Here is a 50903-nt window from a genome sequence, read left to right on the forward strand (position 1 = left end):
ACACCCGTACTAACTATGGCCGCCAAATGCTGATGTACACACTACCACATGCTCTTAACTCTTCTGATAACACCTCCAAGTCACCTCCAAGACATTAACACTTACAATTATGAACCCGCAATGTTAGCCCTATCACTTAACATGTTTTTATGATTATGTAAAGCCGTCGCCATATATATATTGCTTTTCTTTATATCGCTATCACTTTTTGTCCCCTGCTGTATTGCTTTGTGAACGGGGTGCTAGCCTTTGTCAAGCCGTTACAGGCTTTTTGCTAGCACCCCGTTGCATCACGAGTTCTGTAACATCATTGTTGATGCTAAAATAAATTTGAAATTTGAAATTTGGTGTGCGAAAACGTAGCTATTTATGTAAATTCCTTGCCTAATCGCAAACACTCTCATCTCGCTAGTTTCAAAGGTTGATCTGGAGCTCAGCAGCCTTCTATTATCATATCATTATGCAACCTTGTTAAAACCCAATTTCTGATTCCAAATAAAGATCGAACATCCACTGCAAGCAAGAAAGACGAAACCGTTATGCTCTGATGGCTTCCGAAAAAGGAAACTGCGTCACCGTTTTTTTCGCCCTGGAAATGAGCCTTTATTAGCCTTAGAATTAGAAATCACAAGAGGAGATAGTAACTTATTAATGCGCTCTGGTTCCGATACAGCGCCAGCGATTTTCATAGACAAGTAGCGCTTTTCATGACTAACTCAAGTTTTACGAAAAATCCTTGAATATTTTTGGGAGTTTCGATTTTTCCACTTACACTGTGTGCACTCGGTAATATATACTTCATTCCTATCACCTAGCGTCGATATGGGAAGGCTGAGAGCCAAATGCCAGGAAAGGCGAATGTGCAAAAAAAAAATGAAAAAATTCCGCTGACGGCAAATGTCGTTGATTGAATAATGGACTCATTTCTTCGCGAAATGAAATTTCAGTGTATCGACGACGTGGGCCTTCGGGCACAGCGCTGACTAATGAATTCTTAATTTGGAGACTGCAAGAAAGACACACAGCACACAAAAAAAGTTAATCGTGAAACTTGTTGAGCACACGACTTGTATTAGAAAACCGGAAGCTGTGAAATGAACAAATAAAAGAAATGAGACAAAACTGGACACAAACGACGTGACCTTTAATGGAAATCGAAAATGTCAGGCACGACGCTGGCAACTTTTGTGATTTCAGGTGATCCTGAATAATGCGGAACTGAGGGCTGGACACCAAACGATAAAGCACTCTGAAATGGTTTAAGCGGAGAACATCAAAAGAACTTTGCGAATGCATGGGTTCAAAACTGGGCACACAGTGTTTCATGGTAGAACATGCCCGGAAACAAAAATACAATGCGAGCAGAGGGATTTCCGACGTCGTTAAAAAAAAAAAATAGGACGGAATTAGGGAAAGAGTGGAAAGAACGGAGAGAGAGAAAGCACGGAAATTATAGCGATGAAATAGTGAACGGAGGAAATTGATAAGTGAGCCCAAGTACTTGAGCCCGCGACGTTTTTAGTTTTTTTTTTTTTTGCTCTTTCCTTGATATTGCTGCTTCTGTACCGAGCTATAACTTAAATGAACTGATATGTAATACTCAAAGGCAGTGAAGGTCAGCAAATACCGTCAGCATTGCACTAAGAAGCAAATCCAAGTAACCTGCAATGAATGTATTTTCTAAACCGCGATAGGGAATATACTAAGCTGTGTTGGTTGTTCTAGTAAGCGCTGATTCGAGAACTATACAGGGCCTAGTACAGTGAGGCATCGGCGCAAGTAACTCGCTCCCTGGAACTTCATTACATCTATGATGACACCACTTCAGTCGAAACCCTCGGCGGTTGCAGAAAGAATTAAAGCACAGGTGGCAAGTCAGAACCGTTCTAACTGAATGTGATTCGCATCAATAGATATATACTTACGATGACCTTCGTATTAATATTCTACATAGTCCTTGTTTCAAAAGGGACTGTAGTAAGTTTCTGACAAGAGGGCTACCTTGAAATAAAGAGCTGAAAATAACTCGTGCTCGTATTTTTCGACCGCTTTTACAAAACACTCCGGCACCTAGCCTGATGATAGCTGTTTTTTTTTTCTGCTTGATAAGGAATAAGGGGCATGTTCGTTATATTCTTTAAACACTTTTCACAATAGTCACTGAGCTTAAACATGCAGCTACTCCAAGGATTCTACGTCAAAAGAAGATATTGGTTAATAAATGTATGCCATTCCTGAGTGTTTAAAATTAATACTTTCATGGCAATCTGCTGGCTAACGCCGTACTTGATATCTCGTTTCGTGCACACCTGACATAGTGGCCTAGTCATAAATATACCATAGCTTTGATGCTGAGGCACTGGGTTCGCTTCCTGCTAATTGTATCCTTTACACCGTGTGGTCGAAACCACTGCAGAGAAATAACTTAAAAAATGTGTTTCATGTTCTAGGGAGTCGTACTCTGGTCAATATGATTAACTTTGTAATGGTCGAAGGTTCAGGACTCATTTCAACCGTCTACCACTCTTTATGATCGGCTCAAACGTAGACGTATCTGCTGTCGCCAAGTATCGAACCCGGGACCTTGCCAGCACACTAACAGAACGCCCGAACGGCTCAACTACAGCGTCGGATGTCGATTGAAGACCCATCGAACGACGCATTTAGACCACAGTGCTGAACCACTTGCCCTCCGCGCATAAGCAACACTCTCGTGCGTAGAATCATTCTCTGAGAGCAACCATTCAAGTATCCGTGTAGGAGCACTTTCCGATGTCGCGTCCATGTTCTTCACCGGAGATGATGTGACTCAGTAACCGCATGTAGGTTTGCGGCGGCGTCAACTCGAACTGCTTCTCGTAGCAGAAGCCCCTGAGGCAGGACTGCCGGTCCAGTTCGAAGTGCTTCACTATTTCCATGATGGCCGTCACGGTTCCTCCAATATGCACCACGATGCCGATGACCAAGGCGATCGCCATGGCCATCTTCAGGTTCCTGCTGAGTGGCCTGCGATGTAAGACAAAGTGCGGCGATATAAAGTCACAAGACTGTTTCGTCCGTAAATTTCATGGCTGATCGTCTAACTTGCCAGACGTAAGACCACCCCCATAGTAGATATCCTCAAAACATCTAGGAGTCACAATAACACCAACTTTAACCTGGAACAAATATATTGATAACGTATGTTGTACCGCACGTTAGGCTTTATGGGGATTCGAAGAAAATTGGCGACAGCCCCAACACAGGTGAAGCTCATTGCATACAAATCCTTGGTTAGACCGATTTTGGAGTATGCTTCATGCGTCATTTAAATATTCCTATTTCCCTAAGACTGTGTCCGACTGGAATAGGCTGCCTCAGAATGTTATTGATTCTCCTGATGAAATGGAATTCATTGCCTCTGTGAAAAGTATGAATGCGACTTTTTTCTTTGACTTCGTTTTGTATTTTTGGTATCATTCATGTGTGCTTCCCACTCCTGCTTGGACTCCAGAAGGAGTCTGCGGTATTCGTAAATAAAATGAAATAAATAAATAAATAAATAAATAAATAAAATAAAATTGGAAAAACAGCGCAATGGAAGCCGACACAAGAGAAGGACAAACGCCAGCGCTGGTGTTTGTCCTTCTCTTGTGTCGTCTTCCGTTGCGCTGTTTTTTTTTCCAATTCGTGAAACATGTGTCAATCAGCCTGTATTTGCCCTCTTCAAGATATCCTGAAGCGGAAGTCATCAAGACATATTTAATCAACTCCTGAATATTTTCGTTGCATTTCTCCTAGCTTCCTTCACTGTCAGGGGTCCAGAAGCCTTCAGGTCTGTGACTAAAAACTGTGAAACAAAAAAAAAATTGTTCGCCCGTTTTTGTTTTTGCACTTACGCACAAGGTGGAAGGGGTATAGTTGGGGTCACAACGAGCCAAACACTGGACGACAGCGTCCAGATAAAGTACCATATACGCTGCTCGAAAGCGGTGAAAACTTTCTCGGCAGAAACAAACACTTACGTGAACTATCTCGAAGCGTTTATTGTGTTTTTTCGTTGGGGAGAGGGGGAGGGGGGGGGGTTGGGGATCTGATGATGATGGTGATGAATTTTTATATGTCAGGGGCATTTGTGGGCAACGAGAGCCATGGAACGAGGTTTTTTCCTTATACTCAAGGTGGGGTCAAAGAGCACCAGACCAGGAGAAAGCTTGTCCCTATTGTATCACCGTGGTGGGTACCCGGCGGCACTGGGGATCGAACGCCGCACCTCCTGCATGCGAGGTGGATGCTCAATCGACTAGGCCACCGCTGCGGTTATATAAACGAGATCTAAGCGAGTTGGAACCACGTGAACGAAAATTATTACGAAGAGCAGAAGACGCACTTCTCTCCCGTTGTCTCCTTAATTGTTGTACTTTATCTTTTCAACGTCGGTCCAGTTTTAACTGGTTTCATCGAATGAAAAAAAAAAAGAACAAAAAAGCAGGCCTAAGCTCAATCAGGTTCAGTCATAGTTAATGTGATCTGAAATGTTCAGCCGCTTCGTTCGTCCCGTTGAGTCGAATCGGGGACTGAAGCTGAGTTGAGTTGAAACGGTGACATATCAGTCGACCTGATTTATACCACACAGGCAGCGATGCCACTCATATAGTTTTAAACAAATGCAATAATTTGTCGATACGTGCTCTCTCGCACTTTGGAATCCGTGCTGATTTTGGTGAGAACGCAAGGCTGGTGAAATGAAAATGCCTCGTACCACACTACTATGCAAGGTGTGCTGGAGTATGATCTTCTGTTTAATTCGCTCCCCCTGAAACGCGAAAGTGAATTTCTCGGCCCAAACGACATCACTCTCAGAGAGCATAAAATGCAGCAAAAAGGCGTCATCAGTCTGAAACAAATCACTGCATTCACTTTTATATGGCATTTTCAAGCCGGAATTGGACCGGTTACCTGTTTCTTGAAGAATTACAGACCGATCAGCTTACTGTCTGTTGCCTACAGGGCATTTACTAAGGTAATCGCTAATAGGGTTAGGACAACCTTAGACTTCAACCAAAGGACCAGGCAGGTTTTCGTAAAGGATACTCCACAATGGACCATATTCACGCAATCAATCAGGTGATAGAGAAATGCGCAGAATATAACCAGCCCCTATATATAGCGTTCATTGATTACGAGAAAGCATTCGAATCAGTAGAAACCTCAGCAGTCATGCAGGCATTGCGGAATCAGGGTGTAGAGGAGGGTTATGTGAAAATATTGGAAGATATTTATAACGATTGCACAGCTACTATAGTTCTACATAAAGTCAGCAATAAAATTCCAATAAGGAAAGGTGTCAGGCAGGGAGACACGATCTCGCCTATGCTATTCACTGCCTGTTTACAGGAGGTATTCCGGGGCCTGAAATGGGAACAGCTGGGAATAAGAGTTAATGGAGAATACCTAAGTAATTCGCGATTCGCTGATGACATTGCCTTGCTAAGTCACTCAGGACATGAACTGCAAAGCATGATCAATCAGTTAGACAGGCAGAGCAGAACGGTGGGGCTAAGAATTAACATGCAGAAAACCAAAGTAATGTTCAACAACCTAGCAAGGGAGCAGCAGTTCGCAATTGGTAGCGAGGTGCTGGAAGTAGTAAGAGAATATGTCTACTTAGGGCAGGTAATGACCGCAGATCCGGATCATTAGAGGGAAATAACTAGAAGAATAAGAATGGGGTGGAGCGCATATGGCAGGTTATCTCAGATCATGAATGGCAGTTTACCAATATCCCTCAAGAGAAAAGTATACAACAGGTGTATCTTACCGGTACTCACCAATGGGGCAGAAACGTGGAGGCTAACAAAGAGGGTTCAGCTTAAGTTAGGGACAACGCAGCGAGCTATGGAAAGGAAAATGATAGGTGTAAGGTTAAGAGATCAGAAGAGGGCGGAGTGGGTGAGGGAACAAACGCGCGTTAATGATATCCTAGTTGAAATCAAGAGAAAGAAGTGGGCTTGGGCAGGGCATGTAATGCGAAGGCATGATAACCGCTGGTCCTTAAGGGTAACGGAGTGGATTCCAAGAGAAGGCAAACGTAGTAGGGGGCGGCAGAAAAGTAGGTGGGCGGATGAGATTAAGAAGTTTGCGGGAATATGGTGGCCGCGGCTGGCGAAAGACAGGGTTAATTGGAGAGACATGGGAGAGGCCTTTGCCCTGCAGTGGGCGTAGTCAGGCTGATGATGATGATGATGATGATCTGTTTCTAAAACCTACCTGACACACCACGCGACTGTAATCATTCGTGACTACACAAGCTCATTAAAGAGAAAGCCATTAATGGCTGATACTGTCGTCCGTTAACAAACCACGTCACACGCGTGTAACTCGGAAACTAAAGAAAGAGAAGAAAACCAATGGTTGCTTTAGATACGCGTAGAGGAGGAAAAAATGAACCTAGAAGCCAAGTTTGACGTCTGTAGAATAATTAGTTAATTAATTATAGGCAATGATGTCGAAATTGCATCGAAATATCGCGGACGTCGATATAGCTACGAGAACAATGTGACGTCACATCCACAGGAAGTCGTCACAGCATAGTAGAAATTTTCACAAAATGGTCTGAAAAACTTCGGATTTGTGTCAAATTAAATGGAAAAATGTGTAATTAAGAGTAATTAGCAGTTAAGACCCCCGAAAGATGTATAATTTGGGTATCGATATAGCCACGGGGACGATGTGACGTTACATACACCGGAAGTCGTCACGGCATAGTGTCCTCGGCTTTCGCCTCTCAACATTTTAGTTGCCTAAGTGTCCTCGCAATTTTCACACTTTAGATTCGTCGCACTGTCCGCCATCTTGGACATGTTTATTATTTATTGTACACCTCAAATGCCCCTGAATAGGGGTATTACATGAGGGGAAACAGTAAAAAAAAATGAATCTGAAATGAATGACATGGGGTTTAAAACAGAACATTTTCAATGGCTTGTTTAAAATGGACGGGGCTGGTGTGGAGTGCGGCATCGGCAGGCAGGCCATTCCAGTCTACTGCATGCTGCAAGGCTGCATGCTGCGCCGGTCGCGATATGCAAGGAGGCCGCTCTCCTGTGGTATCGAAAATTCACGAAAGTAGCAATAATTGTGTCTCTAGGTTCTATGAAAGGCAGCCGAGATAACGTCGTAGCCAAAAGAAGTGTTCTCGTAATTGCGAGCACGACAGACCTTGAGCCCCGCTCTTCGTGCTCTCCACAAAGGAAGCGCCAATAACACACCGGAAGCGGTGCGATTTCATAGAATAGGGCCGTTTACTCAGCAGGGATGGGTCTGGTAGGCTTCACTAAGAGGCTAGCCTTTATGTGCAATTTTCGGATACACACGTCGTTCCTATAGAGGCCATATCTTGCGGTCGATAAAGTGTTTCTCAGAAGTCTCGTATTCAGCCTACGTATCTCCCTAAAAGCATGCAGTGACGGGAATCGCCTGCCATTATCACTATCAGAACTGGCCGACGCTCTTTATAAAATTCCTTTATCACAAAGTGGATACTCATTCCTATATATCTACGCCGTGAACTTTCCTCCCACACGGAGTATTGTTTCTGTATTTGATTCTCTTATCGTTATGTGCCTGGGTCGTCCTGCCTTCGTTATTGTATCTGCAGAGCTGACACTTATTCTAGTTGCATTGAAGTGCGCTTACTTTGTATCTGTTTTTGTTTCTTGATATCAGCAAGCCCGCCCGCTCGATAACGCATTCTCTTATTCAGAGGATAGTGTGAATAAATAAAAAATAACATAAAATGTCCAGTTTCTTTCGGCGGGAAGCGTTTACTGGTCAGCACTCTAATATGCGTATTCCGAAAATTAGGCTCTACTATCATTTTCTAGGATTAGTATTTGGCTGGCAGGGTCCTTCTTTTTGCTGGCTCAATCTTTTTTTAATTGAGCCCATTCTCACAATAGAAAATTGGCTTACAGGATGCAGAAGCGCACTGTTAGAAGGTCCTCATTTCACCGGTCACACAATTTAGGCAGAACGAGAAGGAATGCCTAATTTTATTTAGTATGAATTCAATGATGTTATGCGTGGAACAATGAGCGCAAGTACATCTGTATACGTAAGAATTCCAGCATCGACCGACAGTTCTACTGCAGTAGCTGGGTCACATTCAAAAAAGAAAAAAAAAGGAAAACACGGCAAAGATGAATAGGCGATTCCTTTTGTGAAATAGCGATCGGTGACATCACATTATTCACAGGGATTCTGGCTTCCAGAAACGAGGTAACTAAAGCTTCGCCATATTTTTTGTTCCCCTTGTTTCACGACAAATAAAAACGCCCAAATTTTAGCACAAAACCAACACTTCACGAGGTCTATCCGGCTCGCCGAGTTTTTGTGAAGCTTGACATTGGGGAGTTACCTTGGCCGAAGTATAAATAAATAAATACTGCCGCGACTGGGATTCGAGCCCGTGGCGGCGCGAACTGATCAGCTGCGCTGGCCACTGCTCGAAAGCCCTATGCTGGCTGCCGTGCCTAAATGCATGTGTGTGCCTCCCTGAATTTTGATGTTTTGATGGGGATGCAGTGTTGAGTTAGGGCTATGGCGGGCTCCTATTAAGCAGCCCGGTAGTTTGAGACGCGAACCAGTTTGATTGGAGTTTTCCCCCTTTTTACGGAAGTTCTTCCATGCAATAAGGAATATGCTATCGCCGCAACCGATCGCACCTAATGTTAAAGCGCAACACACTTTCGCGCTGTGCCTTGCACATCGTCGTCTTCATCAACTAATACTACTATCGAGAAAATTTCCGAAGACACTGGAAATACTAAAGTGTGCTTGGCGAAAGCCTTGTGGTCAACCCACTGCCGCTTTCCCGAACCGCTGGCGCGGAATCAGTGGGCCTCTTCAGAGCCATGCGTCTCACTCATTTGACTGCAGCGAGACGTCTGGCGAAGGAGCGGCGGTGCAGCTGCAACCACCGACGTGTGCGCGCTCGTACTACCGCTACTGTGTGACGTCACGGTTGCTATGCACAGCTGCGCCCCCCACCGGCGCGCCGGCTGCTAAGGAGGGGAGGAGGCTGCGCCGCTGCGCGGAGGAGAGGCCACAGTTGGCACGATCCCAGCGCACGGACGGACACCGGCAGCATGAGCCATTAAAGGCTTTCAAATTAATAATATCGTAAAAAATTGGTAAATTGTTAAATTGGTTTTTGAGGAAAGGAAATGGGACAGTATCTGTCTCACATACCTCGGCGGACACCGCGCCGTAAGGGAAGGGAGGAAGGTAGGAGTGAAAGAAGAAATAGAGAAAGACGTGCCGTAGTGGAGGTCTCCGGAATAATTTCGACCACCTGCCCGACCGCGGCGGCCGCATTTAGATGGAGGCGAAACGCAAGAGGCGCCCGTGTGCTGTGTGATGTCAGTGCACGTTAGAGATCCCTCCTTCCTCCCTTCCCTTCCCTTACGGCGCGCAATATCGCTGCCAGACGTGTCGACGACCCAGCAAAGCAAAACCATGAGCCAACCTCGTTAAACTCATGCTTTCGCATGTATACTCGGTTCAACTTCGTTGAAACACTACACTCTTTAGCCCTTCACGAGGCAGCTAAGTAACATTCAGAACATTTTCATCGGCAAGAAGTTCTTCGATTCCAACATACTAAGAAATTCATGACTTTTGTCGAGAAAAGAGTCCGTTATAAAGTTCTCGGAGAACAAAAAAGAAAGAACGGCCACCAGCGACTAAGATAGGAGCACAAAAAGAGAGGTACCACTTGCGATACCTCTCGGGCCACTGCGGGGAGCCCCTGCAGAGGCCGGCGTAGAAGACGGGAGGCAGCACGAAGGCCACGGGACATAGGAGGAGGGAACCGACGAGCGCCATCAGTAGCCCCGCGTGAGGCACGGCCAGGGCTAGCAGGCAGGCACACGCCATCAGCGGTGACGCAATCTTAGCCCGCTTCCACACGGTCCCTGGAAGAAGCACCACATATGTGGCGCGTTAGACTCGGCTTGTATCGTGATAGCCCAGTCTAAAAACAACTGAAAAGTTTCTGTCGTCACAATAGATTTTCTGTAATTCTTTTGACCAAAAACTTAACAGTAACAATTTTTGTAGTAACAACAGAATTTTGTGTAGTTACTGCGGGAAAGTACTATAGAACTGCGGACAGCAGAAAAATACTAAAAACAGCAGAAAAGTCTGGTTGTGCTTCACTTTGAGAAACATTTATCATGTCGACGTTTCGACCTTAAGCTAGCCTTCGCCAGTCCTAAGAAAGGCCACCTTCTGGTCGAAATCTCGAAATAATAAATGCTTCTCAAAGAAGCGTAGTTGAAGCTTTTACTTACGTTATCAGCAGTCCAGTAAGTTTTAAACACACAACAGCAAGCTCACACACACACACACACATGCACGAACGCACGCACACACACACGAACATATCCACGCACACGCACGCGCACAAACACGCACGCACACACGCACACAAACACACGCACACGCGCACGCGCACACACGCACACACTCAAAGGCGAATACAAAGGCCCCTCCTACTCAGATTTATTGAGTTCTGTCATTCGTTAACAGCGGCCAGTCTACGATAGCAAATTTCCTAATCTCATCTCTTCAATGGCTTTGAGCCTCCACCATTATATTTTATTTCTACTGGAATGCCTTCGGTTGCTCTAAACGTCCGTTGGTTGTTACCTTGAATCAGTTCGTTTTTTTTTTCTCATCTTTTTACTCCTGTAGGGGCTACCGAATGTTCAGACTTTGAACATGTTGCTTTAAACCGGACCCGAAGCATTTTTAAGACGCTTGACAAACGTGGACACTTTTCCAAAAGCCCGTCTACTCAGAGGTTGGGGCTACTCAGTACTTACTCTTTCCGTAGTCTTCGAAGCTCTCCCGCTCTTCGAGAATCTGCGAGATGAGGTTCGTCGTGGGCAGGTAGCATATGGAGACGAAAAAGTCGGCTGCCAGACGCGTCTTCGGCGAGCTGAAGGAGAGCACGACGTTCCCGTTCAGGCGAGATCCAAATGCGGCGTAGCCCATTGCTCCCACAAGCAGGCAGGCAACCGTGAATCCTTGGCAAGCAACAAAGAAAAGTGGTAATCGAGGCAGCTCCGTAAGGTACGAAAATCATCTTAAGACTCGCCATGCTGAGGTTAGAGGGTGAGAGCGCTTTAATAACTGAACAAACAGCACCCTCGAAAATGATCACTGGGTGTTTTACTGACATCCAGCGCGATAGTATTTGGCTTAGCAACATTGGTGGAGACCAAAAACATATACAAAAGAGGAAAAAGAACGGGCTAACTGCCTACGCCTACATTCTCTGAAAACGGAAAAGAAACTAAATGGATAGAGGGAAGGCATAAGTGAGACTCCACCCCGGACGGCTTCAACATCATGGCAAGCGCACGAAAACAGGGCGTACAGAAGACACTTGAAGACTGCTAAAAGTATGGGGACGGTTAAGTCAGGTTAAGCATGAAATGCGACAGCATTATTTGTAGAATTTGTCGCAGCTTCTGTTGCTACTTTTGTGTGTGTGTGTCGTCCCTTTCTTTTCAATTGTCCGCCATATTCGGTCACTGTACTGTGACGGTGGCAACGTTCGCATATATCACGTTTATTTCTGATGTTTTATTGCGATCGATCCTCTATCGAGGTTGCTCACAACTGGGTGGGCAAGTTGTGATGACGTCACACGGTCACGTGACCTCTTTCGGCCAATCGTAAATAATTGTCGCCTGTCACAGTGGGCAGGTACACTCCGGTGGTCAGTCGCCACCTTCCACGGTGGGTAGGTTATGATGACGCCATAAGGTCACGTGAGCTCTCCCGACCAATCAGCGAATTTCGTTTCTGACTTCGGCGGAATTTTGGTCTGACGGCAACTTTTATGATGTGTTAAAAAGTGAAAAAAAAAGTAACCTGAACAAGCAATTATCTTATGTACTCGCAATGCGACAGCATTAGAGCTTATTGGCGCCTGCACCGCAAGTGACGTCACCTTCCAGCCAATAGAAATTATCAATACCGATGACGTCACTTCGTTCCGACCAACGGACGAAGTCTAATGACGGACATATGTGTCCCGATGAGGCTTTTATTGCTATAACATTATTAAACTAGCGAAGGCTATTGCAGAAGTTACACAAGTTAGCCCAAAACGTCCGCCCTCGTACAGTGGCCAGCAGCTATAGGGCTCACCCGTGACGCTGTAGGAGGCCGCACGTTTGAAGCTTGCCGGCGTCAGCATGTCCCGCCGTATGTGCGTGAAGCCGGCAACACTGGCGTAGTTGAACGCAACGACACCCAGCCCGACGAAGAAGGTCTCGGCCGACGGCTCATCCAATATTCTCCCTGGACGCACCGAACGAAATACGCCACTCAGGTTCAAACCCAGCGGCATTTGAATCGGCTCCGGCACCAACTCGAACCTGTCGGCGATGCCAGCAAGCAGGAGTGACAGGAGCACCAGCGGCAGAGGTAATGCCACGGCGCTGCACCTGTAACGAAGAGATCAGAGCATTTTCATGTTCCATACTTCGTTCTGGGGCATTCCACTAGTTAGCGAGCAAGAACAACATCAGCATGCACATCAGCAGGGACAAGATGACAACTCTGCTCTTGCAACGAAGGGACCAAAACATTTAGCCTGTCTCATGTGAGCATCCCCTGTGAGCATGCCATTGAAAAGGGTTGCAGCTTCAGTGAAGCGGCTAAAGCTGTTTGCATGACTTATAGACAGCGTCATTTCTGGGCATGTCATCATTTGATTAGCAGGAGTGACAGGAGCACCAGGAGAGGTGGTATGGCCACACCTGTTCACCTGCAACCAAGGGAACAGAGCTTTTATAAGTGCCCCATGCTACGCTTGTGGGCATGCCATTAGTTTGTGCTCTTTTCTACAGGTGCCGCCTGTGGTTTCGGGAAGGATTTCGACTCGCATTATAATAAGGCTAATAAAGTAATTCAAGATGTGCGGGACCAGCGTTTCAAGAAGGCGGGGTGAAAAGCAAGGCCCGGTTCGTAGAACGGTGAAGAAAATTAAATGTTGGCGAGGCTTTGTCGGCAGAACTGTCTAGGAAGTAAGGCCATTATAACATCGATAATGCGTAGGGTAGAACTAATGCAATTGGCAAGAGATGGAGAGAATATATCAAAACGGAAAGTGAAACACTCAAAAAAGTTTCGCTGGAGAGATGAAGCGATTTGACACCTAGGATACCAGTAAGGGAAACACTTTAGTTTTCGAGGCTAGGAATGCGTTTACGAGGACGAAATGCAACCGGCAACAAGTTGATGACATATATGATATTTGCTGTTGCTGCGTGCAAGATACCGAAACAACAGAGAATATTTTTATACGTGTCCCGTCCTCCAGCAACTAACGTAGGGCAAAGAACAGGTGTGAACAGGACCTGTGCCACAGGTGTTGCCGGACGCATAAAGAGGTTTTTTGTACAGAGCATAGGAATACCGCAAGCTGGGCTCTATGCCACACGACTCTTCTCTCTTCGTCATCGTCTTCCGCTGATGGCAAAGTCGGTGGCGCAAAGGTGCCGCCGCCACAACAGAACCAAAGCCTGAGTAAGGTTTAAGGCTTAAAAAGCCCTAAGATACATTCAGCCTTGCTTTCAGAAACAACGCCCCAAGCGTCACTCGGAGGAATCAATCAGGAGACGAGGCTGAAATGGAAGAATGAAAGGGAAGACAACTGACAGCTCTTCTCGGAGGCGCTTCCCTTGGAAACGAGGACAAGCAGCGCGGCCGCCTGCACTCTACCCATCCATCGATGTGTGACGCTCCTGACATCTACCCATCCATCCATGTGTGTCTACGTCACTTCACAACCGCTACGGGCTGCTTTCCAGGATGACACAGATCTGATATGAGCATACAGTTTTGATGTAAGTACTACTACTACAGCATGATTACTGTGTCCAATAGATGCTGTCAAGCGGCGACCTCCTTCCGTTCAGTCGTGGGACTCACCAGTATCTCTCGATGCTGCTGCAGGGCCCATTAATGGCTGCACCGAGCGTACCGAAGACGACAACGTAGGCGCAGTACATCAAGCCGCGCATCCATGGGATGGGTAAAACCGCCATCATGAAATCCGTGACGGCCTCTGATGCAATCACGATCACCACTGCTTGGAGCCCCACCACGGATAGGAGGCGTACTGCTCCTACAATTTTCCTGCGTTGGAAAGAGGAATACCGGTGACTCCCCAGACAAAAATTTTTAGCCAGTCTGTCCATAGACTGTCCATTGACTTCTGTCTATAAAGTCTATAGGCTCTCTATAGACTAATCCTAGAGGACAGTATATAAGCAATTTAAATAATATAGACAGTCTATAGACAATCTATAGATTTATGGCCAAATACTTTTAGTAGGCTTTTGACTATAGAGAATCTATAGACGATGCATAGACAAAAATATCTATAGAAAGGCAATAGACTCTATAAGAAGTCTATAGACCATTTTTGTAAGGATCCCAGGCTCTTCATCTCGAAAGAAGTAACAGTACCGGGGCTACATTCACTGCGAACGGTTACCTGGAGTTATCTCTCCCAGTAATTCCCAAGAATGTTTTACCCTGCTTTGAAAAGGTCCGTGTGAGGAACCGGATTACTAATTTGAATTACTGACTGAGGCAAGGCTGCCGGTGTTTCTTGTTGCTTTAATGGAACACATTAGACTTACTGTTTGATAGAATTATTGATATAGGATTTAAAAAATTATTTCATTGATTGATTGATTGATTGATTGATTGATTGATTGATTGATTGATTGATTGTGGCTGATTGTCCTTTGCTATTGTTGTAATCGCATAACTGCAGCCGTCAGCTATTACAGCATCAGCGACCTCGAACTTGCGCTGCAACAGTTCAGACAGTTGCTGAAATATCCGCTCAGGATGAAATACCCACCCTACACCCGGACCAAGCGCGTTGGACGCGATGTCCAAGTAATGCGTGTACCAATGGAACCTGCGGTATTCTTTTCGGCGCTCTTCCATCATTTTGCAGCAGGCGTTGAGCATTCCGGCGTTGAATACGGCCAGAGCTGCAAACAGCGGAACGATGAGGATGGAGCTCCACCCTGCAAGAAGATAAGCATCCAAATAGATGAACGGTAAAGGTTCCATTGCATTAAAGGGACCATGAAAAGAATTAAAAGCCGCTTGCAAATGTTAGAAGTGATGCTCAGAAGCATTGACACCAAGTATGAGTCTTCGGAACTGAGCCGGCAATTTATTATGAATTTTTAAAAATCGTGTTTTTTAAAATTCGCGGTCGCTTGGTGTCTTCGTAGGGAGCAATTCTGAAACCAAAATCGGGAAAACAGACGTCACTAGTCCCATGACGTCGGCAGGCCACCACACGCTGTCATTCGCTAGAGCCGCGGCAGCTTCGACGTCACGGGCACACTTCCGGTAGCGGTGAAAATCGTCTGCTCGAGCTGCCGCGCGACCCCCTCGGGCAAGCGCGAGCGAGGGCATTGCCTTCGCGCATATGGTTTTAATTTACCTCTGCCGCCTCTTTCTGTCGCGAGTTCGGGAGCCACTCGCAGTGCCTTTTTCGACCGCCCAAGATGAATACGCCTTGCTGTGTCGTCGGCTGCAAACCCAGTGACTGGCGAACTCAGGTGTTGAACTCAGGCATGTTATTCCTTGAGACGTGCGTGAGCGAGCAGCCTGGATGGAGCGCATCGGACTGCCAGCGTCGCACGCCCGCCGAAGACTCCGCGTTTGCGGTCGACACTTCGCACCTGACGCTTACTACTATAACCCAGCGCTCGTTCGACAGTCAGGCATGAATGTCAAGCACCTGAAGCTTCGACCGAAGCCGCTGCCGACACTGTTTCTTCCCGCCGGGAACGTGAGTTTCCAGCTTACAGCGATCGGTATGAACGTTTACACGATATGATCTGCGATGGAAGACAATGTTATCTACGAGAATTTAAAAAAAAGGTGCCGCATTTAGGGCACAGGACGAATTCAAAGCGTTAGCTGTCGCGAAGGGCCTTGGCCTGACGGCTACGTACTGCTGCGGTTCACATTCGGCTGCTGCTTCGACATGCAGACTCGGTCCCGACCTTCTTTCACTCTCCCGTCCGTTTTACAACCGTAATACCGTATGTTCCTTGTGTTCTAAGTCGGGCGGCGCGATTTTGCGATCCCGCAGCCGGGTGTCCAACATCATTCGACAGCTAGGCTCAGTATATGCACGGTGTTTCACGCCAAGACTTGGCAGCATCGGTGTGACGGCCGAACCAGCGCACAAAAAAAAAAAAAAAAAACATTGTGTGAGCCGGGAACAGGTTCGGGTCCATTCTGCCAACTAGCAAAGAAAGTTTAAGAAACCCGACGCGCGCCGCAATCCAAGAAAGCGCCAAGACCGGAGAGACGCTGCCGACGCACGCTGCTCCTCGGGAGTGCGACAACCGGAAGTTGTAAACCGAACGTCAGCGAATGACGTTTTCATGGGCGGAGCCCAGTCCCGGAGCTGTTTTCTTTATTTTTATTTTTTTATGGTGCCCCGCGCGTACGAGTTGAGGGGGGAGAGGAGGAGGGTGATTTTTAATCGCCTATAACTTCGTTGTTATTGATGCTAGCTCAAAAATTCTTGCGCTGGAGTGACGAGTGATAGATTGCCTATCTTTACATAATCTCAATTAATTTGTTTCATAGTCCCTTTAACATAGACCCTCATGCAGAGATTTGGAATGAAAACCAGCACTGCCAACTTCTGTCCTTCATGAGCTTGCAGGTATAAGTGAACTTCGGTTTTGCTTGGTAAGAGTGATTTGTTCATTTTTATTTTCCCCTTTTTCCCCCTTGTAATATATACAGCTTTCTATCTGAGGGACACCTATTTGAATTTTATTTCAGTATCAATTTTACTGGTTATGTGTAACGGTACATTATTTCTGTTCTTCTTTTTAATAGCTTTTACAGTGCTTCTGTGTGTCTGCATTATAGTACATACTCTGTGTATACTAGAATTTCTTTGGAGGAGAAATTCTAGAGGCCCGTGTACTGTGCGATGTCAGTGCACGTTAAAGAACCCCAGGTGGTCGAAATTTACGGAGCCCTCCACTACGGCGTCTCTCATAGCCTTAGTCGCTTTGGGACGTTAAACCCCATAAACCAAACCAAACCATGAATTCATTTCATCTCCAGACAGCTGCCACATGTTTCATTTTATATATTTATTTAGGAGACCACAATACAGTCCCTTACTTGCGGACCTCCTTCCTAATGATATGATGCACACATCCATTTCATATATAAATGACCAATTATTCTGATTCCGAAAGATTTGGCCAAAATTCTCTTGTTACCCGCATAAAAATGCAGCTTTCGTTCTGAAAGTAAGCCGGAAAAATTGTCATCCATCGAAATACGCATCAAACAAAACCTGTACTTGCATAATATCCAAATTGAATGTTGAAAAGCTATGGTTTAAGACAATTTAGCCGTGCTCAGTGAGGGCACAGCTTTTCACCTATCTGTCCCGCTGATGAATTTTGCAACAATTTCCGAGGCTTACCGACTGCGGAAACAACATTCTTGTATATATATTATACTTTATATGTCGTGCTTTCTTTCACTGTGCATGAATGCACTTGCACTTAAGTATCAGCATAATCACACCCCCTGCTACAGAAAGGCCTCTTTCATATCTATCCAATTAATCCTCTCCAGTGTCCGCTGCGGCGACCTTATCTCTGCGAACTTCATAGTCTCGTCCGCCGGCTGACTCTCTGCCGCCCCCCGGAAAGCTTGCCTTCCCTTGGAATTTAGTCCGTTACCGTTAACGACGATCGGTTATCTTGCTTCCGCCTTACATACCCTGCCCAAGCCCATTTCAACTCCTTGATTTGAACTGAGATGTCGTTAACCCGAGTTTGTTTCCTCACCCACTCAGCCTTCTTCCGATCTCTTAACGTTACACCTATCATTTTCTTTTTCACAGCTCACTGCGTTGCCCTCAATTTAAGTCGAACCCGCTTCGTTAGCCTGCACTGTTCTGCCCCATATGTGAGTGCCGGTTGGACACAGGTGCTGTGTACTTTTCTCTTGAGGGGTATTGGTAAACTACCATTCATGATCTGAGAGAACCTGCCATATGCACTCCACCCCATTCTTCTAGTTATTTCAGTCACGTGGTCCGGTTCTGTGATCACTACCTCCCTTAAGTGTTTGAATTCCTTTACCACTTCCAGCGCCTGGCTACCAATTGCAAACTGCTGTTCCGTTCCGAGACTGTTGAACATTACTTTAGTGCTCTGAATATTGATTTTGTGCCTACGGTTCTGCTTCGCATGTCTAAGTCATTGATCAAGATTTGCAACGCACCCGTTGAGTTATTTTGCGCGTCAATGTCAATAGCAGCCCTCATGTTGGCTCAGTGGTTGTTGTGCTCGGCTGCTGACCCGAAAGACGCGGGTTCGGTTCCGGCCGTGGCGGTCACAATTCGATAAAGGGGGAATGTTAGAGGCCCGTGTACTGTGTGATGTCAGTACAAGTTAAATAACCCAAGGTAGCCGAAATTATACGGAGCCCTCTGTTACGGCCTCCTTCATAGCCTGAATCAGTTTGGGAAGTTAAACCCCCTAAAAGCCAAATTAACCAGTGTTATCAGCGAATTGCATATTACTGCGGTATTCATCGTTAGCTCTTGTCCACAGCTGTTCGTAGTCAAACTGAGTGAATACTCCCGTAAACAAGCGGTTAATAGCACTCCGTGCCTAACAACCTCCTTTATTTAGATTGTATTACTTTCCTTAGGTTTGGTTTTGTTTATGGGTGTTATCGTCCCAAAGTGTCTGAGGCCATGAGGACGCCGTAGTGAAGGGCATCACAAATTTTGACTATTTAAAGTACAGTGTGGTGGGCTATGGTGGCTGTGTAGCATATATGTATATATATATATATATATATATATATATTCAGCATTTTTACCTACGGCTTTCCTGCACCTTGGTTCCGGAATGCATGCATTACAGGTTGCGACTCAGTCAAATGCTTACTCGTAATTTATGAACGATATATGAGGGGATGGTGTTACAATTTGCCCTTTTCTGTATCATCACATTGATGTGAACATGCGCTATTGTCGAGTAAACTTTACGAAATCCAGCGTTGTCCTTTAATTTATTAATGTCTGAGACTGTCCTCAATCTATTACAGACCGCCGCGGTGGCTCAGTGGTTATGGGGCTCGGCTGCTAACCCGAAAGACGCGGGTTCGATCCCGGCCGCGGTGTTTGTATTTCTTTGGGGGAGAAATTCTAGAGGTCCGTGTACTGTGCGATGTCAGTGCACGTTAAAGAATCCCATGTGGTCGAAATTTCCGGCGCCCTTCTCTACGGCGTCTCTCATAGCCTTAGTCGCTTTGGGACGTTAAACCCCATAAACCAACCAAACCATCAATCTATTAGAGAATAAATGAGCAAAAAACCTTGTACGCAACGGACACTAAGCAAATCGGTGTGTAATTTTTAAGTCTTTGACGCCCCCTTATAGATTGAGACAATGTTCGCAATCTTCGAAGAACAGTAAGCTCGAGATCATGAGACACTGCGTATAATTAGTGTCCCGATTTTGTAGCCCAACCTTCCCATCATCCTTCAATAGACCTGCAGTTACCTGATCCGCACCATCTGCTTTTTCTCCTTTGCATTGCTTCTAAGGCTTTCTTTACTTCGTCTTTGGTTGCCGATTGAGTGTCGGGTTCCTTTGCGCCGCTCCCTCTGTCATTGTTGTCCTGGTTGCTACGACTACTGTATAGGTCAGGGTAGGAAACCTCGAAACCGGTAACTATCTTGTCAGTATTGGTAATGACATTGCTCTATTTGTCTCTTTGCTCATTACATCTAATTTCTGTGTATCCCTACTTTCCTCTTGTCAGCTTTCAGGCTACCTTTGTTCTTGAGACATCATCATACACAGCAATTCTGGACTGAAGCATTTTTGAGCTAGAAACCGTTTATGAACGAAATTTTTTCAAATAATGTAAGATTTCACTATCACAATAATTATACCCGCGGTTCACCAGGCGGCAGTCTCGTATTTGTTTTTCTTATTAATGTTTTTGCTATTGTCGATAGCGTTCCCCATTAGTTTTGTAAAGCAGTCAACTGTTCCGTGCGATCGATGGAAACACTGTAAAAGAAACATTTTGCTACAGATCAAAATAATGAACCATTACCTTCAGTATTTTCACAACAATGTCTTAAAATTTTCCAATTTTCAAAATTTTTGCCCCGGAAAGCTGGACAAGGATTCTGTCCATTTTGCACTTCCATAAGTCGCACTGAAGAAGGGTTCATTCCCGTGACCCTTCTTCCGTTCGGCTTCCCTAAAACGGTACTACAGGGGGAAAGAGAGAATCGTATTTCATTCGCAAGCTGGGCATGTTAGAGCATATTATGAGTGAAAAGTAGTTAATTCACGTCACCGTAAAGACTGGCGACACGAATTAACCCTGATTCTGTCCTTTTTTCATTAAAATGTTACAGGGAGCAAATGAATCATATTTCATTCACAAGTGTGGCCCGTTCGCCCGTGACACGGATGCCCCTCGAGGGAGACATTAATGCTGAAGGGAAGCGATTCGGAAATTTCATTCCTCATAAGACCTGGATAAGATGCAAGTGCAGAGTACGCGGGAGGTTGCCCTTAAGAACTTGTGCCGAGACCTCAAATTACTCAGACTCCAGCTGTTTCTTTTCCCAGCAACTTCCTTTCCCTAAGCTCCAGCCATTATCCACAATCTCTCAACGAGGCACCTGTAAACACTCCATCTTGCTCATTGGGGGCGCGCTTGAGCTATGCGGGCCGCAAACATTCTTTTTCCCGTACCTGTTTTACTTTAGTTCTGTTTTCTTCATTTTTCTACTTCTGTATTTAAACGTTTGAATTATAATATTTTACGTACATTTTATATAAAAGATAACGCGGGCCAAATACGAATAATGTCGCAGTTCTCGAAGCTTCCTGTTCGGCACCAAGCCTATTCTATATAGATATTGTGATGTGTTTCTGATCTACTTTGATATTGCGATTCGTCTAGCATTGAATTTTCACCCGCCCCGGTGGCTCAGTGGTTACGGCGCTCGGCTGCCGACCCGAAAGACGCGGGTTCGATCCCGGCGGCGGCGGCTGAATCTTGATGGAGGCAAAATTCTAGAGGCCCGTGTACTGTGCGATGTCAGTGCATGTCAAAGAACCCCAGGTGGTTGAAATTTCCGGAGCCCTTCACTACGGCGTCCCTCATAGCATGAGTCGCTTTGGGATGGTAAACCAGTATAAACCAAACTTTCTTTTCTACCTTTCTGTTTTCTGATTACGCACTGCAACTCAGTTCAGCAGTTATGTTCCCGGTTTCCGCCGCTTTTCTGTGTAGAGCCTGGTGCCGGGCGCGGCTTGAAACAGTGCTAGTGTGTTTATGGGAAGAACGACGCAAAGCTGTCTGGTGAACAACCTAACGGAAGACCCAAACAAATAATTGAAACAAAAAGCTATGGGGACACTGAAGTCACCTTAAGAGTGTAATTTCGCATATGTTGCAGCTTCTGCTGCAACCTCTATGCAACGTAGCCTCACATCATAGCCTCATGGCACGTCATAGCCACAGTTGCTTTTGCGCCATTAAAATCAATATAACTAAATTCTGTGCGCATTTTCTCAGTCTGTAATTTTCTGTCCATCACCGTCACATTCGGACTGCTCGCCCATTAGCCGGCATCTGCTATATTGCTAAGTTGCTAACAGTTGCATGTATTACATCTTTTTTTTTTCTCATTTATGGCTTCTATTCTCTATCTAGATTCTCGTTTAGCAACTATGTTGCTCACAACCAGGTTGACAGCTTGTGATGACTTTGTTGAGGATTTGCGGGGTCGCAGCGGAGCACCAGAGAGAGACGACCAGCGTGGCAGTTCCGGACTGCCCGTGCCGGGCGTGCGCCCCCAGCACGCGCTGTCCATCTTTATTTTCTTTTAGCGCGCGCTGGTACCGCCGATCTCAGCGCCTGCGCTTTATAGCGTCGCCGGGCGCTATAGGGCCCCCCGCCTAGACGGAACGGCGAAATGGACGCGCCGACGAAGCAGAGATGGAGTAGCCACTTAGGCAAGCAGGTCTGCAGGTGGGGCAGCAACATCTGAGGGAAGCTCCTGGGGAGGTGTCTCGAGGTACGCCGGCTTGAGTCGATCGAGGGAGACGACCTCTTCACGACCACCGAGCAGGATTGTCGCTGACTTTGTCGTCCTGCTGAGGACGCGGTACGGGCCGTCGTATGAGGGGGTAAGAGGCGCCTTTACAGCGTCTCGCCTGAGAAAAACGTGCGTCGAGGAAGCAAGGTCCGGGTGCACAAAGACTTGATGGGCAGTTGAGCGAGGCGGCACTGGGCGCAGGTGCTGGAGACAGTCCTGTAGGCGGTGAAGGTATTGCAGGGGTTGGGACGATGGAGCCGAAGGTACGAACAAGTCTCCGGGAAGCCGCAGGGAGGTACCGAAGACGAGTTCGGCCGCCGAACAGCCAAGGTCACGACGCAGGACGGCGCGTCGGCCTAGGAGCACCATAGGGAGGTGGTCTACCCAGTGCTCGCGATCCAGGCGCGCAGTAAGGGCAGCCTTGAGCTGGCGATGGAGCCGCTCGACCATGCCGTTGGCACAGGGATGGTATGATGTTGTGCGGCAGTGTTTAGTGCCGAGCAGCCGGGTGAGCGAAGTGAAGAGGGCGCATTCGAACTGGCGGCCGCGATCCGTGGTAACAATGCCGGGGCAGCCGAAGCGGGAAACCCACGTCGAAACGAAGGCTCTGGCAACTGTTTCCGCAGTAATGTCCGGAATGGGCACGGCTTCGGGCCAACGGGTGAAGCGGTCGACCATCGTCAGAATATACTTGTAGCCCTGAGAGTGGGGAAGCGGTCCAACCAGGTCGAGATGAATATGGTCAAAGCGTGATCCAGGCGGCAGGAAAGACTGAGGGGGAGTCTTGGTATGGCGTGTCACTTTGGTGGACTGGCAAGCAAGGCACGAGCGGGCCCACTGGCAAACGTCAGTGTTAATGTTCGGCCAGACGTACCGCTGGGTAACGAGGCGCTGCGTGGCCCGAATGCTAGGATGGCAGATGTCGTGAAGGGAATGGAAAATGGCCCGACGAAAGGCCTCCGGGATGAACGGTTGCGGTAGAGCCGATGATATGTCGCACCAGAGTGATCCGGGCACAAACGGATGAGGCACGAGCTGCAGACGGAGTGCTCGGGGGTGGTCACGCAGGGCGTGCAGCTCAGGGTCTTCAAGCTGTGCCCGCGCCAGGGACGGCCAGTCCACAGCAGGTGGAGACACGCCGATGGTGGAAATGCGTGAAAGTGCATCAGCTGCCTCGTTGTCGGTGCCTTTGATATGTCGAATATCGGTTGTGAACTCCGATATGTAGGCCAGCTGACGAAGTTCACGGGCGACGTACTTCGAAGAGTTCGTACGGAACACATACACCAGAGGCTTATGGTCCGTGAGAACGTAAAAAGGCTGGCCCTCCAAGAAGTGGCGATAGTGCTGGATGGTGGAGTAGATAGCAAGCAGCTCACGGCCAAATACGCTGTAGCGGGTCTCAGCAGGCTGGAGCTTCCGAGAGAAGAAACCCAGTGGGTGCCACTCGGAGTCAATCTTCTGCTGGAGAACCGCGCCAATGGCCACGCTGGAAGCATCCACCATGATGCGAGTGGGCGCGGAAGTCCTAGGGTGGATGAGGACGACTGAATCGGCGAGGGCTTGTTTAGCAGCCGTGAAAGCGGCCTGAGCGTCGGGAGACCAGGAAATCGCAGAGGATGAGGACTTCGTGGTGCGGAGAAGGTCAGTCAAGGGGTGAAGAAGCTCGGCGCAGTGTGGGATAAAGCGCCGTGAAAAATTCACTAGGCCCAGGAACTCACGGAGCTTGCGTAGGGTAGTTGGTGCTGGGAAGTCCTTAACGGCCTGGACGTGAGAAGGCAATGGACGAATTCCCAGCGCCGAGATGTGGTGGCCCAAGAACTCGAGCTCAGAAGAGCCGAAGACACATTTCTGGGCATTAACGACCAAGCCAAACTCTTGGAGGCGTTGAAAGAGTTCCCGGAGGTGACGCTCGTGGTCCTGTGGAGTACGACTCGCGACGAGGATGTCATCGATGTAGGCGAATACCGCCGGGAGACCACGCGTCACTTCAGCAATGAATCTTTGGAAAGTTTGAGCTGCGTTGCGTAGCCCAAAAGGCATGCGCACGTACTCAAACAGTCCGAAGGGTGTAGTGATGGCCGTCTTCGGAATATCGGCCGGCTCAACAGGGATTTGGTGGTACGCCTTGACAAGGTCCACTTTACTAAAGATCTTGCAGCCATCCAGATGTCCAGTGAAGTCTTGGATGTGTGGAAGGGGATAGCTGTCGTGGACCGTGTGAGCGTTGAGAGCCCGGTAGTCGCCGCACGGACGCCAGTCACCCGGATCTTTCTTGGGCACCAGATGGAGTGGTGAGGCCCAACTACTGGACGAAGGGCGAATAATACCCAACTGGAGCATGTGGTCGAATTCCCGTTTTGCAATAGCCAAACGCTCACCGAAGAGGCGGCGCGGGCGAGCTGCGACAGGTGGACCACGCGTGACAATGTGGTGGGTGATACCGTGCTTGGGTGGCTGATGTAGATCACAAGGCTTCGTGACCTCGGGAAAGTCTGCGAGGACTTGAGCGTATGGGCATGACGGAAGCAGAGTTCGGATGCCAGTGGAAGAGACAGCTGATATAACGCCAGTGATGGAAAGGCGCGTCTTGCTGTGGATGAGACGATGGTGACGCATGCTGACGTCCAGATCAAAATGCGTCAGGAAGTCGGAACCGAGGACGGGTTGATTTACATCGGCGACGATGAAGACCCATCGAAACGTGCGCCGCAGGCCAATGTCCAGAGTGAGGGATCGGAGACCATACGTTGCGATGGAGGTTGAGTTGGCCGCACGAAGAGTAGGTCCATGTGTCTTGGAAGCACGGTCTGCCTGGGAGGACGGCAGTACGCTGACTTCGGCACCAGTGTCGACGAGGAAGCGCAGTCCAGAAATGCGATCCATGACGACGAAAAGGCGGCCAGGTTGAAGAGCGAGGTCACACGCCGCCGTCAGTGATCTCGCTGCGCGTTTCCCGACCAGTTGCATGATGGAGTGCAGTGGCGAGCGTTGTGCTGGAAAGCTCGGTGATACCAGCAGAGACGCGGACGGCGAGGACAGGACGATTGCGGACCACTCGGCGAAGACGAACGGCGGCGAGGTGTTGAGGATAAATCGTGCGGGGCATGAGAGGACGTCCGAAGGGCATCGATAGAAGCGGCCAGCTGATCGATCCGGGCCTCTAACCGTGAAATGACGGAGGTCTCCGGTAGAGAAAAGAGGGCGGCGGCGCAAGGAGAAGTCGCGTCGTGGACTCGATCAGCGAGCTGGGCGAGGCGGTCAAGGGTCAAGTCGCCCGCAGCAGCCAAGACGAGGCGGGTGGACTGCGGCAAGCGTTGCAGGAAGAGCTACCGCAACAGTGCGCCGTTCGAGTCTGCATTGTTTTCGCCCAGGAGCTGCCGCATGCTGTTGAGCAGCTGAGAGGGGCGACGGGCTCCAAGCTCTTCGTAGGTGAGCAGCTGCTGGAGGCGCACACTCTGACGCCGTGGTGCGGTCCAGAATACCCTGCTTTAGTCGTTGGTACGGGGTATCGCCCAAGGGTGCAGCGATGATGTCCGCTACCTCTAGAGCCACCTCAGGAGGCAGATTGGAGAGTAAATGATGAAACCGAGATGCCTCCGAGGTGACGTGGTGCAGATGGAAGATGGCTTCCACTTGAGCGAACCAGATCTGCGGGCACTTGGAACAGAATGTTGGGAGGCGGAGCTGGAGAACTGCGACGTCCCGTGGGCGCAAGGTAGCGTCAGGCGGAAGGTCGCCTGAGGGCGGTAGGTTGCTGGGGTCGGTCATGTCCTAGGCCGGAGTCACCACTGTTGAGGATTTGCGGGGTCGCAGCGGAGCACCAGAGAGAGACGACCAGCGTGGCAGGCTTCTAGTTCCGGTCTGCCCGTGCCGGGCGTGCGCCCCCAGCACGCGCTGTCCATCTTTATTTTCCTTTAGCGCGCGCTGGTACTGCCGATCTCAGCGCCTGCGCTTTATAGCGTTGCCGGGCGCTATAACTTCATGTAACTTCTCTCGCCAATCATTAATATTATTGCCACCTACCACGATAGGAAGCTTTGTGATAACATCACTAGGTCGCGTGACCCCTCTCGACCAATCAATGAATTTCGTCTTTCACATCGGTGAGGTTTTGGTGTAACGACGACTGTAATGCTATCGCAGTAATACGTAGATGGCACAGTTGCAAAAGGCTGGAGATACGTCTAGCAAATGCGTTTCGGGTGCCACTCGAACCCCTTTCCCGGAAGCGACTCCGCCCTTACAGACATTTCATTATACAGTCTATAGACTGCCCAGACTTTTGTCAATTAAGACAATGAAGGGAGCCTGTGTAATGTGTAATGACTATCTAGAGTTGACAATTACTTTTCAGTTGTGACCAGACATGTTGCTAGGAGCATTTGAAGCTCGTTTCTGCCACTGCTCCGGTTTATCAAATCCTTACACACTTAAAACCACAAGGCGGGTGTAATGTACGAAACGGACTACACAACACCACTACCTATTTCGCCAAAGGTGAATGGCATGGCGACAATGCCGATGCCGAGCAGGTTGGCCGTGAGAGCTGCCGTGGTAGTCGGAAGCCCCAACATAGCGGACTTGGACGAGAAGCGCTTATCCTTCTTCTTCCAACGTTGAGCGTAGTAGCGCTTTGCGCGCCGCCACCGGCCATCCACAGCAACGCCGGCTGTCGCGGCGGCGTCGTCTCCTCCCCCAGCGGCGGCGCCGCTTTCGTCGAGGGGCACCACTTGGAATGTGTGGCTATCTGCGCAGAAAGAGATAAAAACTTCCAATCTATATGCCTGTACGACTCTCTCTTAGTGTCTTTGTCAACCGGTCCATTTGTCGGTTTGTCCACAGTTTTTGAAGATACTAACGAAACCAGCAGAGTAGCTACAAAATTAAAGAGGACAACCACGTAAGAACTAAGTTCCAACCATATTACAGCGAGAGCTGTTAACTGCACGCTTCCCCGTTCTACGGTGTCGGCGTTGACGGTGTAACAAGCCGCGCTGATTGGTCAGCATACAGTGATGTCACGCATGGCGTCACTAGAATGCGCCGTGGAAACATTCTACGCTGAGTAGTCCAACCTACCAACGTTAAGCGCACTCTACCGGAGAAGGCAAGGAATAATGAATAAACAATATTACACTTTACACGGAGAAGAGCTCTCGCTGAATCTCTCCTTACGCATTGGTAACAGTGAGTTTTCTGTGAGTTTTTTGCTTTTTCTTTTTTTTTTGAAAGCATCCATAAGCATGTGCCGGGCATTATTTCATATTACAGTATAATATCATGCAATGACATCGTTTTTAAAAACTCAAGTGCTTTATCGGCAAGGCTTGCGAGTAGGTGAGTTGAAACATGCACTTCCTAATTTATTTATCTTCTCAGCCGCAGTCATTTGCCTTGCTAGCCTATACCTCAACCTCACTTTCTCGTATTAGCTCCGTCTTGGGGCTTGGCTTCCTGTTGTGCGAACGCCTGCAATAACTGAAGCAGAAAAGATGAACCGGATATTGATCTTGTTGTCATACACCTTCAGGTTCACTGGGTAGTATTTTGCTACCATGCGTATAATAATGCATATTTTTCGAAAATCACGTTATGGGTAGTTATCGCTCGCGCTGTAATTGTGTTTGCTTTGTTGCGCCAGAGTTGATTTAAAATGACCTTCCAGAAACCCTAGCAGCCCACCCTTTCGTAGTTTTCCGTCCTGTTTTTCTTCTTTTTTTTACTTTTCGTTACTTTTTCCGCTTTTTTAGGTTATTCTTTTGTTTTCTAGCCACCCCGTCCTGCAAAGGGAACCGTCGAAAAAGTTCGGCACAGATTGAAGGGTAGGGCCGGCAGCGAATTGCAGCCCCTTGTTATTCGAGTATCTCCAATCGCTGTCAACTTAAAGCAGTCTTATATTTCCCCCATGTAGAAAAAAAAGAATACGGAAGAAACGATAGAAAAAGAGGCAAGTTGTCACAACTTTGAACCTGGCGACACTACCCGGGACTGACTTAGGTAGCTATAGAAGCCTTCGGAATTGTTGTTCGTATTTCAGTGTACCCTGCGTAAATTAAAGCAAAATAAATAAAACATCACATTGCGCTGCTCCTTTCAAGTATCGTAGTTGTCATATAGGCAGCAAAAGAAACTCTTTTTCCTCATTCTACTTTCTACTCATGTCACTACGCTCCATCTTAGTACTTCAGTTTATAACGGAATCATTAGATGATAAAGCAATTAAGAATGGTGAATGTTTGAGTTCTGACGTTGCTAAATAAGCGTGCTGTGTCGCTGGTGGTCATCATGAGCCCATGTACGCCACTTTCATTTCCTCTGTCATGTAATTTGTACGTTTCTGCAAATGCTGCAAAGTTAAGGACGGGGCTAGTTATTGTTTGCTGAGTCTTTTGCAAGTGCCCAAACATACGAGGGGGTACCCAAAAGAAACCGGACTTATTTTTGTTTGAACTTATTTGTTCACATTTTCAGCACAGACCTTCAATATCCTTCAAAATACTCTCCACTTACAATGATACGTTTGTCGAATCTTTCATTCCATTTTTCAAAACATTTTTTAAATTCATCTTTTGTGATGCTTGACAGTCCGTCCGTCGTTTTTTTCTTCACCTCAGCAGCATCAGCGAAACGCTTTCCATTCACCTGTCTTTTCATTCTACGAAACAAAGAAAGTAGCACGTGGCAAGGTCGGGTGAGTATGAGGGTTGTGGAACAGAGGTCATGCCATTTTTGGTCCGAATTTGTCTTAGAGACAGGGCTGTGTGAGCAGGGGCATTGCCATGGTGGAAAAACCAGTCACCCGTCTGCCACAAATCAGGCCGCTTCCACCGAACACTGTTGCCCAATCTTTTCAAAACATCCAAGCAGAAAGCCTGGTTAACTGTCTGACCCTGCAGAACAAATTCTGAATGGACGACTCGTCTCACGTCGAAAAAACAAATCAGCATTGTTTTGAGGTTTGGTTTCACCTGACGAGCTTTCTTGAGGCGAGGTGAATTTGAAGTTTTCCATTGGCATGACTGTTGCTTTGATTCAGGATTTAATTCAGAAACACTTGAGTTGTCCCCATAGCATCGTCCTTGAACGTCTTTCTGAATATTTCAAAAGTTTCCGTTCCACTTTTTCCGAGAAAAAATCAGAATTTCACCGGCGCATGCTGTTCACGAAAATCAGCCATTGCAAAAACGACACTCACACAAAACAGTCGTCACTCCAAAAATCTGCCTAAACTAGTCTGACCTCCTTCAGCGACGGCACTCGGCTTACTGACTCTGAAATGTTCGTTCTATGCACTCCTAGCGGCAAAACGCGGTACCAGAGAAGCTGAGCCGATTCGAAAAATTAGTCCGGTTTCTTTTGGGTACCCCCTCGTATATGGAGCATGGAGACAGCTGAAGCGACAATAATCTTTCTTGGTCGGCTGTGTCTTCACGGGGGCAGAGCAGCAATTTAGAAACACGACTGAAGCAAGATATGAGTGGCGTAAAAAAAAAAAGCAGTTTTGCTCTTAAACCGTTTGCAAAGCACATGAAATCCTTAACGCTCAAGACCGACAACCAAGAGGTATCTCTTACCGGGGGAGATAGCAACCGGAGGCCACGCCAATGTATCGAGTCCTTGACGATATAAAGGACAACCATGAAAAACAGTCGCACTGACCGGAATCTCGTCCTAGGCACACAAGAGGTCGGGGACAATTGCGCCTAGAAATACAGAAGCTTTTTTTTTTCCTAGGCTTCCTGCTATTTTTTTTTTTTTTTAGCCAGGCTTCGTTCTCGAAGTCGAAAGGAGTTTTAATTTTCGCCCCATCATTTGCTAGGCCTACGTATTTCGCGTTTCTTTTTTTACATCAATACAAAACTGGCTTCCAAATTCTCGTAGACACGCAAAGAGAACTGCGCCAGTCCTGCACATTTCATTCCTGAAGGTATTTCATAACTTTAATGTACTTACAATTTAATTTCGCTTAAATTTGTTTATTTTGATTTACTTCGGCCGCGGACGTAATTAAAGGCCAATTGCATTTATAGTGTTGCTTCCATGGGCTTGGGCGTGTTTCGCATTCTCAATAGGTTGGAGGCTTCAACATAAAAATAACAAATGGTTTTCGGGAATCGCAAAAAAAAACACTCTTCTAACTCAAAAAGCCTATTTCTGAAAATTTTGTAAAGTCTTAGGTGAAACACCGAGTACTATCGCTATGGCACGAACATCGCGGCGAGCTTCTCAAGAGCTATCTGGCAAAGCTACCGCAAGAAAAATTCCAAGGCAGGAGGAGTGTATTCTCGAGTGCTCACGCAAGCAAAGCTCTACTGGGGCCGTATCTGTATGTAGCCTTCAGCGGCCTTCCCCATCGTATCTTTCGTGCTGGGGAAAAACAGAAACAAAGACTAAAGGCTGCATGCAAAAAATACCTTTACCCTCATCACGCACGCACCTTTGTCAATCTTCTTTTTTGGCGAACACACCGTTTGACAAAAGCAGTATAAAGCGGAAGATGCGAGGGTCCGATAAAGAAAACATTTGTGGACCATCTTCTACCCACCCCACAGTCAAATATTAAAGGTGAAACAAGATGAAGGACGACATCTTGGCAGCCGGGCAAGGTAAGCAATGCTCACCTGCTCGGCAATGCTCGACCAATGCTCACCTGAGAGAGCCTACAAACGCACGCCCTTCAAGGCGGTTGCATAATGGACTGTGGTAGGGTTGCGCAGTTATGCACTTGGATACGCCCAGCGCGTCCTCTTCATTAGTGTCAGTCATGTGGTAGGAACCTTTTTGGTGCCGATAGAAATGTCTCGCCAACGGCATCTGTTTTTATCGGAAGCTACAAGTTGTAGGGGGCGGACGGGGTGCTTAAGTCGTACCTTAGGCTGTGCCTGTTCATTTTTTCTTTTGTGTGTAGGCAGCAGCAGGTTTGTTTTTTTTATTTCGCACACTTCCATAAAGTCATCAATTGGGTTCGCTTTATACTAATTAAAGAAAATCACGTAAGGTATTTTCGTGCACGAACCGGAGAATACTTCTGCTCTTATTGTTGTCCGTCAGCCACTTGGAGAAATCCTCCTCCCTTGTCGCCGTTACTCCGACTTCAGGTTAGAACGACCTATACATCGTGTTAACGCATGGCTACCGGGTCACTTTTTATCGTCCACACCTTCTGTACTACACCTAGTGGGCCGTTTGAGGTGATAAAATGAATTAAGTCATGGCCTTCCCAGGTTTCAGGTGTTTATGCGTATCTGCTATTACTTAATGCTAGAAGGTTAAAAGAGACTAGACGAGGATACTCCTTGCTAAAAAAAAAAAATTACCGACGATTACGTTACTTCCTAATGCGAAATTTGAGCGCAGCAAATAAGCTGTTTCACCTTTTCGATAGTGAGTCAACCCCAGCTGCGGAGTTGGTTTCAGGGACAACGCCGCCGATGCCGACACAAACAATATGATACCCTCGCTTCCGCAGCGCTAAGAACCAGGTCTAGCCGTGGGAAGGTGGTCACGTATTCGTCGACGTGCCGGGGCCTACGTGAAATAACCGGCGCGTCGGCAACTGAAGAGCACCCTATCCGCCACACAAGAACAGGGGGGGGGGGGGGGGACCCTTTCCTCCTCTTTCTGCATGGTGGCGACGGTGTTCTATGCAGTCACGTTATCTTGACTCTCTAGCGGCGTCAGCGGCATCCAGCGGTATCAGTCGGTCGCTGCTAGCGCTGGGGGGATGAAAGGGGGGCGGAGCTGGTTACGAGGCCGACGACAACGCCGACGACGACGCGAAACCCAGGAACGGACGCCAAAGAGCTGCGCTCTAAAAAATGCTCTTACGCGATCCCTGGTGGGTCGTTTGAATACTTGGCATTTCGTGCCACGGCTGAATGGGTTCTAACTGATGCCCATACATTCAGAATTGGTAACTCTTTATTTTACCTTCATAGACCCCTGGGAGTCTTCGTACCACTCCTGGCGCAGCGGTGCAGTGGTCAAGCGATGCACCACTGCCCTGCGATAGAAGGTGCTGCCACCTGTGGGGATTGAGCGCCCCCGGGTTGCTCTTCCTGAGCGACCAGTGATTAAATTAACTGCCACCTGCCACGGTGGGAATTATTTATAACTCAATGTTCTCTCGTTCCGTGCAGTTTTTTTTTTTTAACGTGGTTGCGTTTAAGGCGCCGTTACTCAGAAATCCGGCGCCGATGTTTTCGACGTTGGGAGCGAAAAATCACGAGCACGACTCTGGCGGGTAGTGTCCAGAGAGCAGCCTAGGAGGAAGGTGGACCTCCTGAGATGATACCTAAGCGGCGCCATCAAAATCTGGCCACCGGATAGTGGGCAAACTGCCCACTGTGGCAGGTAGAAGTTAGATTAATGACTGTTACGTCGCTCGCGAAGAGGAACCAGGGCCGCACAAGGCCCACCACTGGGTGCACCTTCCATCACAGGGCAGTGGCGCATCGCTTAACCGCTTCACCACTGTGCCAGGAGAAGTATGAGTACTCCCAGGGATCTAGGAATGTAAAGTAGAGAATGTCCAATTCCGCATATATGGGAATGAACCCATTGACGCGATCGTGTCCTACCCTTAGGGCGGAGCTCAAGTGTTCCCTCCATTTTTTTTTTCGTGGTTGCACGCAGCACACCCAAGTCATAGTGATTTACGAAATATTACGAGTAACTTACATCAATGGACACTCTACAAGTCTGTATATTTCCAAACCCCAGTGCTATATCGCACTAGTTTTCTTCCGTTGGCATGGTAACCAGACTTTGCGCAGTTGCACTCTCAAGTGGTCACCCCCTCCCCTTCAACACTTCGGCCGCTTTCATCGGCGCACCGCAGAAAGTAAAATAGCAGAACGAGCCGGTGAATGTTGACGTCGAAAACAAGAATTCTTATTCACGTATTTACCACTCTTATTTTACGTATAAATGAGTTAAAGTGAGTTTGAGGACAAAATGTAGTTAATCTGTATCGACAAAGTGCAGCATTGTAACGATAAACAGATGATTCCAGCCAAAAACAGAGCACTTTTACGCTATAAAATACCATTGGTGTCACTATCAAAAATGTCTGTCCCTGGCACTAAGTCTAAGCTAAAATGCCGTCTTGTCTGCGGATGAAATCACCGTCATCGAACGCGATCAATGTGGGTTCCACCAATTGCTGCAGTCAGACTTAAAAACCTGATGTTGATTACTCTTCTCTTTGCGTTTTACTACCGCTTTATATATGTTTGGCCCCTCTCTCTGATGGGTTTATGTACATTTCCTCTTTATATCCTGCCAGTATATGTATATGGCTCTGATTGTCACCTGTTGTATTCTTGTGATGTAATGCCCCACCACCCAGGGGTCTTTAAAATGATGATGATGAATCCTCGGAGCCCGAATAAACTTAAACAAGACACTTCACGGCCGCGACTGGGTTTCGACACTGGAGCGGCTCGAACAGTTCCGCTTTGCTGACCACTGCATCACACCACTGCACCATCTTGGCGATGCCAGTCGGGCGCGCTACCTCTTGACTGAAGAGCTGCAGATTTGGTGAGTTGGTAACAATTCATGATGGTTCGACAGCCGCAAACAAATCGGACAGAGTAAGAGAAGGAACACACATAACGGCGCCAGCCTTGGTCTAACGCCGTTCTCTGTGTCTCTTCTCTTACTCCGTCCTGTTTGTTTGCGCTGTTCAACCATCACGAATTGCTACCAATGGACTATCGCCTTTATTTTTTCAACATAGTGTTACTTATGACGCTATGTTTTATGTACATGAACTACATACAAACAGTAGGAAAACAGTGACAAATCAACATGATGCATAACACGACACACCTAAGCAACCAAGCACAAGAAAACATGCAATGCAGATCACATAACTAATACATCGTCATACGACATTCCTAACCAAGAAATCTCTAGAGAAACTTTCAGCTTAGCGCGCGGGATCTTTAAACGTCTGCGGCGATAGTCAAGAAGTCAACATGTGCTCTTGACTGTCACCGCAGCCGAACATCCCGAGTGCTAAACTCAAAGTATCTCCCGCTGTGCTTTGCACTAAGGCTATGAGAGACGACGTAGTGGAGGGCTCCGGAAATTTCGACCACCTGGGGTTCTTTAACGTGCACTGAAATCGCAACAATACACGGGCCTCTAGAATTTCTCCTCCAAAGAAATTCAACCGCCGCGGCCGTGGGTTCGATCCCGGCTGCGGCGGTTGAATTTCTTTGGAGGAGAAATTCTAGAGGCCCGTGTATTGTTGCGATGTCAGTGCACGTTAAAGAACCCCAGGTGGTCGAAATTTCCGGAGCCCTCCACTACGGCGTCTCTCATAGCCTTAGTCGCTTTGGGACGTTAAACCCCATAAACCAACCAACCAACATTACCGTCTTCGTCAACGTCCATTCGTGAGCAATGGATCCATAAATAGAAATCGAAGTGAAAAACGAAGTCCTTGCGCATCGAACTCGCATTTGGACTAAGTTCCTCGCTAACGAAAAAGAAGTCTTGTTACAGGGTTAGTTAGCCGAAGAGCCACCTTCCATGTTTGACTGGTGGCAAAATAGAGATAGGGAAATCTCCCGTTTCGTCTCGTGGGCGAGAGGTGGAAAAGACAAAAAACTGAGATATAACGAAAATCCCAGATATAACGAAATACATCGGATATAACGAAAGTCGTTGATGTGATCCACATTACTGCCTAAGCTGATTCGAAAGGACGCACGCTTTCGCATTTCCTTAGCATCAATAAAAGTAATCGCCCTAAATTTAACCCTCGATTTAACCCTGGCAGCACAATCATCAAGATTAAGTACTGTGCGATGTCAGTGCACGTTAAAGAACCCCAGGTGGTCGATATTTCCGGAGCCCTCCACTGCGGCGTCTCTCATAGCCTGAGTCGCTTTGGGACGTTAAACCCCATAAACCAAACCAAACCTAAACAAGATAAAAAAAAAGTTAAACGAAGGGGCTGTGCTAGTGCACCTATGGCGGACTTTGTCTAACGAAGTATATGGGGAGTTAATTTTTTTTTTTTTTGCTTCCGAGGCACTTAGTGGTGACGCGCTGAAAGCGTTTAGCCTTCTCATGAAGCTCACAACCCGGCCCCAACAAGAACAGCGTCCTCCCGTTTTTCACGTAGCGAGCAACTGCGAGCGGCTGTACAACGTTGCAGTGTCATTTGGGTTAGTAACAGAACAAAACCAAGCGCAGCTCTTCGCAGCGTCGCTGTTCCACCTGACGGCGACAGCAGTTTTTCAAGACATTCCTAAAAAGTAATGATTCTAGCAATATGTCGTTTTTGTGTTCATTCTCACACAGAAAGACGCATGATCGCATTTACACAGTGATCTACATGAAGCAAAGAGGGCTGTGCATTTCTAGTAGTCTGCGCCGTTATTCAGCTTCGTGAAGAATAGAAGTGAAGGCTATCTCATATTTATAAGTTGGAGCCGCTCCGAACGCGCCTATACGAGTATATCGATAAATTAAAGTTTTGCGCAAGCTATATGAGTTCTAGTTTTCAAGGATCATGAGTCGTAGTTATCTTGTGCCCCATAACATTAATCAAAACTGAATCATGTGAAAGTAGTGCGACTATATCATGCCAAGACAAAACAATTTCAAATGTATTTCTTACTTTACTAAATCGAAGAATGCAACCGTCTGCCTGTTTTGATGGTTGAGTGCAGAGATAGTAACACCTCCAGTCATTGTTTATTATCTCTCATTTAGAAGCTCTTTCCTGCCCGGTAACACTGTTGCATACAGTACCGGGCAATAAATGAATAAACAGAAGTACTCAGGGCATCAGTTTAGATATTTGTTTGAACGCATCCTAGACGTCACCACCGGTTACAGGAACTAAGGCGGAAATGATCACTGTCGCAGCCCGCCACGTCCTACTACTCGTATAGCTGTTAGAAACTCACCTCTAGATGTCATCCTAGTTTTGATGTTCACGGAAGCGCTTGAAGATTCACAACGAAAACAGTCTCATACCTCCTTCAGCAGTAGCACGCATTTCTTCCCTCCTCTGAACCGACGTTTTTACGCATGCCGACGCAGATAAGTACTCAGTCGAAACCTGAAACTGAAGGCTCCATTCAAGCAGGCGTCGACCGATCGGGTAAGCGTTGAAAAGAAACACCGAGCCTCACACTTCGGGACAGCAACCGCGTATCCTCGCTTTACGAAAACCACGCCGTCGAAAGATACACTCCAATTGCCGCCGCGAACACACGACCAGTCCGCGAAACGCGCGATTGTGTTGGAGGCCCCGAAAAAACAGCCGCTGCAGAATCGGCGGGGGGTCCGCCATCTCATCGTCGCTCCCGCCGTCGACACATGTGTTCATAACGGCTGCTGGGAGCCGTTACGGAACAAGCTCGCAGCTTCAGAAAAGGAAAGGAATAAAAACAGAAAGTAAACAACGAAGGAAGAGTGCTCGCTTTGAAAGCAACGCCTTGCGTCTGCATGCGCAGCTGGCATTCGAGGTAGCGCTGCAAGACGCGAACTCGCACTCAATCAGAGACGACTGCGTATCGGGTGAGGTCAGCACGTGCAAATGTTAGACGGACGTTGAAACTAGCCGCTGTTTGTATACCAACGCTCAAGATTGATTGATTGATTGACTGGATTTGGTTTGTTTTGAGTGTCAAAGCAGAGCTGAGGGTTGTCGGGCTAGCCCTAGCGGAGGGATGTGGATTAATTTCGACCGGCCGGAATTCGTCAACGTGTGCGGAAACCTGAAAGCGGAAACGTCGCTCAAGTCATGTGGTATCAGTCTTTGCCTCTTGCTCACCGCGTGACACATAACAGCGCCTAGATGGCGCTTATTTTGGGCTTTTCTGTGTGCAGTTTTCGTTGAGGTTTTCTAGGTCGATTGCCTTGGTTGTCTTTCACGGCGAAAGCCTTTCTTGGCTCACGATTGGCGTGGATCGAAGTTGTAGACAGAGGCTGTCCGCAAAAGTGTCCGCTCCATCTGTCAATCATAAGAAAAGAATAAAAAAGAAAATTGGGTCTAGATGGGAACTGAACCCCAGCGCCGGCGTGCGAGCCGGGGACGCTGCCACTCCGCCACTTTCTTTTTTATTTCCGGTCTTCCTGATACAGAACAATCAAACACATCTGACAATGTAAAAAAAAAGGACCTTCGCATCACTCGGCCGCAATACTTCGACCTTTGAAGCTGAATAAAGGCAGTTCTTAAAAATGTATCTTCGAGATATATACTAAGGCCTACATGAGTAATTAGGAGCATGTTAATTACAGACGTCGTAATCAAGCGAGTACCAAATTTCCTCCGTTTTCGATAAATTTCCTCCGTGCTTGGTGCGTAGTAGAAGCGCCATCATGCGGCACCCACTGGAAACCCCTCTCGCAATGTACGGCGCTGGCCCAGCAGATGGCGCAGGTGGCGGACCGCGCACAGATTTCGCATTTCCGCACGTAAGAAGACTTCAATGCACCTTATAAATTTTTCTCTTTTTTGTTAGTTTGTGGTATTCCCTTACTGGCAATAAGTTAGTTCGCACGAACTTTCTGGGACCGTCTCTTTGCCTCAACAAACACGGTCGCGGCGGAATTTCGTCTAACGGGGATAGTAAGGCTTTCGTCCTAAAAATAGATGGTGAATTCGCGTCGTTAGGTAAAGTACGAATTAGGTACGTGCGTGAGCACTGTGTGGACATTCTTGTTCATTGCGTATATTGGTTATGCTTGGTTATTCTTGCTATTGCTATGTGATTAAAGTGTTATATCAACTGTGTTTTGTGTGCTGCGTGTTTGCGTGGAATGGATGAAGCACAACAAAAACATGACGCAAGGTTTCTTGCAGTCCGTCTATGCATGCACATCAGTCGCAGCCCCCGTTATGCAGTAAATTCGACCTCATCAGCGTTGTCGTCGGCGGAGGCGATGTTGTGAGCGTAAAAGCAGTTCACCCGCCTGCCACCTAAGTCACGCCTTCATGTGACGTGGTCACAACCTGCCCACTGTGGCAGGTGTCAAGCACCTGTGGCAAGCACCTACCCTCCACACTACAGAGTCGAAGAAGGCGACAGAAAAATTTCTGCGGTCACAACAGATTTTTCCCCGCAGGGAGGCGTCTGCAGCATGCAGACGTTGGTGAGTGGCGACACCACGGGGTTAACCCGAGCATCCGCAGGGACATCCCCTCAGGGGGATGATGGTGAACAATGCGTCACCACGGACCCGAGCATCCGCGCTTAGCCGTGCGTGGCATCGCCGTGTCCGGGGAAAAGGGGATCCTGGTGGTTGAGCCGATGCCGAGCGTTTGGACCCTTAAGGCCCCTCGGCGGAGGCAACACACCACTTTGGCCCCAGCTTCCTGTAGACGGCACCTCCGGCCTGACCCGACCGGGGGAAATCGGCAGTCGCCTTTTCCTGTTCTCCTCTCCATCTTTCACTTTCCTATCTCCTTTCTTACAACTCTCCTGTATCCTCCTCCCTTCTTGGTTTTTTCCTCTTTTTCCTGGCGGCGAGGGTTAACCGTGTGTGACCAACTACCCTGTGTTGAGTCATATTAGGTTATAGTTAAGGTGTACAGCTGGCGTGGGCAGGACTTTCTTTCAAGTTCCTGTCGCGTCCCCTTGTTGGACTCCATGGTGGGTGGCTGGCACCATGACCGAAAAACATCAATTTTTTATGGCTCCCCCCCTTTCCAAACCTGATCGCTCTCTTAAAAGAGTGCGGAACGAAGCAGAGAACTTTTTTTCCAAAAAGAAACCAACATTTGCCAAATTCCATGTCATCCACAGTGAAGTTCAAGATAAACAGGCCAGAATTCTATCCCCCTTCATGGTATCGAAGTGCTTAACAGAAGCTTTGGGCCCCGGCTACAAAGTATCCAAAATGACCAGTGGCGATTTATTGCTGGAACTCCGAGAAAATGTCCAAACCACCAAACTCTGTAACATAGTGTCTATTGGGGACACACCTGTCTCCATCACTGCACACCGATCCCTCAACACTGTCCGTGGCGTCATCTCAGAAAATGATTTTCTACACCTTACCGAGAAAGAAATGCTGGAAGGGCTTTCCGAGCAAAATGTCATTGATGTATATCGAATCAAGATCCGCAAGGACAACAAAGAAATAGATACCAAACACCTAGTCCTGACTTTTAACACATGCACATTGCCCGAAACCATCGACGTTGGATACCTCAAAGTAAATGTAAGACACTACATCCCTAACCCCCGAAGGTGCTTTAATTGTCAACGGTTTGGCCACGGATCGCAGAGTTGCCGCGGCCACAAAACTTGCGCGAAATGCGCGTCGAAGGAACACCATTCTGAGGAATGCGACGCAGCTCTACGCTGCGCTAATTGTGAAGGAGAACATGCTGCGTACTCCAGGGCGTGTCCGTCCTGGAAGAAGGAAAAGGAAATCATCACCATTAAGACCAAGGAAAACATTTCATTCAAAGAAGCCAGAAGGCGTTTTGCACTGACAAATACATTCTCTTTCACAGCCAAACCAAACTATGCTGACGTGGCGCGCAGGCGCGGTGCACCACGCAGCACTCCGGCATCTGCCGCGGCCACTCCCACCGCGCCTGTGGTAGTGCCATCAACGCCCCAGGCAGAGACAGCCAAGGCTGCTCTGCCAACTCCAAGCCAGGGAGTGCCGGCCCATGGGCCAGCATCCCGCAGGACTTCCCCCCGTCGGGGGAGGCCTGACACCAACACATCCGCGGCTTCGCGGTCCTCCAGCACCTCTGGTGAGGTGATGGATACAACTACCACTCCGCCCGCTTTACGGCGGCGGACCGGCTCTCACGAGCGAAGAAAAGATAAAACCCCGGTAACGGGCCCAGAACAGTAAATTCCTTCAGTTCCATTCACACCCAAAAAAACAAACATGATATTTGCGATTCAATGGAACTGTAGAGGAATGTTAAGGAACTACAGTGATATAACACATATTCTAGGGTCCGTGATGCCTCTAGCTCTATGTCTCCAGGAGACCAATCTTGGTCCACAACATTCAAATATCTTAAAGCATTATACAACTTTTAGGCGTGATCGCGAACATGCAAGTAGACTCTCGGGAGGCGTCGCAATCATCATCCAAAGCGGCGTCCCGGCTCAAGAAATCAAACTGAAAACAAAACTTGAGGCGGTTGCGGTTAGCGTCATCAGCTACAAAACCATAACAATATGTTCTGTATATCTTCCCCCACACATCACATTAACATGCCAAGATCTAGAAGGCCTGATCGATGAACTGCCGGAGCCATTTCTGGTAGTTGGCGATTTTAACGCTCACTCTCCGTTTTGGGGAAGCGAACGCTGCGACTCTAGAGGCCAAACAATCGAAGATTTTATACTTTCGAATAATGTCTGTCTTTTAAATACGGGAAAAGCCACATATTGCTGCCCAAGCTCAGCAAAAATGAGCTCTCTCGATTTAGCCTTCGCATCACCATTACTTTTTAACGATTTTAAATGGGATGTTTTAAATGACCCCATGGGCAGCGATCACTTACCTACCGTCATCAGGCTCTCATCATCCACTCCAATCATCCCCACAAGGCCACGGCGCTGGAAAATTCAGCTTGCCGACTGGTCACTCTTTACAAAAAGTGCCACTCTGGAAAAGGAATTTTGTGACGACCTTAGCACAGATGAAATTAATCAGAAGTTTACTGAATGCATAATATCGGCCGCAACACTCGCTATACCACAAACAACAGGACTTGCACAAAAGAAACACAAAGTATGGTGGACAAAAGAATGCACATTAGCAAAAAAACAACAAAACAAAGCCTGGAGCGCTCTGCGTCGATATCCCACTGCAGAGAACTTACTTACCTTTAAGAAGGCAAAAGCCAGAGCGCGGTATGTCCGAAGAAATGCAGAAAAAACCTCTTGGCAGAAATATGTCTCCTCAATAAACAGCTCAACAAAATCAAAGAAAATGTGGGAAAAAGTGCGTAAATTTACTGGTGACCATACCCCTTTCACACTTCCTCTCTTGACAGCACCCGGGACACAAACATCTTTAGAAGAACAGGCCAACATACTGGGCGAGCATTTTGCTGAGATCTCAAGCTCATCCAACTACACAAACACATTTCAAAAACACAAAGCAATAGCTGAAAAACAAAAATTTCCATCTGGAGCAGGTGTTCATGAGGATTACAACCAGCCTCTCACACTACAAGAAATAAATAAGGTATTATCTTCTGGAAAAAAGACAGCACCAGGACCAGACAACGTGCATTACGCTATGCTTGCACATCTCTCCGAGGCTGCTGTAGAGGCACTGTTAAAATTTTTTAATAAAATCTGGATAACTGGAAATATACCTGACGAGTGGAAAAAAGCAGTCATAATACCCTTTCTCAAACCCGGAAAACCACCAACAAGTCCTAGCAGTTACAGACCAATAGCCCTCACCAGCTGCATTGCTAAATCTTTCGAAAGTGTAATAAACATTAGACTGACCTTCGTACTTGAATCTCGGCAACTACTAGATAAACACCAATGTGGGTTTAAGAAAACATGCTCCACCACAGATCACCTTGTCCGCCTAGAAAACACCATCCGGGAGGCGTTCATCCACAAGCAGCACTGTATTGGGGTCTTCTTCGACCTGGAGAAGGCCTACGATACCACGTGGAAGTTCGGCATCCTCCGTGACCTAGCAGAGCTAGGTATCCGCGGTAGGATGTTGAACTGCTTGAACGACTTCCTGGCTAACCGCACATTCCGAGTCCGCCTAGGAGCAACTCTCTCCATGACTTTCACCCAAGAGAACGGCGTACCCCAGGGGTGCATTCTAAGCACGACACTCTTCATAATAAAAATGAATTCCTTAGCTAAAGAAATACCCAAGTCCATAATGTATTCAGTTTATGTAGATGACCTACAAATAGCATGCACGTCCTCCAGCATATCAACCTGTGAGAGACAAATACAAATCACACTAAATAAACTAGGTTCTTGGGCAGACAAAAATGGATTTAAATTTTTCCCTCAAAAAACAGTAGCTGTTCTTTTCTCATTGCGACGAGGCCTACAGGTCGATCCCAGTCTATACCTGAATCACACTGCGCTACCAATTAAACAAGAACACAAATTTTTAGGCCTAACTTTCGACAAGAAACTCACATTTCTACCACACATTAACAACCTTAAAAAGAAAGCTTCTCAAGCCCTCAATGTCTTAAAAGTGCTCTCACGGAAGCGGTGGGGGTCCGATAGAGCAAGCCTTTTACAAATATATCGCTCTCTGGTGCGCTCCAAGCTGGACTACGGGTGCATAGTATATGGCTCGGCAAGAGCATCCTACTTGAAAAGATTAGACCCCATTCATAATCTTGGTCTCCGCCTATCATCTGGAGCATACAGAACATCACCAGTAGCCAGCCTATACGTTGAAACTAATGAGCCCGCTCTTGAGGACCGAAGAATCGCACTAACATGCACATACGTCTTAAAAATCCGTTCTCTTCCGAAACATCTCTGCCATCCAGTTGTCACCAAGTGCCCATCTAAAAGATTATTCATCAACAAACCACATTCTATCAGGCCATTACTACTGCGCTTTGAAGATAAATGTGAAGAGCTAACAGTACTAGATGCCCTACCGAATATTGCACAAAGGAATGAATATTTGCCACCATGGTACAGCCTGCCTTCAGTATGTGACTTCACAATGACACATTTAGACAAAAAGCAAACGCCAAACGAGTACATATTACAGGAATTCTTTGCACTACAAGAAACGTATGACACCTACATTGAATTTTATACCGATGGCTCAAAAACAGAAAGTCATGTTGGAAGTGCAGTAATCCAAGAAAAAAATAAACAGATAATACGACTACCAGAATGCGCATCAGTTTTTACTGCTGAGTGTTATGCCATCTTCATAGCTGTAGAAAAAATAGTAAGAGAGAACATCAAAAATAGCATCATTTACACCGATTCCCTCAGTATGCTCAAAGCACTGCACTCCAGGAATGCTACTGAACCCATAATAGGAAACATCATACATAACATAGTTAAAATCACAAAACAAAAGCACAACATTAAATTCTGCTGGGTTCCTAGCCATGTTGGAATTGTAGGTAATGAGAAAGCAGATGTATGTGCTGCACAAGCCCGGAATGGCCAAATAAAGCAAGTGAACATACCGCACAGGGATTGTTTAAAGTTTATCTACAGTAAACTCAGAAATAAGTGGCAGGCAGAATGGGAAGAGCACGCAAACAACAAATTACATTCTGTTAAGCCCATTTTAGGGGAATGGCAATCGTGTAGGCATCAAGAACGTTTTACCGAAGTTATTTTATGTCGGCTCCGCATTGGACACACCCACCTCACGCACAACTTTCTGCTAACCAAACAAAACAAACCTCTCTGTGACATGTGTGGTGCTGAACTCACAGTGAACCACATTTTAATTTCATGTATAAAGCTAGAAGAGCTAAGGCAGAAATATTTTACAACATTTTACAGGGAAACCATCCCATTACACCCCATGTTACTTTTAGGTGATAGAGCACTGGTTGACATCTCATGTATTTTTAGGTTTCTCAAGGAAGCAAGCATTTTAAACAAACTCTAAGTATAGAAAGCTTCACCTTTAACAAAAACTCTAACCTTGTGTTTGGCGCATCATAGCCTCAGTTGCTTTTGCGCCATTAAAATTAATATAACTAACTAACACAACAGATTTTCTGTCATTGTCGGCAAGAAAGTTGTAACAAAAGAAATTAGTATGGTAGTAACAGCAGAAATTTGTGTAGTTACTGCAAAAAAGCAGTACAGAAAAGTAATGCAAAACAATAGAAAAGTGTATCATTACGACCAAGCTAGAAAATATTTCGTCGTATCTTTAAGACAGTTCTGTCGTTTTCATTCCATGGGGTACCATAGCTATAGTGGACTGCCTCTTCCACCCATCCTGACGTTCGACTCACCTTCACTTTTCGGAAACACCACCTAACACCCAACCGCCAATCTCTGCCCATCTTCAGCCTTTGGAAAAATTCTGCCATGTGGGTGAAGCCTCGGCCAAAAGTAAAAAAAAAACATCGCAGTAATTATCGAGGGTAAATCTAACTGCCATCGCAGCTTCCTCGAACGCATCAGATTTCATAATCGTCGTATCAATTTTTCCGTTAATCCTTTCGCTCAAGAGCAGATCGGGAAAGCAACAAAAATATCGAATATTTTCTACCGTAAGCGCGGCTTAGGAGGATTATACGCGTAAATTGAAAATAAATCCACCAGTTTTCTTTTCAGTGCGTGTCGCAGATTTCATTCAGAACGAACCGACACGACATTGTACTGTTAGGTTCAGCCTACGGGCGGAAAATATATCTCAAATCAAGAACCAAAATAAAATGACAATCTTTTTACATTTTTTTTTGCGATAGTGGTGGTCTCCTGCGACCGCCTACAATTATGGGTAGCTAAGCACTCCTTCTCACAACAAAGTTCCAAAAGGCTTCCACAAAATAAGACAAACTTTATGAACAAATGCAAAGGAAAAGAGAACATGTTCTTCTGGAAAAATTAGAACTGGGCCTAAATAACCAGGCTGCAGAAGTCTGGATATTCTTTCAGGTATGGAGGCAAGAAAAATGAGCCAAATGGATATACGCTCTCTAGTCCTGCTAGTCGGACTTCAGTCGCGTGCAGAATAGTGAAAAACGCACTTAGCAGATCCGGGCAAAGGATCTTGCCTTCAAGATTTAGAGTGAATGAACTTCTTTACATAAGAAGTCCTTTATCCCGAGGTGCAGTGACGAGCTGCGAACGTGGTCGAAGAAGCCGGTGGTGAACACTATATTGGAAAGAAACTGGAGAGGCACAAGTAAGGCTTCGTGAATACTCTCAGGATTTTGGACGCAAGATTACGAGCTCAGTTAGTAAGTCAGCTGCGCCGGTGATCAGCGTTGACGAGGCGAAAGGTTCTGGCTGTGAAAAAAAAAAGAAATTGGGAGTTTTTTTTAAGAAACAAAAATGGAGAAATGGAGACATCGTAACAACAAAATAAAAACTCGGGTAAAGTTACTGGCCCCAGTAGGAAACGTTTTGGTTTCATGAAATTCGAGAACTCTGCTTTGTTTCCTATAGCCAATTAACTGCACAAATAAGCTCGGCTGCTGAATGAACGGAATTAATAAGGAGCGAATTATTTTCATGCCCTTTTTTAGTGCCTATTACAAGCTTAGTAAAACAGTTTAGTGGGCTAGAAATTTTTTATCACGACGTGCAGCGGATTAGAAAACTTAACGCTGTATAGATAAATGTTAGGAGCGTCCCCTTTGCGATGGGGGGGGGGGGGGGGGGGGGGGGAGGTGCCACCAAGTTCGACAGTTCCTTTTCACCGTACTTCCCTACACCAATCTGCCAAATTTAATGACACTATCAATAAATCCGCCATTTTTTTTAATTTAAATTTTATTGGCTTTTACGCATCACCAGTTTTTGATCCTGAATATATAACCTAACGTCAACGCCCTTCTTTCGCGCCACCCATCTTCCACTCCCTGTTTGGTAACGTCTACCATAGATTCATCACATTAACTTCGTTATCTTTAAACCCCGGAGCCTCAGGAAGAGTAACTGTGCATGCGTCGGCACCTGCAGGGATGCTGCCAAGCGCAGCGCATTTACGACGCCATCTGTCGATCTTCATAACAAATAACCATCTCTGTTTCTTTGCAAAATCATCCACTGCGCAGTCACACGTCTCGCCGGCCATCGCTCGTGCCACACATAAGATAGCCTCGAGCTGCGGACAAGGAATGAACGACAGTCAGTGGCGGCCGTGTACGGACATCCGATAACAGCGTCGGCGTTTCACCGCGGTTTGTAAAAGAAGATTCCTTCGGCCGGATCGTCACTTGGCAGTGGCAGCGACAACTACCAGCCTTATGTAACCACCTTCTGTGCAGGTTAGTGTTAAAATATGTTCTTCCCTGAGCAGTTTTTGGATTTTTTTTCTTCGTCGTCACTGCTGGCAAGTTCGCTTGAGTGCTTTGCAAGAGACCTGTGCTTGCTATGACTATAGGTTGTGTCTGCCGCTTTCCAGTTGCTCGAAATTTCCGGAGCTCTACACTACGGCGTCTCTCATAGCCTGAGTCGCTTTGGGACGTTAAACGAACGTAAACCAAGCAAACCTTTCCAGTGGCGGGTAGCCCCTGTCTCACATGCTTAAAGTGCAGATTTTTCTTCCATCTTGGCGAATGCGTGGGCATAACAGAAGAAATATTCACTTCTAATCGCGAAAAGCAAAAGAAAGCTTGGAAATGCGATACTTGCCGAAGCGTCCCCAAAGCAACCGGCTGGACAAGAAATTCTAAGAAGGAATCCACCCTATTAGCCTGTATACTGCGGATTGAGACCAAGCTCGATGCCCTCCTGCCTTTGCCAAAACAGATTGATTCATTTCAGTCGCAAATGCAGCTGCTCTCTGATAAGTTCGATGATTTCCAAAACCGCCTCACTGTTCAAGAAAAAACAACGGAACAGCTAACAAAGCGAGTTGAACGGCTGGAATCCACCAACGTGGACAGTAATGTGGCTCAGGTGAGACGGGACGTTGATGATTTAGAGTAGCGTAGCCGCCGTCTAAACATAGAGCTTCACGGGTTGGCTAGAAGCCAGGACAAAGGTTTGATATGTAAGATAAGGGAGGTCACCAAGGAGCTGGAAGTTTGAGCTATCCCAAAAGACGACATTATCGCTGCGCAAAGTTAGCCTGTCAAGCAAGGAAGGATACGATCCGTGATCATTCGCTTCGTTCTGCAGCCGGTCCGTTACGCATGGCTATCAAAGAAGAAGGTTCTAAACGAAGATCAGATAAACCAGTTCATGTACGGAAGCATGACTCGATTAAAACCAAGCCTGTTATCAGTGACGAAAGAATGGGCTAAGAAATCACGCTAAGGCTAAGTGTGGCATACAAAATGGGAGGTGTTCACCCGCAAAAAAAAAAACAGGTGACTCGACTATAGTCAGTCGTCGGAAAGATGAATGGCGTCGTTCAAATAGAGTAAAGCAAAGATGCCTTACTTAAGTTTGCTGAAAGAAAGAAATAACCCCACAAATTTTTCATGACATCGACCTGGCGAAAAGCCAGCATTTCTCTTTCATCTGAACGCCAAAACTACCATGCACCAACTGGTCCAACAAGCTACGCTTCTTCAATCAAAGAAATAAGTTTGATGAAATTAACTTGTTCCTGCCCAATATCTTTAAAAAACAAATATACTACGCTCTCTTCCTTTCACGCTTAACATACTGCTTTTTTGTATGGTCAAGTACAAGACAAAGAAGTCTAACTCATCTCCAGTATCTCCAAAACCGCTATGTGCGTGCTATTGGAATCATTCCGAAAACGGAAAATTGCTCGCCACATTTCAAGACTTAAGGTATACTGGATATTAATAACATAATGAAATACAAATTATTCCTAGAAATAAAGCGTCAATTTACGTCGGGAAGGTCAATATTTGAAGTTAAATACAGTAACAAATGTACTCCACATGAACTTACCCATGATGCAATACAAATGCCCAGATCTCGTACTAACTATCGAGATAGCAGGTCATGCGTACAAATAGCAAGCCTACTGAATCAATGTCCTGGCATTTTTGAAATACTGTCGGCAAATCCGTCGCAACACAAAATCAAGAAAACATTGAAACTTATGTACCTTAAAGAGGTGTTTGGTTTTTGGATTCACGCTCCGTCACGCTGCTCAACTCTGGTTATCAGCGGATATATAAGTGGGCCTGGCTTCTTTTGTCTTCATTAAAGTTGAAAGTTCCGCTTCTTTCCTGTCGTCTCTATCCTTTTTCCTGTGAACGTCTTTTTAGCGCACAACCTTTCAAATCTAAAGAGCCATAGGTGGAGGTTTCTTAAGCCATGTGTGTACTATGTTATTTTCTACAAAGGCAAATAATACTCTGAATTTGTGAAATATATTGGAATACATTTACAGGTATATTCCCATTTACTTTTCATCTGATTGATTTACTTCTATTTCAATTTCATATTTCCTTTATTTTTCATCTTGTGTTTTTTTGTTTTGTGGGACAAATGTTATATTTACATGTTGAATATGTATTGTACCTGCAATTACGCTGTCATGACTTGATTGCACTGTATTACAAGTATGGATGTATTGTACTATAAGTGCTGTTCTCAAATCCTGTAAATAGTTGGTTATGCTGTTAAGAGTGGGACGGCCTCGTCGGGCGGGTAACAGCTTAGTCTACTCACCAAGGACTAATATTGAATTTTTTGCCCCAAATAAAGACCATTGCTACGTATCCCGAGGCACAGGTGTCGACCATCTGCCGAAGCCAAACACGTATTACGGGTCTTGGCGGGTCTCTCTTATATCATAATGCGGCCCCGCTTCTATCGAGATACAAGTGGCTGTAGGCGCTCGATTTTGTAGCGAAAGCTATATTGGCCACGAACTTGCGATTTCGCTGTGCTCCGAGGAGGCACAGAGACCGACCTTGAGCCGTTTCCTAGAAACCGCCGCAGCTGGCATGACGTCACACCGCGCGCCTCGCCGCGGAGCCACTGCTGCTGTTTCGTATGACGTCACACCGCGCGCCTCGTCGTTGCGCTTGCCTTAGCTTCCGCTACGTATATCCTGGCATAGCCGAGCTAAGCCACTGCCAATTTTTAATAGCGCAGTCGAACAACCGAAGGGCGGTCTGCACAGCCTAAATTTCCCTGCAGTGGAACAGGCTGTACTTCCTCTTCCAAATTCTATTCGTCACGCTGCCTAATTTCTGAGCGGTTGTATGCATTACACGATTGTAAAATAGTTGCAGTTATTCTCTTTGAGCGTGCTCGTACATTGGCTTATCCGTCACGAAGCCTAAAGAAGCGCATAGTTAGGTTCGATTTAGAGCTTCAGGGAAATTCAAATAATGGAAAGCGAGCTAATGCAAGACACTTTAATTGCGCAGAAAACGACAAACCGACGAAGGTTAATGCAATCGCTATTTCAAGGAGCGTGCAGGAGAGAATAAGACAGCTGAGAGCCGGGTAGATGGCGGGTAGGAACTGTTAGTGGAAAGCAATGCGTGAGGTTCGTGTTGATTTTCGCGCAGTTTTAGCTCTGCGCAGTAGTGGACAAAAAAGTCACAAAAGCCACGTGTATAGCTGCAGGCGTACTAAACTGGCGCTGGTCTTTGTATGTATTGGTCAGTTACTGTGTACAGCACACGAAAATGGCGTACTAGAAAATTTTTTATTCTGTTACAAATGGTCCACTTACTTTTATAAAGCCCTCTATTCAAGGCCCGAATTTTCTTGTGTAGTGTTGTGTAGTGTTCTCTAGTGCTGTGTAATATCGTGTAGCATTGCGATGCGTTGCATTGCGTTGCGTTCGGTTGGGTCGAGTGGGGTCAGGTTTGATTCGATTGGATTGGATGTGATTGGGTAGGGTTTTCTTGTATTATACACCGTATTACATGTCTTGTCCGACGTAGGGACGGCTAAGAGGCACCTTTGGCATTTTTTACACTCCTGGTAAATTCACTTCCTGAGACCTACAATGCGATATATATATTCTCGCATGCATTTCAGGGCAAAATAGATGGGAACGAATGTCCAGAAAGCTCTCATTCAGTCCGATATTTAGTTTCTAAGTTCTTTATGCTGTTGTTTACGAAACCAATAGATGCTGTCTTGTTCCACCCGTCTTCTTTTCCACTATTAACTAAGTGCTCATAATCCAAAGTCCAGAAAGCGGCGGTTCGGAAGAAATCACCTTGTTACGCACCTCGGTTCTTTCTTTTCCCGGATGAGGTAGAGACCTCGCAGCTTCCCAGGTCTTTTAACCAGAACAGTTAATTTTCAAACGTTTAAATCCTGTGTAACTGCAGTCGCCCCCGATCTCGCGCACGGAAATTTTCGAGTCTGTCACCCTCTTGACAGACACTGTGGCCTGACAAAGCCTAGTCCAACATATCCCGACAGATTGCAAGATAATAAAGACGAAAGAAATTACGGTCACTCAATGAGTCATAAGCGAGATTTTGACGTTTCAGGGTTCGCATGAGTCATCATTAACCGTAAGATTCAACGCAGTGATTATGAGTAGTATATGCATTCAATGTCTTTCATATTGATATTACTGGGTATCGATTGTTTGAATTAACAAGGATTCGAGTAGCAGCCACGTCGTTAGTTTCTTCTCCCAGTTACAAAGTGCTCAGTTGTCCCAGTGAATGGGGTAGCTTGTGTACTCGTGACCGCTATTTTCCCATCTTGTGAATTTAAATTGCCGACTGTTACATGCGCGTTTCACCGGTGCATAAGTGACTCTTGCAGACACTAAAAAAAAGCACTAATGCTTTGAGGACTTCATTAGTTACAGCATACTTTCTATTACACGTACAGGCTGTGGGACGCAATGTTTGTCACACTCTCTGAGGGTCCTGGAGCGCTGTCAACCGGACGGAGTACTGAGGGGCTTACCACAAACTCTTTAATCCAGAAGAGAGAAGGATCCAAGACCTGTAAATTATCTGCTTCCCGTTGCCATTTAAGCTTACTTAAATGAGTGGAGTGAACAACTTATAAACTGAAAGCGCCAAATCCTGGCCCGCGGGCATTCGGTAATACTCGAACCTAGTTATAACGAAACGATT

At 46.7% G+C, this 50903-nt stretch overlaps 1 protein-coding gene across 4 annotated transcripts; it reads right to left on the reverse strand.

Annotated features, from left to right (window-relative positions):
- Positions 1-1123: 1123 nt before the first annotated feature.
- On the reverse strand, positions 1124-36585 carry LOC149330276 (uncharacterized). Of its 4 annotated transcripts, XM_089560875.1 has the most exons (9): positions 36391-36574; positions 36163-36323; positions 26715-26978; positions 14936-15107; positions 13993-14199; positions 12205-12503; positions 10869-11072; positions 9755-9956; positions 1124-3006 (listed from the first exon to the last, which is right to left on the reverse strand). In XM_089560875.1, the coding sequence occupies exons 2-9, from the start codon at positions 36173-36175 to the stop codon at positions 2745-2747; spliced, it is 1623 nt and encodes a 540-aa protein (XP_089417001.1). In that variant the 5' UTR covers positions 36176-36323; positions 36391-36574; the 3' UTR covers positions 1124-2744. The 4 variants fall into 4 exon arrangements, with proteins under 4 accessions (XP_089417001.1, XP_089417000.1, XP_089417002.1 ...); XM_089560874.1 differs by having other exon boundaries at positions 36163-36574; XM_089560876.1 differs by having other exon boundaries at positions 9767-9956; positions 36163-36569.
- Between the last annotated feature and the right edge of the window lie 14318 nt (positions 36586-50903).

The sequence above is a fragment of the Amblyomma mixtum genome, chromosome 9 (genome assembly GCF_055824585.1).
Source record: "Amblyomma mixtum isolate Tamu chromosome 9, ASM5582458v1, whole genome shotgun sequence".
In the NCBI taxonomy this organism is placed as follows: Eukaryota; Metazoa; Arthropoda; class Arachnida; order Ixodida; family Ixodidae; genus Amblyomma; species Amblyomma mixtum.

Coding starts and splice junctions, on each gene's coding strand:
- LOC149330276 (XM_089560875.1), bottom strand. Junction 14,200..14,935: donor GCGCTTGGTCCGGGTGTAGG/GTGGGTATTTCA, acceptor TTTCCAACGCAG/GAAAATTGTAGGAGCAGTAC. Junction 11,073..12,204: donor GGCCTCCTACAGCGTCACGG/GTGAGCCCTATA, acceptor TTGCTTGCCAAG/GATTCACGGTTGCCTGCCTG.